General features: G+C 36.3%; 3 protein-coding genes across 4 annotated transcripts; 2 read left to right on the top strand and 1 right to left on the bottom strand.

Annotated features, from left to right (window-relative positions):
• Positions 1–8,295: 8,295 nt before the first annotated feature.
• Positions 8,296–10,105, top strand: LOC114318468 (protein FAR1-RELATED SEQUENCE 5-like). The gene is made up of 3 exons (XM_082918152.1): positions 8,296–9,321; positions 9,394–9,542; positions 9,688–10,105. Exons 1-3 carry the CDS (start codon positions 8,296–8,298, stop codon positions 10,103–10,105), a joined length of 1,593 nt encoding a protein of 530 aa, XP_082774278.1.
• A 13,292-nt stretch (positions 10,106–23,397) lies between these two features.
• LOC114318451 (uncharacterized) lies at positions 23,398–46,766 on the top strand. Of its 2 annotated transcripts, none has more exons than XM_028265341.2 (20): positions 23,398–23,629; positions 23,799–23,911; positions 24,052–24,127; positions 24,356–24,498; positions 25,125–25,211; positions 26,972–27,055; positions 28,297–28,504; positions 29,197–29,282; positions 29,899–30,130; positions 30,342–30,465; positions 33,244–33,380; positions 42,382–42,490; positions 42,597–42,639; positions 42,799–42,970; positions 43,655–43,725; positions 43,838–43,931; positions 45,152–45,364; positions 45,462–45,671; positions 46,076–46,393; positions 46,505–46,766. In XM_028265341.2, the coding sequence occupies exons 1-20, from the start codon at positions 23,612–23,614 to the stop codon at positions 46,628–46,630; spliced, it is 2,664 nt and encodes an 887-aa protein (XP_028121142.2). In that variant the 5' UTR covers positions 23,398–23,611; the 3' UTR covers positions 46,631–46,766. The 2 variants fall into 2 exon arrangements, with proteins under 2 accessions (XP_028121142.2, XP_028121144.2); XM_028265343.2 differs by having other exon boundaries at positions 23,422–23,629; positions 45,606–45,671.
• A 539-nt stretch (positions 46,767–47,305) lies between these two features.
• LOC114318453 (calcium uniporter protein 1, mitochondrial) lies at positions 47,306–52,186 on the bottom strand. Its single transcript, XM_028265344.2, has 2 exons — positions 51,547–52,186; positions 47,306–48,138 (listed from the first exon to the last, which is right to left on the bottom strand). Exons 1-2 carry the CDS (start codon positions 51,958–51,960, stop codon positions 47,656–47,658), a joined length of 897 nt encoding a protein of 298 aa, XP_028121145.1. The 5' UTR covers positions 51,961–52,186; the 3' UTR covers positions 47,306–47,655.
• Positions 52,187–72,089: the final 19,903 nt, after the last annotated feature.

Below are 72,089 nucleotides of genomic sequence, written 5' to 3' on the forward strand. Positions count from 1 at the left end.
GTTAGACCATGATTCTTTGTTTTCATGTGAATGTTCACTACGGTTAACAACAACAATATCCCTAGCAATAACAGTAGTAATGTGAAATTACACGCATTGTATGAATAGAAACAGGTGTTAGTTGTAGAAGTTGATATTGGTGCAATTTGAATGGGACATTCACGTGGTTACAACATACAATAACAAGAACATCTGTAACAATTGGCTTGGCTCAACATATTGACTATGATGTGAATGTATACTACTGTTTACATCAATAATATTAGGGTGAAAAACAATAATAATATGAAGTTCACACATTATAAGAATACAAACAAGCACTATTGTGGGTGTTCATATTGGTGCAAATTCAATAAGAAATTCACATGATTGAAATATATAACAACAACAACAACATCTGAAACAATTTCCTTGGACCAACATTTTTCAATTTCATGTGAATGTTCACAGCTTTCAACATAACATAGTGGCCACTGTAATGTTTTTGGGTGGAAAAAACCCATATAATCGGGGATTGATTGAAATATACTACAACAGCAACAATGACATCTGAAACAATTTCCTCGGCCCAATATTTTTCAATTCCATGTGAATGTTCATAGCTTTCAACACAACATAATGGCCACTGTAATGTTTTTGGGTAAAAAAAAACCCATATAGTTGGGGATTGGGATTGAGGGGTTCAGATTCACGATTAGGGATAAACTATAACAATATAAAATTCCATATATTGTATGAATAGAAACATGGGATATTTGTGAAAGTTCACAATGTTGTATTTTGAATAAGAGATGTAGGGTTTACAAACAAGAATTGTGAGAGTACTTATGTTTCTTGCTAATTTCGACGGTTACGTTGTCACAAATGGTCGTCGATGGTGATTTTCACGCAGATGGTACTTACGGATGTTCAACAATGGTGATTTCCGCGATTTCGGTGACTGACGGCGAAGGGATGACGAAAAAGACGATGAGACACTGCGATGATGGGACAATGAGAGTCGTGTGGGTGTTAAGATGATGTGGAACACGGTTTTGGATTTTTTGAAGGATGGAGATATTGTGCACGATTTTCTACAAGAAGAGAGGGGAAGAGAGACGGTTATTTGATTCAAAGATGAGGTGCGTGTTTGTGGGAGGGTGTTTTGGTCTTCTACTATGTAATGGGATCTAATAGAATATTAGAAAACACTATGGGTCTGATACAGAGTGGATTTACTAAAAAAGCTCCCATATTTCTATTCAATATAATATTAAACAATAATCTAACTTCTCGATAAATTTAATTTAAAAAATAAAAATATAGTCATCACATCTGATGATATCAATAAATATGTAGCTTATAAACTGGAAAAAATTACGTCAGCTTGAGCTCTATAAGTATTGAGATGTGTTTTTTTTTTTTTTTGGTAAAATTTACAAACAGCTGTCTATCCTCAAGGCTCTCCATTAATCAAGTTAGTAATATACTCTATGAATAAGATAATCGAAGAGTTAATAAGAGTATAAAATAGACAATGCCTCTTTTTATTTTGGCTAGTTATGTATAAATATAGGATTATACTTCATATGATGGGAATAATTTTGTTAGTCTTTTAGTTAATCCAAGAATGTCACATGTATTTCAAGCTAAGGTTAAGAGACACATATCCTATTAGTAGGTGGTAGTTGTAGATGAAGGGGATCACTTTACATAATATTATACTACATGGTCGAAACCATTACAAACATATAAAGTGTGACATATTCCATTGATCAACATTTTCTAAGGATCCTTGATCCTTACCAACCTGATCGGGTGGATCCCTCATTAAATAGAGGTTGTTTTTAAAAATCTAATTGAGTATGTTCTTGATCTTCGTAGTTTTTTTTTTTTTTTTTTTAAACTGAAAAAAGGGACGCTTCGTAGATTTTCAATTGCCGGTCAGATTTAACCTAACTCAAAGGAAGGGAATCACCACCGGGACATACAATGCACCTTACCCATCTGCCACAACAAGAGATAGAGTCTTGATCGGAGTCTAGCACAGTCAGTCAAAGTTGTTTTGCGCCTCCAAGATTCAAACCCTACGCTTCCGTATAGAAGGTAGATATATTATCCACTTGGCCACTGCTGGTGGTGTCAATCTTTACAATTGTATTTTCCTTTTATATGTTTAAATTGGGTTTATCAACCCGTAGTCGTATAAGCATGGCCCTTACAGTGGACCGTTGTAACGCCCCAATTTTTATACCCAAATGATAATACGATAACCATGGTTCTTTAAAGTAAAACTGAAAATAAATCCCCACACTTGCATTACATGATACAAATAGTCTTCAGGCGATAATACATTCACCCTAAATCAAAATAACATAAACAAATAGATACCCCTAAGGGTTTACAAGTTTCCAAGGCTTAGACCTGGTTACACAAAATGGTTATTCAAACCCACACAAATACAGCCCTTGGTTTACAAACAAAGTTACAACAAAAGCAAAATGGGAGCCTTGTACTCTCAACAGATATTTCCTCGCCTTTAATTAGGCAGAATCACCACATCTTTTCCCGCATGAAGATCCCGTAGGGTGAGCATAAAGCCCAATAGGAAATCTTTAACAAAGTATATACATTTTATACAAGTCTTAAGAGATGAATGCACATGCCATGCTATGTCTTTTTGCAAATAAATCATATCTTCATCTTTTGAAAACCATCATGCTCAATGATGCCATGAAATGTCCATTGTTCAAAACTTAACAATTTAATTCAAGGGGCGGTAAATACAACTCTGGTAATCCCTAGGTCGGTGTCTGCAAGTAGACTATACGAGTACTACCAAATTGTCATTTTTACCGGTATTAACCGGAAGGCTCGACACCTATCCGCACGGGCTTTCGGTCTTTCACCTCGGACCCTCAGGCCAACTTATTCAATTTAATCTACACCACCTATCAAGACTTACCAACATATTTACCCCAAAATCATTCAATGAAAGCTTGTTTTCTCAACATTCCTTTCTCAATGCAAGTTTTCAAATCGACTTTTAAAGTTTAATGTAATCAAATGAATTGATATGTCAATGCAACAACAATCAATACAATGTAACAATTCTTCCATTTCCAATTCTTCCACATAATATTACCATTGTGGTCAAAATTTTCGTTTCTCATTTCAATGCAATTTCACAAGATAAATATAAATACTTTTATTCCAATTCATCATTCAATGAATAACATAATTCCCTCTTCTCAAGTATCCTCAACAATTAGTCATTTCAAGACTATTTCAACGTTTTGAATAATAATTTCCAAAATGAACAACAATTCTCATATTCTATGAAATTCATCATTCATATAAATATAAATAAGAAATTTTTCAAACATCCATTTATTTTGACACACAAAATAAATATAATAATATCATTCATGGATTTCCAATCTCTTTTAAAAATCCCCAATTTCTAGGTTTTCTCACCAAAACTGTACAGCTCAAATCTTTTGAAAGAAAACTTTTCAAAATCATCTTTTCTTCAATCAACGAAGATCAAAACCAGTAAGATCATTTTAAAAGAACAAGAGACAAACACACTTTCAAAATCGCTCAACTTCTTGAATCAACAATCAATTTTCAAAGCTATCAAAGGATGATTTCGAAAATCATCTAGATCTTGCAAAAATATATATATAACTCTAAGAAAATCCCTACCTCAAGTATTGAAGAAGAATAGAGATGAAACCCCAAAATTTACAGTGTCGAAACTCGACACTCGATCTCCACTGCACAAAACGAAGCCCTCAAGAAGTTACACAACTTTGATGAAGAACTTCGGTCTAACTCCTAACGGATTCGGAGAAATCAAAGAGAGAATATGACTTCTAGAGAGAGAAGCTCTAGATTTGGAAATTTTGAAGAGTTAGAGAGAGAGAGAGAACTAAAAAAGTGATTTGAAATCTCCCTTACGGACTGATATAACATGGTCCGCTAGAGCGTGAAAAGCCCCGCTCAAGTGTCAAATACACTTTCCCAATACTTTTATAGACAAGTCAAACTTTTGGAACCAAATATTCTCCGCTCGAGCGCATAAACGGCCGCTCGAGTGGACAAACAACTTCGAATGCATTTTGCATTTTTGTTTCGGCAAGCTGACCGGGCAGTTCGACCCCCGACATACTTAGCGAAGTGGCAAAACATGAAAGAATTAATACAACTCTGCAAGGCACAATTCGAGTTGGATTAGCATCTAAAGGTTTGGAGACATTACCTGTTCCAAACACACCACTATAACCCGATAACCAAAAATAAGGGAAATACAAGGGAAACTAAGATACGTAACACCGTTCAAAACCAAACCAACCCGAGCACGGAACACCACAAAGAGACAGGTCAAAATCGGGATCGCTACAACCGTGAACTCGATTTTTATTGGTATATATAGCATATATTATATTATACACAGATGAATATATATACATTAAGAAGCATTGTTATTTAAGATAAAAATTAGATTCAATTTTTAAATTTAATAATGTGACAATCAATTGGGACATTAAAAGTAACACTCTTTCTCATTCTTTTCTAATTATCAATCAATCATATCACTTACATATCATTGAGTTTAGAAAATGGGTATAGAAAGTGGACTTACATATCATTTTTTAAATATATATATATATATATATATAAATGATGATAAATTTATACTTGCACGATTAATGAATTACCATAAAATTTTAAGAAATATAATAAAGCTAATCTTGTTAGACTCAAACTCAATATACATATATTTAAAATTTCTATGGAAAATTGTTTTTTTGGGCAAATACAATAAACTTCAAAATTTTTGAAATGATTATAATAATCTATCCGGGAGCTGTTATTTTCACTCCACTTTATTCTACATACACTCCGTTTTTTGTCCTTATTATACATAGTTACATTATTCGAATGATATTAATGTAATATCAAGATCCTCTAGAGTGGAACCTTGAAGTGATCTCCTAAAGTGAAAGAATCCAACGGCTAAAAATAAAACTAACCAAAACGACGTCGTTTTGGTTAGTGATTTGAAAAAATAAAAAAAATCAGCTTTAATTCAAAATTCCCTCCATATACTCGTAAGTATAGCAGAAGCAGAAGGCGGGAGTGCAAGAGAGAGAAGAAGAAGAAGAAGAAGAAGAAGAGAGGCGGGAGTGCCGCCGTCCAGCCGTCGCCCTACCGTTTCTGCTATCCAGCCGCCACCGTCGTCCTGCCTCCACCGAGCCCCAGCTCCAACCGATTAAAGAAAAAATATAGGTATTTACAGTCATCTTCTAAACAAAATACAATAGCTTGTTTGGACCCTCATCTTCTATTACAATAGCTTGTTCTTCATATACTACATGTGGATATTTTTCATTCAAAGAATCCAGCCACTGTAGTGATCCCAGTTTTTCCATTTCACTGAGTATGTTGGGAATCGAGCTGCCCGGTCAGTTCGTAGGGGTCCAAGGGGTAGCGCCCCTCGGCGGGTCCAAGGGCAGCGCCGTGGCCCTAGTGGGGTTGAGGGGCAACACCCTCAAAGTAAAAATGCAAAATGCATTAGAAGTTGTTTGTCCGCTCGAGCGGCCGTTTATGCGCTTGAGCGGAGAATGTTTGGTTCCAGGAGTTTGACCTGTATGCAAAAGTACTAGGAAAGTGTATTTGACGCTCGAGCGGGGCTTTCCACGCTTGAGCAGACCATGTTATATCAGTTCGTGAATCTGATATTTCAGATCACTTTTTATATCTCTCTCTCTCTCTAAAAACCCTCTCCTCTCCATTCTCTCTACATTTCCCTAGGCCAAATTGGATCAAAACTTTGATTTCTCAAGATCCATTAAAGTTCTGCCATAAGTTCTTTATCAAAGTTGGTTAACTTCTCGAGGGCTTCGTTGTGTGTGGTGAAGATCGAGTTTCGACACCGTTGATTTTGGGGGTTTCATCTCATTTCTTCTTCAAAACTTGAGGTAGGGATTTTCTTAGAGTTATATATATATTTTTGCAAGATCTATATGATTTTCGAAATCATCTTTTAATAGCTTTGAAAATTGATTGTTGATTCAAGAAGTTGAGCGATTTTGAAAGTGGGTTTGTCTCTTGTTCTTTTAAGATGATCTTATGGGTTTTGATCTTCGTTGATTGAAGAAAAGATGATTTTGGAAAGTTTTCTTTCAAAAAATTTGAGTTGTATAGTTTTAATGAGAAAACCTAGAATTTGAGAATTTTTTTTAAAGGAGACTAAAAATCCATGAATAATATTGTTATATTTATTTTGTGAGTCAAAATAAATGGATGTTTGGAAAATTTCTTATTTATATTTATATAAATGATGAATTTCAGGGAATATGAGAATTATTGTTCATTTTGGAAATTATTGTTCAAAACATTGAATAGTCTTGAAATAACTAATTGTCGAGGATACTTGAAAAGAGGGAATTGTGTTATTCTTTGGATGATGAATTGATATAAAAATATTTATATTCATCTTGTGAAATTGGCATATCAATTCATTTGATTACATTAAATTTTGAAAGTTGATTTGAAAACTTGTATTGAGAAAAGAATGTTGAGAAACAAGTTTTCATGGAATGGTTTTGGGGTAAATACATTGGTAAGTCTTGATATGCAGTGTAGATGATATTGAAGAAGTTGGCCTGAGAGTCCGGGGTGAAAGACCAAAAATCCGCGCGAATAAGTGTCGAACCTTCCGGTTAATACCGGTAAAAATGACAATTTGGTAGTACTTGTATAGTCTACTTGTAGACATCGACCTAGGGATTACCAGAGTCGTATTTACCGCCCTTGAAATAAATTGTTAAGTTTTGAACAATTGAAATTGCATGACATCATTGAGCATGATGGTTTTCAAAAGATAAAAATGTGATTTATCTTCAAAAAGGGGCGTAGCATGGCATGTACATTTCATCTCTTGAGATTTGTATAAAATGTATATATTTTGTTAAGGATTTCTTATTGGGCTTTATGCTCACCCTATGAGATTTTTGTGCAGGAAAAGATGTAGTGATGCTGCCTAACTAAATGCGAGGAAATGTGTGTTGAGAGTACGAGACTCTCATTTTGCTGTAACTCTGTGTAAGCCAAGGGTTGTATGTGTGTGAGTTTGAATAACCGTTTTGTATAACTAGGCTCAAGCCTTGGATACTTGTAAACCCTTGGGGGTATTTATTTGTTTATTTACTTCTTGTTGGATTAATGTATTGTTGCATGAAGAACTATTGTATCATGTAATGTAAGTTTGGAGGTTTATATTCAGTTTTCCTTGAAAGAGCCATGCTTATTGTATTATCATTTGGGCTAGAAATTTGGGGCGTTACAGCCATTAAAGAACAATATACATGTTTGTCATTGAAGAATATGCATTGCATTCTAAACAAAATACTTAGGAAGTTCATTGTTACGTCTTTTTTTATTATAATTATTATTTTTATTTTACAGTGAGAAACCTAATTTTATATTTTGTTTGTGAACAATGCACAATGTTGTTATGTTGTTTCTGAATTCAAAGATTCCTTTATTATTATTATTATTATTATTATTATTTATAGTGAGATACCTAATTTTTTATTTTGTTAATGTTGTTGCCAAGTGGGTTTTGGTTGTTGTTAATTTCTGTTTTTGTTTGCTTTTTTTATTTTTTATTTTGTTTGTTTTTGTTGTTTAATTTTGATTTTGTATGTTCACATGTTGATTATAAGAAAATTAAGGGATTTGGATTAAATTTGGATCATTAAAAACATAATTTACTATTGAAGGGATTTGTTCCCCTTTGTTTATATAATCTAATATGAGTCAATTCTTGTAGTGTTTTTATTTAGTTTGTATTATTTTGCAAACATAATTTACAGTTTTTATGCTAATATTGAGCACTTTTTTATTTTTTAAGTGACTGGGTACATTGATATGGAACCTAACAACATTGAGAATGACGGGGGTGATTGTGATTGGAAACCTAGAGTTCACATGACATTTGATACAGAACAAGAAGCATATGATTTCTATAATTCTTATGAAGGAAGGCTAGGCTTTAGTATTAGTAGGGGTTAGGTAAACAAGAGCAAGGAGGGGCAAATCACTTCAAGGCTATTTGTTTGTAATAAGGAGGGGTTTCGGGTTGTCAACATACGAGATCCATTAACAAAAAATCCTAGGTAGGAAATGAGGACTGGTTGTCAATCCCGACTTATCATTAAGTGGGGTAGGAATATTTAGAAATTTTTTGTTGGTGATTTTGTTGAACAACATAATCATATCCTTGTACCAGTAGAATGTACGCATATGTTATCATCCCAAAGGAAGATATCTGCATCACAGGCAATCGAAATAGATTTAGCCAAAAAATTTGAAATCCGTCTTAATGCTGCATTTGAGCTCATGGGTAAAGAAACTGATGGAAGGGAGTCGATTGGGTTCACAAAACTGGACCGAAAAAATTATTTGAGAACGAAGAGGCAAAGGAGTTTAGCTTATGGGGAGGCAGATAGCATTTTGCAATATTTTCGTAAGAAAACATTGGAGAATTCATCTTTTTTTTACTCTGTCCAATTAGATAGCGAGGAGCAGATTACAAACATATTTTGGGCCGATGTTCAAATGATCATGGATTATGGGCAATTTGGTGATGTTGTAACTTTCGACACTACTTACAAGTTAAATAGTGCACATAGACCATTTGCGTTTTTCATTGGATTTAACCATCATAGGGAAGCTGTTATATTTGGCACAGCTTTGATGTATGATGAGACTGCTGATTCTTTTATATGGCTTTTTAGAAGATTCTTGGAGGCAATGTCAAGTAAGGCTCCAAAAACAATTTTTACGGATCAGGATGCTGCGATGGCTAAGGCCATACCTGTTGTCATGCCTAACACAAAACACCGCCTTTGCACTTGGCATTTGATGCAAAATGCATTAAGGCATGCAAATTCTACCTTCAAGGATAAGGAGGTGAAAGATAATGGGATGAAGAGTGTTTTATCCAAATTTATGTATAACATTGAGGATGAGAATGAGTTTATGTTAAAATGGGAGGAAATGCTTGACAAGTATGAAGAGCGAGATAATCATTGGTTGAAGTTAACATTTGGGATCAAGGAAAAATGGGGCTGGCCATATGTTAGAAATGCATGGCGTGCGGACATGAGTAGCACCCAACTTAATGAATCCTTTAATGCATTCTTGAAGGATTTCATTCAGTCTGATCATAACTTAATGCAATTTTTCATGCATTTTGATCGAGTTCTTTGTGAGAAGAGGTACAAAAAGTTACAAGCCGAATATGCTCTATGCCAAAAGTTGCCAAAGGTGAATATTAAAGTGAAGATTATGTACTAAGCAGCAGATGTTTACACAAATAAAATTTATGAAGAATTTCAGGATGAGTATGTCAAGTCCCTTGAAGTAAACATTGAAGAAACTGAACATGTTGGTGAGAGTACCGTTTATACTGTTCTTGATAGCAATGGTGTAAAGGTGAGGAAGGCGAAAGTGGAGTGTGATGGTTCACTCACTTGCGATTGTAGGAAGTTTGAAATGAAGGGCATTTTGTGTAGTCATTGTTTGAAGATCCTTAGAGACACCCTCAAATTCAAAGAGATTCTTTCCCAATATATTCTCAAGAGATGGACTAAAAAGGCAAGAGTGTGATGGTTCACTCACTTGCAATTGTAGGAAGTTTGGAATGAAGGGCATTTTGTGTAGTCATTGTTTGAAGATCCTTAGAGACACCTTCAAATTCAAAGAGATTCTTTCCCAATATATTCTCAAGAGATGGACTAAAAAAGCATTAGCTGCAAATGTGAAAGATAGGTGTGGGCATGATATTAAGGTTGATGTAAGATTGCATCAAACTTCACACTATAGATCATTGATGGCAATGTTCAGAGCAATAGCGTGTAGAGCTTCTGAAAGTGAGGAAACATATAACTTAACGGTAGAGAAAGTGGTTGAATTAATTGCAAACATTGAAAGCATGTTAAGCGCAAAATTCAATATGCCTTTTTCAGATACTATTGAACAAGAACACCCTCCCGACACATGCTCTAAAAGCTTTGAAGTGGATGGTGTGGCGGATACAAATGCAGTTTGAGCAAAAGGACTCAAGAGAAGAGAGTGCACTAGCAAGGGATGAAGGCGGACAAAAGGTGGTTTGGAGCTTGCATTAGCAAAGAAAAATAAAACAAGTTCACATAATGCTTCTCAAACTCCCATGTCTGTTGCTCCTCAACCTCCTCCCTTATTTTCGGTGAGTGCTCTTGAACCACCTCCCTTGTTTTCGCCGAGTATTCCTCAATCGGCTTCTTTATTTTCAATAAGTTCTTTTCAACTTCCTCCATTCTCGACGAGTGTTCCTCAAGTTAATGCTTCTTTGTCTCAATTTATGTATCTCACTTATGATGTAAGTTAGTTTAATAAGAAGTTTTATTATGTTTATTTGTAAGTGATTATTACCATTTCAAATTGATATGTGTTTGTTATTGTTGCAGCCAAGTTTTCTTCGTCACAATATGCCTTTTTCAATGCCATCGATGTATTTCGTCCATGGAAGCTATCAAGCATTGCTTAACAATGCAAGCGGTTATGGCTCGCAAGCCTCGAATAGTCCTGCATGTAGTCAAGTAATTTATTTTTCACCTTTCCTCTTTCATTTTCTCATTCATTCATTTAAAGTTCCATTTTATTTTATGGTTCCTTTGATATAAGAGTATTTTCTATTTTTTTAGGTACTACGTGGGCGTGGTCGTGGTCGTGGTCGTGGCTGTGGGCATGTGGATCACATGTCAATATCTTAGCGTTGATTTTTTTTTGTTGGATATGATGTTCGTGTATGTAATATTGAAAACTTTTCATGTGGATGTAGAAAATATTGTTGCGTTCTTTGATCATTGGGGTATTTTGAGTTGTATTTCTTTTGTTTTGAAATGACAATACAGTTGAAATGGTGCTAAATTTTTGGTGAAATGTTGCTTAAACATGTTGAAATGGTACTGAATTTTGGCTGAAATAATGCAGATTTTGTTGCTGAAATTTGTGCTGAATGTTGATGGAATTTTGTAAAAAAATTTTCTAAAATTTTGGTTGAATTGTTACTGGATTTTTTTGTGAAATGTTGCTCAAACATGTTGTTGAAATGGTGCTGAATTTTGGTTCAAATGTTGCTGAAATAAAGCAGATTTTGTTGCTGAAATTTGTGTTGAATGTTGATGGAACTTTGCAAATTTTTTTTCTAAAATTTTGGTTGAATTGTTGCTGGATTTTTGGTGAAATGTTGCTCAAACATGTTTCTGAAATGGTGCTGAATTTTGGTTCAAATGTTGCTAAAATAAAGTAAATTTTGTTGTTGAAATTTGTACTAAATGTTAATGGAATTTTGCATAATTTTTTCTGAAATTTTGGTGAATTGTTGCTGGATTTTTTTGTAAAATGTTGCTCAAACATGTTGCTGAAATGGTACTGAATTTTGGTTCAGATGTTGCTGAAATAAAACAGATTTTGTTGCTGAAATTTGTGTTAAATGTTGATGGAATTTTGCAGCTTTTTTCCTGAAATTTTAATTGAATTATGCTGGATTTTTTGGTGAAATGTTGCTCAAATAGGTTGCTGAAATGGTCCAAAACCAAATTTCAAGTGTTCTACAAAAGCCTCCCTTCATTGGAGATATATATAAGCCCAAGATGCATCGAAGAACCCAAACAAACAAACAAAGCAACCATTATTTCAAAGCACCTTTTTGTATATATCAATTGAGCACTTCAAAAGGTCTACTAATACAATCTAACCCAGATATCAAAATACTGGTTTTCACAATCAACATTACAACATTGTGCATTTCAAGTCAACAACCAACTTAATTTACACTTAATATTTAGTTCACAAAAGAAAAAGTCTAAATCCGAACTTAATTTACACTTAATATTTAAATAATAAAAGAATAAGTCTAAATCCAGTTAATACTATTACAATGGCATAGTGCAACTTTTCCCTCAGTTGTTTAATCTCTACAACCATTTGTTTACTCTCTTTCCTAAACTTCGTGACCATCTCTTTCAGCTCATCATTGGATACAATCAGTTCGTTGATCAAAGGGTTGATATTACAATTTTCGTTGCTTTCCTTCCTTACCATCTTCAACCATTGACGCTGCTTATGTAAAGGCATCCACTACTCAAAGAAGCTGCATCCATTGGTGTTGTTGAAAGGGCAAGCGAAGTATACCATCCCTAGATTTTCCTTTGACACTGAAATCCTGAATGCTGCTCTCACCTCACAATGAAATTTTCGACTTCTAAACTAAATTTCAGTAGTATCACTCATAGATGCATTTGATGTTGACATTTTTTTACTTGAAATAACAACAATGGAACAACAATAAAACAACAATGGAACAACAATATCTACACATGACTGTATAAACAAATTATAATTTGTTTTTGTCTGTAACAAAAAGACTTATCACACACACAAATATCTATTTAACTACAAGTGCACTGAAATTTATAAATTTTACAATTGGAGTATGTAAAAAAAAAAAAAAATTGAAATCCAACAGTTTCAGAAAATATCAAACAAGAATATTGTACAAAACATAATTCTAATGTACAACTAGCATAATAAAACATATAATAAATTTTCTGTTTTGAACAAAATAATTACGGGCATTGAATTGAAAATTTATAAAACAAATAGATTTTTTTGGGTGAATAAAACAAACAGACTTAACAACTATAAAGACAACAATGAGCAGGACTCAAATCGGCTCTCTAAGAATAAATTTTAAATAAATCATGTAAATAATTTTCCCTTACCAACCGATAAAACAGCAACTCAGGAGAAACATATTTCCAACAATGTTCTGCGAAATCACCAAGAGAGTACCAAAACTATATAGCAAACATATTATACCTATCTAGAGAACACATCAACTGGCAAGCCCAGTTCTGCTACAGGAAAATTTCAAATATAAAAAGGTAGAAGAAAGAAGCAACCCATGTTGTAATCAATTAAGCCACCAAAACAAATGCCGATATCTTGTGCTCAATAAGCAACCCAAGTTGCAATCAATTCACCAAAGCAAAGGCCTCTTCTAGCTTCTATTTTCCTATTCAACAATGTCCTATAAAACTCACCCAAATACCTTTTCTATCTTCTTTTTTCCTATTCGACAATGTCCTATATTGACACCAAGCAAGTGGGGAAACAACATTGAATGAAACTCACATGATTGATTCTATGACCACAAAGAAGTCAAAGTGAAATGGCAAAAATTGGCTATAGCCAATGGGCAAGTCAAAATATATATCCAACTGAACACATTTTTCTGGATTCTTTTGCCTATTTAACAGTGCCTTATATGGACATTACACACTGCATGACTGATTTCATACGACCACAGAGAAATCAAAGCAAGATGGCAAAACCAATTTTGAAGCATCTATGTAAAAAGTCCCAAATCAAAACCCTAAGAATATATTTTTTGGGACTTGAAATACCGCCTTTGAAGTTCAGATTTTTACTTTACAAAGGTAGCCAAGCTCAGATTATAGCTTATTTTTACATATCTAAACAACCAACCACCTAAACAACAAATGCCTTCAAAGAAAATCCTTCAATATGGTTTTTTTCCCTAATTTTTGGAATCAAAGCCCTAATATTTTAAGTTTGGAGAATGAACGAACCTGTGGTTTTTTTCCTTCAATTTGTTGGAGTATAGCGGGCAGTGGCGCGACAATGGCAGCGATACGTTGGGGGTGGGTGGGAAGAGCTCCTTCTGTAAGCCCTTTTCTTTTTCTCTCTCTCTCTCTGTAATGCTTCATATCTGCTGAACATCGATGTTTTGAATTAAAGCTAAATTTATTTATTTATTTATTTTTTGATGTTGAAATTACTCACCAAAATGACGTCGTTTTGGTGAGGTTTATTTTTAGTTGTTGGATCTTTCACTTTAGGAGATCATTTCAGGGTTCCACTCTAGAGAATCCTAATACATTAATGCAACTATGTATAATAAGGACAAAAAATAGAGTGTATTTGAATTAAAGTTGAGTGAAAATAACGGCTCCTTTTATCTTTTATCAATATTGAAGGGATAAGAACAAATATAAACTGTGTAAAGACACAAAAATAAACAATGTAAACGTACATTTTAAATGAAATATTATTTTTTATTCATATGACTAATGAATTGTTGATAAAAAAAAAAAAAGAATAAACTAATGTTATATGAAATTAAATCTCAAAAAAGTTTAATATAATTATATTAAACTTGTGAAAATTAATGTATTTTTACAATCTTAAGAGAGGTGATTGTAATTTACCTTGTTTTTTAACTTCAACATTGTGGGGATATATTTTCTAAGTACCAACACGTGGCCAAGGTGACGCCGACATGTCAGCTAAGGTGCCGCGTGTCCTGGTTGTTATGCCGAGGTCATCTCGGATAGGCCGAGGTTACCTCTGAAGATTACCTCCGAAGATATCGGAATTCGAGATAAGCAGATGAGGGGCAAGAGTCCTAGAATGAGAGAAGACTTCAGTTTGTATTAAGATAAGACTCTTAGAGAGTTTATCCTAATCTTATTAGGATTCCAAGATTAGCAGTAATCCTGAGTCCATAGAAGTTAGGCTTCTATTGGAACTAGGTTTATGTTGGATATAAAAGAGAGGCACCCCCATGGGTCTAAGGTATGCTTTTGATACTCAAGCTTGTGAGTTTAGCACTTGATTTATCTTTGAGAGATATACTGACTTGATCGTCGGAGTGCCCCCGGGTGGACGAACCACCGCCGGAATCTTCTCTTTCTGTTGCAGGTCAGCCAAGTGCCATCTATTCTGTCGGTGCTCTCCAGCTGGTTACTAAGTGGGCAATGTGGTCAGAAAATCACTCCAACAATTTGAAGTCGTCTGTGGGAAAGAAAGAAGAATAGATGACCAATGAAAGAAAGAAGAATATATGGCCAATGAAAGAAAGAAGAATAGATGGCCAATGACGGACAGAAGGATCAAATTGGAGACAACGCTCCTGCTGGGAGTGGGAGACCTATTAACCTCGACGTTGAAGGGGATGACCGCAACGCAGAAACTCGTGACCAGAGTCACGGAGTGAAAGACGCCAGCCAGAAAGGTGACGCACCAAAGACAACAGATCGAAGCGGATACTACAACGAAGATGACCTCTAGGTATGGAAGGATAGATACCTGCGAAGGAACGAAAACCCTTCCAGAAGGGATGGAAAGACAGGGGGGATGAGCGCTCCCAAGGAGATAACATTCATGTATAGAAGAACTTATCCTAAGTGAGTAGATCTCGGATTCCAAACCCTGAATCCCGAATCCTAGAAGACATGATCTCGGCCTAGGTGAGTAGGTCCGAGAAGAGAAGAGCTCAACCTGAGTGAGTAGATCCAAGATTCTAGCAAACAAGATCTCGGCACTTAAGTCCGAGAAGAGAAGAGCTCAGTGAGCAGATCTCAGATCCCAGAAGATAAAAAAAGAAAACACACAAGGTTAGACTGCAGTTAGCCAGGTTAAAGACCTTTTATAAGGTTCGCAAAGGAGTATGTGGAAGCCAAGCAGGGGGCAGAGAGAAGAAGAATATGTTTACCACTTGTTGAAATTTGTGGACAATTTACAAATTCAAGTTAAACCGAAATCATTGTTTAACACTTGTTGAAATTTGTGGACAATTTACAAGTTAAGTTAAACCGAAATCATTGTTTAACACTTGTTGATATTTGTGGACAATTTACAAGTTGGTTAAACCAATATGATGTTTACCACTTGTTGAAATTTGTGGCAATTTACAAGTTGGTTAAATCGATATGATGTTTAACACTTGTTGAAATTTTGTGTGAATTTACAAGTTGAAGTTAAACCAAGGTCATATTTAACACTTGTTGAAATTCTGTGTAAATTTACAAGTTGAAGTTAAACCGATATGATGTTTACCACTTGTTGAAATTTGTAGCAATTTACAAGTTGGTTAAACCGATATGATGTTTAACACTTGTTGAAATTCTATGTGAATTTACAAGTTGAAGTTAAACCCAGGTTATATTTAACACTTGTTGAAATTCTGTGTGAATTTACAAGTTGAAGTTAAACCGAGGTCATATTTAACACTTGTTGAAATTCTGCGTGAATTTACAAGTTGAAGTTAAACCGATGTGATATTTAACACTTGTTGAAATTCTGTGTGAATTTACAAGTTATAGTTAAACTGAGGTCACCGAGGTTGTATCGAAAGGAAGATGGTTTAACACTTGTTGAAATTTTGAGAAAAATTTATAAGCTGAAGTTAAGCCGAGGTTATGATAAAGGATGATGGTTAAAACACTTGTTGAAATTTTTGAAAAAAATTTACAAGTTAAAGTCAAGCTCAAGCAATATCTGCGTACTTGCCGAGACTACTAGGTTGTTAAAACTTGAAATATGGAAAACTGAAATCTTGATAGAAGACATTGAGAAAGTGACAAGTCCTAAGCAACACTTGTGAAAATATTTGTTACAATATTTTCAAGTGTTAGGACAAGGCCGAGATGAGCAAGATTAGAAGTTGTGACAGAGGTATTTTACCCGAAGAGATTGCACAGTCAAGGTGTACTTTGAAGACATGCAAATTATTCTAAGTGTAGAATCATACAAGAGCAGAAAAAAAGAAGACATTCATTCAAAGAAGAAATTAGAGAAATGCATTTAAAGAAGAAAGAAGGCACTTCGGCCTGAATATTGAAAAATAAATTATTCATACTACAAAAATGGCACGTCGGCCGGATTAAAAGCATACAGAGAAGGACAAAGTACAAGATACAAGGTATAAGGAGTAAAAGAAGGAAACAAAACTACTCGGCATCAATGACAAGATATAGAAGACAATTGGGAAGACTTCTCAACAGCCTTCTCGGCCTCGAGCTTAGCATCGATCTCCCGAAGAGCTTGATCAAAGCTCTTTTCGGCGATTGGCACCTCAGAGTTTGAAGGCAAGGATTGAAAGCAAGAATCTGGAAAAAGACACAGAAAACAGAAACAAGAATGTAATTCATAATCAAGAATGGTGATGAAGCTATCAGGAAATAAAGACAAAAAGATTGCACAGGTATGTCAAGCCAAGAACAGTGGCAGAAATCAACAGATGTGTGAACAGTGTGTATTCAAGAAGATGATTTGGAAACAACAGGTAAAATAGCAATGGTGATTAACAATGAAGCAGAGCTTCTTGGAAAGCAACAAGAAATAAAACCAGGAGGAACAGTGGCTTACCAGAAACAGGGAAGCCGGAATGAGAATTGTCAAAGTCTGACAACGGATGCGAAAATGACAGAATGATGTAAGCTTCACTGGAGGAGAGGAACGAAAACAGTTGCAGAGCTTGAAAGCTTGGAACAATGACGGATTTAAGCAAAAGAGCTAGAAAGAGAAAAAGCCATAGGATTGAATGAAAAAAAGAGAAAAATCAGAGTCAAGAAGACGACAAAGTTAAAGAATAAAGCCAAGTGCACAGGCACTAAGTAAGTATGTGAAGAATAAGAAAATAATGACCCAGACACGATGCTAGCAACAGAAAGCGGATATGGCAAGAACAGTGCCAGGCATTCAAGCAATTCAAAACTTGAAAACAGACAAAAATAGAAGACAACAGAGGGCAAGTAAACGGATTCAGAAGAGTTATGAAAGATTGAGCTTAATAAAAGAGTTTATGAACCTACCAAGAGAAATGAACGCCGATATGAAGATCGCTGGAGTCAAATAGATGATTGGAAATCAGGAACCCACCAAAGAATGTGAGTGGAACAGTTGCAAAGCTCTTGGAGTTTACGAATTAATGGAACAAGAACCTCGGCTAGGAGGTGTGATCTCGAGCAGCTTGGAAAGCATGAAGCTTGATACTTGACAGAAGTGGACAGTAAAGTTCAGGGAACTTTGAGGTCGGCAAGTTTGATCTAGGACAAAGGGGCACAGATGAACGAACAACATAGGTTCCATCACCTCAAAATGCCGAGGTAATAGAACCTAGGGGGTAGTTGTGGGGATATATTTTCTGAGTACCAACACGTGGCCAAGGTGACGCCGACGTGTCAGCCAAGGTGCCATGTGTCCTGGTTGTTATGCCGAGGTCATCTCGGATAGGCCGAGGTTACCTCCAAAGATATCGGAATCCGAGATAAGCAGATGAGGGTCAAGAGTCCTAGAATGAGAGAAGACTTCAGTTTGTATTAAGATAAGACTCTTAGAGAGTTTATCCTAATCTTATTGGGAGTCCAAGATTAACAGTAATCCTGAGTCCATAGAAGTTAGGCTTCTATTGGGACTAGGTTTATGTTGGCTATAAAAGAGAGGCACCCCCATGGGTCTAAGGTATGCTTTTGATACTCAAGCTTATGAGTTTAGCACTTGATTTATCTTTGAGAGATATACTGACATAATCGTCGGAGTGCCCCCGGGTGGACGAACCATTGCCGGAATCTTCTCTTTCTGTTGCAGGGCAGCCAGGTGCCATCTATTCTGTCGGTGCTCTCCAACTGGTTATTAAGCGGGCAGTGTGGTCAGAAAATCACTCACACAAACACACACACACACACACATATATATATTGGATAATTACAAAAATAATCTAAAGGTTTGAACATTCTAGTAAAATAAATCTGGACATTTCAATTTTATCAATTTAAATCTTAAACCTTAATTTATTTTGAATTTAAGCTATTCATCTATTTTCATTAAGTAAATCAACGGAAAAGTAATATTTTAATTATTAAACTTAATGTAAATACACATAAATGTCTAAGATATATATTTTTATATCAAGTTGAGTGACTAAAATACTTATTTTTCATTGATTTTACTTAACACAAATAGATAAATGATTTAAATTAAAAATAATAAAAAAATAAATTTAAATTAACAAAATTAAAATGTATAGATTTATTTTATTATATGAGTCAAACTTAGGTGGTGTTTGATAAATCTGAAAACCGAAAATTAAGTATTGAAAACTCAATGTTGAATTTTTTAAGTCAAAAAACTGTTTGATAAATATTTAAGTATTGAACTAAAAATAAGTTGTTTGATATATATATAAGATCAAATTTTATATTATGAAAGTGGTAGCAGTGGTGATAGTGATGGTGGTGGTGGTGGTGGTGGTGGTAGTAGCAAAATGATGGTGGTGTTTATGACAAAAATTACAATGGTGATAAAGGTGACGGTGACAGCTGTGGCATGATAGTGAAGGTGATAGTAATAGTGGTGGCGGCGACATGATGGTGGCAATAACAATAGCCGTAACGATAATGGTGGTAGTGACGGGTGGTGGTAGTAAGTTTGTAATAGTGTAGGTCAATATTTATGTTTAATATTTATAAATTTAGTTATACTTAAGTGCATTTCATATGACTTAATTTTTAAAAAAATTTTAACTTATATTTTAAAAGGCACTTAAATTTTTAAATGATATCAATTATTATTATCAAATAGGCTTAATTGATTATCATTTAACTTAGTTTTATGACTTACCCATTCATTGACTTTAGCGCTAAATGTTCCCCAAATGGATACTATCGAGTGGGACTGAACAGGTAAGTCGCCAATCCCTAAAACGTCATATTATTAAACATTCCCCACTCTCATTTTTTTTTCCCATCTAATTTTTCTTTTCTATTTTTTTAAAACACTGTGGTGTGCACCTTATAAGTAAAAAAAAAAATGACATAATTTTAATTTTTTGAGTTATAACTAAAAAATGTCATAATTAAACACAATACGCTGCATAAATAAATAACTCATGAGTCTTAATTAAAATAATGTCATAATTAAGAAGGAAATTGGTCATAAATAAATAAATAAAAATGGCATAATTAAAGTGTGTATAGTACACAATTTTTAAAGGAATGTATATTAGATTTTTTTTTGGTTTTGTTTCGTTTTGTTTTGGTAATGTTCTGAGTGCTTGTTTTTTTGAAAGGGGTATGTAGCGATTCTAATTTTTCATATGTCTTTATTTATTTATTACTACTTGATTTTATTTTTTGCTTTATTAATTGTGTAGTTATATAAGAATTTAATGTGATATTTAATTAATTTGATGTGTTAATTAATTATACATAGTTAATTTGAATATTTATATATATATATATATATATAAAGAAATTATTGATATAAATTTTATATAAAATATTTATATTTATATATGTTATATTTGTGATTTATTTATATAATGTAATATAATAAAAAATAAAATTATTATATATTTAGACTTAGGTTTATAATATAGTATAATATAAGAAGTCAATTAAGTTTAGATGTTAACAATGAAAGAAAGAGAAGGTTTGTGGGGTGCGGCAGCAAAGAGTGAGCCACGGGAAGAGAGAGAGAGAGTAATCAAAGAAAAAAAAGAGAGTGCTCTTGGCTGGGTGTGTGTAAGAGAGAGACGACAGAAGGTGGAGAAAAAGGGAGAAAAAAGGTTAGCGTTTTATTTTGGTGGTTTCATTAATTTTTTAAGTAATTATTTGATATTTAAAAAAATATTATGAGTACAAAAGTCATGAATTGTTGTGTTTATTTGAATATTGGTGAGAAAGTATATAAAAAAAAAGTGAAGATTATAAGATTTGTTTAAATGCTTTAGGCTTGGCATTATTATGTTTGTTCTCATGAGTAGATGAGAGATTGTGTATATATATATTGTTGTATCGTTCTCATGAGTAGAAGAGTATTTTGATTTACCAGCGTACGTATATGCTAACCATCCGGGGAGTGTGGGTCAAACTCGGAACGATATCCCCGTGCAAGTTTGGCTTTGGAGTGGTGTTAGGTATACAGGAGACACATGAAATATATGTGTAGGCCGGAAGTGAAGGGCCGAAATGGTGGAGTTGAGGTACAAATAAGTAAATATGAGTTTATTAGTATAGTGTGAATTGTATTAATTTGTACATCTTGAAAAATAGTAAACGATCTCGATAAATTATGAAATTTGAGAAGAGGTATGTATACGTGATTCTAGACAATTTTTGTGTTTTAACTTTTTATTAAAAAGGTCGATTGTAACTTATATTCGAATGATCTTGATTATAGTAGTTTTGATTCATTTTAGCAATGCAGATTTTAGAGGCTGTTTTAATCCACGAGACGAGCTCATTTTTATTAGTTTCACTCAAACTGAAGTAAAACATTATTCTGAACATTTTTCGTGTTTTGAATTTTTTTGAAAAAATTCATCTTACAGCAGTTTCTTTTTCGTTTTCAATTCTAGATTTTTCGATCGAATTTCGTTTAGAATTTTCTATTAAACTTTTATCTCAACCTGTTCAGTTTCTACTAAATTTGTCTTTGATACCTTTTAGGAAATTTGATTATGTACAATTTTTGTTATTTGAGTTTTGGTCAATTTGAATTATTTAAGCATGAAACGGTGCATTTTTATACTTCTTCAGCAAGTTACTTATGATTAAATTATGTTAACTTTATTTTTTTTTTTTCAGAATGGTGGACCTTACTAACTTTTTATGCAGGATTGACCCACCATATTTTTATTTTTATTTTGTTTATTTTATATTCAATTTATATTTCGTTGTGTACGGGTAAGAAACTAAATGCTACCGTATCTCGGGAAACTACCCATTTGTCTCGGTGCTGATGAAACTACTTGTCTTGTCCCGTAATAAGAATTAAATGCATTTTTGGTTGTATCTGTGGAAACGTGGGCATCAAATCTTATACTCATACCAGTATACTTGTATACTGATCCGTTTTGTCTTTTGGCAACTTGGGTGCGTGCTGTTTGAGTGCAGCTGAGCTTTTTTTGCAGGATTAGTTGAGACTATGGTAGTGACAAAAAACAACTATGATCGTAGGACATGTCGTTTGGACTTCTTTTGTTTTATTAAGTTTAGGGTTGATATTAGTTTATGTATTTATTTATTTATTTATTTATTTATTTTTTATGACTTTAGTATTTTGATAATTTGACATGATTTGTAACTTTACATTATTTAAGTTATTTTGACAATTTATTGTTACTTTAATGTTGAAGGTATTAGTTAGTTATAAAATTATAGTGCATGGTTTGGTTGGCGTTTTGTTAGCTTTTTATTTTATTTTTATCTCTTGTAATATTTTGAGGATGGAAATTTATTTAAATTCTTTGGAGACATGAACGTTTAGATTTTTTTTCACTCCTAAGATTTTGATGATGGAATATTGATTGAATATTTAAATTTTCAAATTTTGGAGCGTGACAGGGTAAGGGTAAATTACACTGATACTCCCTAAGATTTTTGTTTAATATAGATCCCTTTTCATATTTAAAAAATTACATTTATCTCCCTGAGGTTTATACTCTCATTACAAATTACTCCTTGGATTGTTGATGTTATGTCCTAAAATTTTTTAAATGATCATTTTGCCATTTTTTTCTACCATTTCTCCTTCCTATTATCATTAGTACATTTTACTATCATTAAATTCTATCTGAAAATATTCTTATTGAGTAATGATATACCAACATAAATTTTATACAGAATTTTTAAACACAATGATATACCTTAATGGTGACCTTTTACTTTAGAACAAAACACCATAAAAGTGATTTATATTTACAATAATATCACTATCACAACATTTTTTGATAGTTTTTGTACAAATTTTTATATATAAATATAAATTTTCATTTTTATCTCCACTATTGTATCTAAATTAGATCAATTAAATATAGATATATTTAAAAAGTATAAAAATTTGTAAAAAATATCTATTCAATATAACAAAATAAGATAATGTATTAAATTTATATATTTTTTTATATTTGTTGAATTAAAAAAAAATACAAAACATTATACTTCTTAAGTATATTTAAAAAAAACCTTAAAATATAAAAAATATTTAGTAAAAATAAAAAAATACTTAAAATATAAAAAATATTAAGTAAAAATAAAAAATATAAAAAATTTAATTTTTTGTGTGAGTTAAACTAAAAAAATAATTATTATTTTTCTTAAAATGACTTGGATAAAATATTTATATTATTTTATTATTTTATATATATAAAGACAAGAAGATAAGTTGACAAAAAAAAAAAAAAAAAGTATAATTTTTTAAATGCGACGGTATACGTGAGTGTAGTGTAGCAAGGGATGGATTAAATTTTTGATTTTCTCTGACAATAATGATTGGGATCTGTTTTTTTTTTTTGAAGACTCTCATAATCCTCTCTAAATTGAAAAATGTCTGGGAGTATTAATTAGTGCTCCCACTAATTAGGTGACAGTGGTTTCTGTCATTGATGATGTGATGTTTTGGTTTTAGATTTATATATTTTTTATTTTTTTAATCATTAGTGCTATTAGTGGTGATATTTTTAATGGAATGAATCATTGTGCTCTAAATTTTAACATTGATGGTATGAGCCCACGTACACATGAATGGATTTCACGCTGAATGGTTTCCCTTTCCCCAAACAGAGTTCTTTCGACTGAAAAAGGCGGGAAACCAATTTCCAGATATATATATATACATATACATATAAAGGTATATATCATCGGACCAAGTTCGCCTTTGATATTCTCTCCTCCCCGACCCACGCTCTGACGGCGAACTAAGCCAAATGGAGTCCACTCTAAAGGTTTCTCTTCTTCTCTCTCTTCATTTTCCTTTCTTATTTTCTCGAGAAAACCACTCCGATCGTTTCTCACAGTGGTATTAATCCAATTTTGTAGTTTTTTAGTCTTTGAATTCAAGGTATTCTGCGTTTCTATAAAAACTGATTCATTTCCTTTCGATTCCTGTTACAGAAATTCTTCGGTTATTCGATCTTCCGGCCGTACCAAAAAGAGATTATCGAGAAAATTTTAGAGGGAAGAGATTGCTTGGTCGTCATGGCTACTGGAAGTGGCAAATCATTGTGGTAAAAATTTACTGTTTTTCTTATATTATTTTTTTGTTATTTGGTTATTTTATGCTTCAAAATTGTTCTTGAAGATCTATGTTATTTGGTGGATAAACTAGTTTGCTATTAAACCCTTTTGTTTGAATCGTGTAATAAAGCTATCAGGTTCCTCCATTGGTTGCAAAAAAGACTGCTGTAGTCATAAGCCCTCTTTTATCTTTGATGCAAGATCAGGTACCTTCATGGCTTCACCTATCATCAAATTTAGTGTTTGTATCACTAGAGTGAAGTAAAAATGGAATGGCTATTCCCTTGCAGTGGTGAATGATTATTAGTCTATTTATTATACCTTTTTTAGTGAACCCGAATGGACATTATGATGAAATTATTATTCAATTCCACTCTGTTCTAGTGAACCAAAAGGGCCATTAATGCATATTGGGCTATTTTTGTAATGCATAGGTTATGGCTTTAAGACAACGGGGCATTAAAGCTGAGCATCTCTCGAGTGCTCAAACTGACTCCAGTGTGCAACGCAATGCTGAGAGTGGTCAATTTAATATTCTGTACATGACTCCAGAAAAGGCATGTTCCATTTCTACCAGGTAATTGTGAAGAGAAATTTTGTGTGATTCATTTCTTGTGCATGTTGCATACAATGCCACAATACGATTGTTTATCTAGATCTATACATGGTGCATTTGGTTGTCACAATGTGATAAGATGCAGTGGAACATAGTGCATTTGGTTGTCACAATGTGATAAGATGCAGTGGAACACCCTGTGGAGGCCTCACATAAGATTTCTTATTTTTTTTGGTGTTAGGCACATCTATTTCATTGGACTGAGTTTTGAGATGATATAGTGTTGGCTTTTGTCTTTTCATTTTTTACAGTATATGCACATTCATTTCCCATTTTGATTAACTATGGGATGGATTAATACCTTTCTTATAATTAAATCCTGCCATCTGCTAGTTGCAGGCATTTTTTGTTTGTACATGCTCTTTTTTTTGTTTTTGTTTTTTTCTTCTCTAGGATGTGTTTGGTTTAAGAAGAAATCTTAACAATGAGCATGCTTATGAGTTCAAACTATTTGCACATATCAATTGTAGCTGTATATCTATTTGCATAATTTACATGTGTGTCTATTTATGTTGTTGTGTGTATTTAATTTTTGTTTATATGCTAATTTGAGTTGTTGTCCTAATCTACATATACCTCAATTGCAGCTTCTGGTCAAATTTACTTAACATGGGAATTTGCCTATTGGCTGTTGATGAAGCACATTGCATTTCGGAATGGGGTCATGATTTCAGGTTAGGTTGTTACTGCTTTATATTTATTACATGAGTCTTGTAGTTTTTGGTTAGGTTGTTGATTTCTGGTTAGATTGTTACTGCTTTATATTTACTACATGAGTCTTGTAGTTATTGGTTATTATTAGAGCATCTCTAACAATGTTCCCATAATCATAAGAACCTATAATATGGCACGATGAGCCAAAAAATAAATTCCAGAAGTGTGCTATCCATCGTACTAAATTTTAACACGATGAAAATTTTACTATATTTTGCCCCCACAAAAATGCTACATCAATTAGCTTAGTGCCAAGTTGGCACCATACAATGTTGCCAAGTGTGCTATCAAATTCCACTACGACAAATTATTTATTTTATTTGATATAACTTTGAATTAAATTAACGAATAAAAGTTTCTTTAAAATATAAATAATTGCATTAAACTTTAATGTTTATAGTCATTGCGAAAATATATAATTAGGTATGCATAATCACATTGTACGGTGAAAACTGAATCGTATTGTGATTGTGCTAAAAAAATAACAAATGCATTGCTAGAGAGTCTTAAAATATTGCATTTTGATGTTGTAGTGTACCAAAGTGTAGCATTGGAAAGATTGAAAGATGACCGTAGTTTTGTGTGTGGTTTGACATGTATCACTTTCTTGACACTTGCTGTCAGTGTGAACAAATGAAAAAAAGAAAAATGAAAAAAGAATAAGTGGGCCGGATACAGGACATTTTGGTTAAACTAAAACCAGAGTCAAACCTGTTAGGACTGAGTAGTTGGCCTTGCTAGGATCAGACTTTAGTCCTACTTTGTGACGATATATCACTTTCAGACTAAATAATCTTGCACCCAATTGTCTACGTGACATGCAGGGATCTCCACTATAGGGTCACTGTCCAAGTTATCTCAGAAAGATTCTGTTTGTGCTTCGTTCTAAAATCTTTCACTTGCTCTCTGATGAAGACAAATTATTTAGAACTTCTTGTTTTTTTTTTTTTTTTACTTTCTGAAGTTTTAATTCTTTTGAATTTTGTGGTACTCTTCTGTCATTAACATCATTGCAATTGCTTCAAGAAGTCAGTCTCTTAATTTTGAAACTAATTGAGCCTTTTCTAATGATTAGAAGGTCAGCTATACTTTCCTTCCATTCTCAGTCTGGCTCATGTTTTCCATTTGTTAGGCCTGTGAATGAGCCTAGCCGAGTTCAGGGGAGGGCATGCAGGCTTGGTTTGGATAATTCATGAGCTTTTTTTAGTAGAATTGATGTTGGTTTTTTGGTCTGACCAATGGTCTCAAATGGGCCTATACTTGGGCTAGTTTTTGTCTGAGCATGAGTAGCTTGAATCATCTTGCAATGTTAGAGTGTTCACAAGCCTATCAAGCTGAGTCGTGCAATACTTAACTCCAATTGGTAAATTATGGAACTCCAAAGTAGAATTGTGTGGCCTTATTCATCACACAGATGGTCATTAACAATCTGTTTGCTGAACTTGAGTAGCTGGGTGCATCTTCAAGTTTTTTTTTTTTTTGGTGGTCTCTCTCGATCATATGCCCTTTGTCTTTTTTCTGTATATTATTTGCTTCGCCAGAAATGTATTCTGGAAAGTCAGAAATGAAAATTTTACTATTCTAGGCAGGAAAGTAGAAATTGATGACACATGTATTGACACTTTTTTTTGACATTATTTTTATTGTTCAACTTTGTCATTGTTATTGTAGATGTCTTATCTGTATTCTTTTCATCCTGAGGAACTCTCTGTTTTCACAGGGTGGAATACAAACAGCTAGGCAACTTGCGCAATATTCTTACAAATGTTCCATTTGTTGGCTTAACAGCAACTGCTACTGAAAAGTAGGTGTTTCTACTAATACGTAATAATGCAAGTTGAGATCATTAGTTTTTATGTTTTGGTGGATTCCATTATTGCTCTTGGTAAAACAAATTATTACTTGAGCGGTATAGTGTATGTAAGAATGGCAAACAGATTACAAAGACATTTTCACTTCACTAGACAGGGTTTTCTCATGTTACCCATTCTTTTACTCTTCACTTGTTATCACTGTTTGTATTCCTGAAGAATATGCTATACTTCAATTCAAGCCTTTCTGATTTCATGGCATATCACTTCTTGTTACTGTGCATATTTCTTCTTGATCTCCTCAACTCTAAAAAAAAGTTTGCCTTACCAAATTGTTTTTAGATTTGGAGTTTTCCATGCCTGCAATTATCTGTGTGTGTGTCACTTGCACACAATCACACAGTCAGATTTATACTCATTAAGTAATTTGCATCACTTTTAACTCATCTTAGTGGAACCATCTCCCAACTTATTGTGATTACATGAATCCTTTTTTGCAATTTCACATGTGCACATCACTTTCCCTTGCAATTGAACAAGGCCACAATTTTTAATTGCTTTTTAACCATTGGATCGCATGCCTGTGTACATAATTAAGATGCATTATAAGTTTTGTTTAATAAAGGTGAAGTTTTGATGCCTTTTAATATATCTCAGCACATCTTAAAATATCCTCTTTGATGCCATTTTATATATCTTACTTATCAAAAATAAAAATAAAGGGGAAGTTTTAACATCATAATGTCTTCATAACTTGTCAGTCTGTTATCCCATCTGGTACTGATTTTGTAATACAGATCTATATGTTCCTTTTGTTTATATAGGTCAATGTCTTTCAACTTTCTTTCTTTCTTTTCTTTTCTTTTCTTCTTTTGATAAATCGACTTTATGTTCAAAAAGTTATAAAGGAGCTTTCATCCTGTCAACATGATTAGATACTTTATTATAATTACTATTATTACAACTGTATTTCAACATGCCTTCATTGTTTTTTAATTTTTCCTTAGTATGGATGGATATAAATATATTTACGTATTTGCTTCATATGTGTATGTTTGCATACACATATTTGGGGAGAGAGAGAGAGAGAGAGAGAGCTATGTGTGGGTGCAGGAGGGTATACCTGACTACTTCTGTAGCTGCTTCTAGTTCCTCACATATATTGTTAAGAGTTTACTTGTAAGCTTTGCTAGTGATGAAAAAAGTTCTTTGTTTTTCTTTTTCACTATTCCAGGGTTAGGATTGACATTACCGATTCCCTGAAGATGAGAGATCCTTATGTCACTATTGGTTCATTCGATCGCAATAATCTCTTTTATGGTGTCAAATCTTTCAAACGTAGTTCTTCATTTGTGGATGAGCTTGTCGGGGAAGTCTCTAAATGTGTGGCCAATGCTGGTTCAACTATTATATACTGTACGACTGTCAAAGATGTTGAACAGGTCATTTTCCTAATGCTTTTATGTTTACAATCCCCCCAACCCCCCTTTTTTGGTAATGGTAATGGGATTTTATTGTTGGTGTACTCATTGATTGTTATATATGTATCTGGACTTTATTTGTGCATGTATTTGCATCTAAAATGAATTGAATCTATATATTTGAACTTTGTATTTATATTTATAATTTGTACCTTAATTATTGATTATGTCATCCAATATTGTAATATTCCAATCATTGTTGTTATTTGTGTATGCTACGACTCTGCACGATTGTCACACCATGCATACGATATGTGTGTCAAATATACATTTTATTTATAACTATTGAACTCTAAAATTCGGCATCACTAACACTTTGCAAAGTTTTATGTGAAATTTCCATGATTCTATACAAATATCCATATATATATATATTTTTTTTTTCTTTCAAAATTTGTGTTATGGATATATGGTTGCGATATGTCTGTATCTTCGGACTTGTGGTGTTTCCTTTTCATATATTTTAGTTATTGGTCATAATATAATGTGGAAATATAAGGCTCTATTCATGGGCTTTCAAAGGCTAGGTTTATAATTCATGTTGACACCTAACATGCTGTATCATCACACATTCCCGTTGTCTTGGTCATGAAAGTTTATTGTTAAACTTTTTTGTCTTGTTATGACATTTTTCATTATCATGTCTTCCTCAGATTTTCAAGTCACTTCTTGAGGCTGGAATCAAGGCTGAAATATATCATGGTCAAATGAACAATAAAGCTCGGGAGGAGTCGCACAGGTTTTCTGCTTTTGCCATTGATGTCTCTGAAATAGCTTTGGTAGTTGCTTTCAATGAAATTAATGTGCTGCTTAAGTATCCAATAGTATATTTCATTTTAGTAATAAACTTTGCAAGCACAGTCCTTTTAAATTTTTGGATAAATTACAAATACACCCCCTGAGGTTTGTTTAAAATATGAATTGTCCTCCGTGGTTTTGGAAATTACATCCTGCCCCTTGACGTTTCGAATTTCATAACAATTGGCTCTTTTATTAATAAATCATCAAGTCAATTAACAGTTTTTAATCATATCAAAAATTTATTTCAATTAATAATTTAGTTAATTTTATTATTGTATCGGAGAACAGTTAGATATTTTATTTTTTTAATTAATTCTGTTAAATAGAAAATTCTGACAAGGGGGTATTTGTAATTTTGCAAATCACATGGCAATATGTATTTTAAGCAAAGCTCAGGGGATGTATTTGTAATTTAACCTTTTTTTTTTTTATATTTGTTTTATCCCTTTAGAAGGCCTGTGGTTCCATCTGTTCAAAACTCATCCCAACACCAACACCAACACCAACACCAAACTCTTAGCAAGTGCAACTCATCCTTTTACTTCTTGTTGCAGATCATTTATAAGAGATGAATCGGATGTCATGGTTGCAACTATTGCTTTTGGTATGGGTATTGATAAGCCAAATATAAGATATGTGATACACTATGGCTGTCCGAAGAGTTTAGAGTCCTATTACCAGGAAAGTGGACGATGTGGTCGAGATGGTATAGCTTCTATGTGTTGGCTTTATTATACAAGAGGCGACTTTGGAAAAGCTGACTTCTACTGTGGAGAAGCAAGCTCAGTATGATAACTTTTGTTTCTACCAAAGCTCATGTGTATTGAAAGATTTGTTCTATTATTTTTCAGTCTTTTTTTAGTTTTATTTTTTTTATCAAATTATCAATGTTCTTAATATCATTAGATCACTTATAACTTGGCCTTCTGTGCTAAATTTTGTTACATTTTTTGTTTAACCTGCGTTATTATTTTATTTTTCGGTCTTCATTCACCAGGAAAATCAAAGAAGAGCTATTATGGAATCGTTTATGGCTGCACAACATTATTGTATGCTGACAACTTGTAGAAGAAAGTTTTTGCTGGACTATTTTGGGGAAAAATGTACACCTGACAAATGCGGTTCGGTTTTTACTTGAACCTGTTTCCTTTATAGTTTGTTTTAAGCCTTTTTGTTTTAGTAACTTTTGCTTATAATTTCCTATGTGAACTTTGAATTTATTTGTTGAGAATATATATTGATTTTATTTTTGTATTTGTAAAAATTAAAGGCCTAAGGATTCATGTAGCTGACCCCATTTGATGGGACTTAAGGCTTGGTTTGGTTTGGTTTGGTTTGATTTATAAAAATTAAAGCCCTGATATAATTGACTATACCTTGTAAGTGACTTAGTGTTGCTATTTTCATATGATTAGCTCGTGAGTTTGGTGCCTAAACTATTTCTGGATTGGAATTTGAGATATAGGATTTTCATATTCTATCTGAGGGTTTTATACTTGTAGGAGAAAGTAAATCTATTTATATACCTACTATATTTGTAAAGAATATATGGTGGAATTTGTAAATCATAGTAAAATTGTGGGCTAATTAAGTTTTTACTTTTTATTTAATGCGGATTCGGGTGGGCAAGGATTATTTACACCATATGAGTGAAGGACTGTTCGCACTTTCAATTAGATGTTGGCAAATAGTTGAATGTGTTAAAATATGGTGGGGATGGCGATATAGGAAATCCTGGATTTGTGCAAGGCATCAAGATTTGAACTTAAAAAATGAGTGCTGCGGTACCACTGGTATTTTGGTATAAAAAAAAAGTGTTCTTTCAACCTCAATTGCATGCTGGTGTGAGATTTGGTGTTTCCTGTGGGCGACATGCTGGTAGGGCTTTTTGTTATTGGAAGTCAAGTGGAAAACTTGTTCTCAAGGGATGATGCCATGATGGTAAGACGGCAGGGATGCAATTATTGTGCGACTGTAATCTACACCTTAGAGGGATGACATATGGAGGTGTGGACAAATGTGCCGACAAAAAAAGGTTAAATATCTCCTTTTGATTAGATATTTTGATGATACTTATCAGCTCTCAGGATTAGTCCACACATCAATGCCCTCCTACAGTCATGGTACTTGATATGATCCACTCTCAGGATTTACTTTGATAGGGGATAGTTCAGATTTTTGTTCAAAGGGGTGATGAATAGTCTACAACATTAGAGATTCCAGTGGTCCTTTGGACGTCTTTCTGTGCCATTTTTAAGTTTTATGAATGGTTTATAATGTGCCCTTTATAAAGCCCCTTGAACTTTCATGCCTATTATGACTACTATAATTGAAGTCTTCATTTTTCTGAAACCTTGTTGAGAAAGAGAAACCAAATGATGGAGTTGATCACGTATTCAGACTATGACATTCTTAGTAAACCGAATTCACAATAGAAATGTTTCCATAGCATGATAAACTAGAGCCGGGTCCTGTAACTAAAAACTGTTGATTGACAGTTAAAATCTGCTTGGAAATATACCGGCTATTGGCTCTTGTTGGCTCCTTAAAGTGTTTCTTGATGTAGTTCTCTCAATACCATCTTTGGAACATTCTAAAACTAGCCAAAATAATTGTAGGAAAAGCATTTCCTTTTTGTTTGGAAAGAGTATGAATGCTGCTAATAGAAATCTGGAGGACAATGGACGGAGGTTGCTGTAAGGTACCAGAGCACCACTGGGACCAAGATTGAGAATTGGCTTGTAGTCGTAAAAGAATGTGTTTCTTGATCAGGATGAAGGCAAGATGAGGACATTGAAGCGTTTCACTATTTAAAGCAATGAGATTACAATAGACTTTGACAGGATTGTGTAGTTAGTGGAGTAATAATATATTTTGATTTTCAGTGAAGAAGCACTTTCGGAATTTGTCAGTGATGCGTTGCTGACTTGATGAAACAGTCCATTAGCATTTGAGAAGCAATAAAATGCAAAAATGTCTCTGGGTGGCAAAAAATGTTGACTGGTGGAAGCTTATCGGCATTGGGTTTGTTGACAATTATTGGGGGGAAACAAATAAAACTAATGTATAAGTGGTTCTGGGAAACTTCAAAATTTAATGAGCAGATGATGTCTTGAGATGATTGAATGGTTCAGAGTTGGAAAAATCCAGAATATATATATATATATATATATTTGTGGTGTATTTTAGTTAACGACAGCTTAAACATGATGAGTTGACGACCAACACATACAAGATAGTCCCCTGGAATATTTTATTCAATAACTACCAAGCAGCCAAAACTCCAAAGGTAACTCTAACCACAATGAAAAACTTCTGTAAAGTTAATGTCTCTCTGCAAGAAGCTGCAGCGATTCCCTCTTTGTCAAAGTCCTCAATACCCATTGATGAACCTTTCTAGGGACCTTTCAAACCAATGATAACTCTAGATCTTGGAACACGATTAAGAACCTTTAATGGTACCTCTAGAAGTTGCCAGAAGTTGTGCCCATGCTGAAACCCGGGCCTTCTTTGTGCACATTGGATTCTAGAAGCTTTGGGATGTAAACAGGCTGAGAAGAAGTGGAAATGACATTGGACTAGTAGTGATAATATAGCATAGCTTTAGAAGCTATTATACATTGTATTTATCCTTTTTTAAAAAAGGTTTAGATTTTAGCCAATTAGAAAGGTCATTCATAATTTAATGTTTTGGAAAGAAAGTTGAGATACTATTTGTTCATGGCCTTAAAATGCCTTGGAGTTCCTTATTTTGAATCTTTTGATATACTTGTAATAAATTTCCAGTTTTTGTCAAATTTTAAATATCTGGAATGAAGATCTACAATAGTTATCATTTGATATTCCTTGTCCCTATAAAAAATTATGCAGATGTATCTAAAATCTGTGCATGTTTGCAGGAAATTGTGATAATTGCACCACTTCAAGGAACGAGAGTGACATGTCTAGAGAAGCTTTTCTTTTAATGGCTTGCATGCGAGCATGTGGGGGTAACTGGGGCCTCGGTATGCCTGTAGATGTTCTTCGCGGATCTCGAGTAAGCTTTCCTGTGTTGAGCATAAATAACATTCTTTGATATAGCTGGTGTGTATAGGCAGATGAATCTTTATTGCATGTTTGGTGTGGTATTTATTAAGTCAGTCACTTTAGACATGAGATAAACTTCAATTTCTTGACCATTCAATGACCTTAAAGGATTGCAAATGTTTAATATTTCTGGAAGTACCTTTTCATTTGTGTTTTATTCCTTGTCCACATGTTTCTTCGTTGCCTTGTAATCCTTACTCAGCACTGAATTCTATATTTTCTCTCCCTATTGGTTACAAGTAAAGTTCAGTTTTGGTTGGGCAGAAAATTAAGCCCTGAAAACTTTGGAAACAAAAGGTTCAAGGATGCATCATAGTTTCTTCTTTTTTGGCAATAAAGTGCATGTGATCAATAACTGATTGTGTAGTGGTTGACTAGGATTGTCCAGCAAGATTCTTAAGATAAAGAAAATTCTTGTGGAATTTAAGAAATGGTACCTATAAAAAAATTATTCATCCAAGAAAAGTACATATGTATAAGAATAAAAATGATATTAGCGGCCTTTGCTGATGAAATAATGGTATTGATGTTCTGTTGTATTTTACCTACTTTTGTGAAATTCTGAATTTATTTTCTCCCACAACTGCTCGTGTTTCAAGTTATACGGAATCAAACACTTGCTTCACTTGAACCTGAAAAAAATGGCTCTACTGTGAATTTTTTTTTCCACTCAAATCTACTTTCTGTTTTCTCCATTTTAAATTTCAAGACACATAAAGGTATATCTTCTACTCAAGGATTTCGCTGAAGTATGTTGAGTAATAGTTGCTGAAGATTTCTGTTCAATATGTACTGGGATTCATAGACCTGTATGGATGCAAGTGTTTTACCAACCCCAGATTTTCAGCACGTGATGAAGTAATTAGCCATCAACTAGACCTAAAAAAGTTTCGTGGGATTAGGGCTGCAAACAAATCGAGCCGTTCATGAACGGGTCAGGCTCAGCTCATATGTTGGCTTGTTTATGTTCATTTATTTGAGAAAAAAAGTGATCTCGAGCTGCTTTTCACGGCTCACTTCTTAAACGGGCTGATTTGGAACTTGTAAGTTTTCTGAATGAATCTTTATATTTAGTTGTGTCTACTACAAAGATTACAACCGATATATAGCAAAATTAAACCTAATCTGAAATAGGAAACAATAGACCCTATACAATCAACCTAATATTCACACAATCAATCGACCCTATACAATCAACCTAATTGATATATTTCCATAATTAACATATTAACATATATTTTCACACCCTCGCTCAAACTCAAGGTGGTTGAGTAGAAAATACAGAGAGTTTGCGGAGAAGAAATTGAAAGCGAGCAGTGATGTGAGTCTTCGTAAAGAAATCAACAAGTTGCAATGTTGAAGAGATGAAAGGAATCAAGATGGAGCCAGACTGTAGATGCTGACATATAAAATGACAATCAATCTCAATGTGCTTCGTCCGCTCATGAAAGACAGTGTTATGTGCAATCTGAATAGCACTACGGTTGTCACAGTAAAGGGAGGTCGAAAAGACTGAGGGACATCCAAATTAGTCAAGAGACAACGAAGCCAAACAATCTCAGAAGTAGCATGAGCCATAGCACGGTACTCAATCTCGACAGTGGAACGTGCAACAACAGTCTGTTTCTTGCTCTTCCAAGAAAGTAAGGAATCACCAAGAAACATACAGAAGCCAAGAGTGGACTTGCGATCAGTGACATCACCAGCCCAATCAGAATTAGTATAAGCCGCCAAATCCAAAGAGGAAGTAGAAGACAACAATAAACCCTAAAATATAGTACCCCGGAGATAGCAAAGAATTCGAACCAGAGCAGCCTAATGTGTAGAATGAGCAGAAACGAACTGACTAACCACATGAACATCATAGGCAAGATCAGGGCGAGTGACCTTCAGATAGACTAAGCAACCCACGAGCTCTTGATATAAAGTAGGATCAGCGAGAAGAACACCATCAGTAGTGGTGAGCTTCACATTAAGCTCAATGGGGGTATCAGAAAACTTGGTGTTAGTAAGACCGGTAGCACGATGAATAATCTCATTGGCATACTTGGCCTGAGATAGAAAGTAGCCCTTGGGAGAAGAAGATACCTTAATATTAAGAAAATACTGTAAGGGATCTAGATCCTTCATTTCAAAGGTGCGGAAAAGATGCTACTTGACCTCAAAGACAGCAGAAGAGTTGAAGCCAGTGATGATCGTATCATCCACATACCCATACAATAATAAAGCAACAAATCTAGCAATGGTGTAGAGAAAAAATAAAACAGAGTCCTAAGCACAAGAATGAAACCCAAGTGCAATAACAGCAGTCTGAAAGCGATCATACCAAGCACGAGGAGATTGTTTCAGACCATACAGAGCACGCCGAAGGCGACAAACCTGTCCAGGAATGGTGAAGGCCACGCATATAAATCTCCTCTGTGAGATGACCATTAAGAAAAACATTCTTAACATCTATTTGATAAAGGTCAAGAACGAGCAGCAGCGACAGAGATCAAAGTATGGATAGTAGTCATCTTGATAACAGGAGCAAAGGTCTCCTCATAATCAATATCATACTCCTGTGAGAAACTTTTGGCAACCAAACAAGCTTTGTAGCGTTTAAGATAACCATCATAATGAGTCTTGACTTTATAGATCCATTTGCAACCAATCAGATTTTTACCAGCAGGCAAAGGAACCAACTCCCAAGTATTAGTTTTTTGTAAAGCAGACAATTCATCCTCCATAGCTTGAATCCAATGGGGATCCTGACAGGCCTCCTTGTAAAATTGAGGTTCTGAAAAAGAATGAATAGTAGACAAAAAATACGATAGGAAACAGAAAAATATGTATTAGACTAACTCAACTTTTTTAGAGTATGACGCGCTTGAGTAGGATATTGGTGTGCAGCAAGATTAGACTCATCAGAAGTAGGAGGATCAGCAATAGGAGTAGAGATAATTGGTGAAGGGAGAGCCTGGCGACGAGAATAAACTAACAATGGAGGAGGAGGAGGAGGAGGACGAGGAACAGGAGCAAGTTGGGGAGAAGGAGAAGGAGAAAGAGAAGGAGGAGAAAAAAGAGTAAGGTCATGGGGAACAGTAGGGATGTACCTATCAGGAGGGACCTCAGAAGGAAAGGGATTAATGTGAACTAAATTTTCTTTGGAAATTGGAGTAGTGATAGAAGGAAGCTGAAAGTAAGGCAGACGTTCGAGAAAAGAAACATGATGGGAGAAGTAAAGACGACAGGAAATAGGGTCGTAACACCGATAGCCTTTCTGAGTGAGACTATAATTCAAAAAGACACATAGGACAGACTAGGCACTAAGTTTAGTTCGATCTTTACGGGGGACAAAACAAGTAGACCCAAATACACGAAGGAGGGAGTAATTGGGAAGTTAAGAGAACAGAGTCTCATAAGGAGATCGACAGAAAGAAGGTGAGTAGGCATATGGTTAAGAAGAAAAGCAGCAGTAAGAACTGCCACTCCCCAAAACGAAGCTAGAATTGAGACAAAGAGAAGAAGAGGCCACTCCCCAAAACGAAGGTAGAATTGAGACAAAGAGAAGAAGAGACCTAGCTATCTCAAGGAGATGATGGTGTTTACGTTTGGCTCGACCATTTGGGCAGTGGTATCAATACAAGAAGTTTGGTGAATGGTACCTAAATTGGCTAAATACTCACAGAACTCAGTTTTAAAATATTTCCCCACCCAAGTCAGATCGTAACAATTTAATGGTAGCCCCAAATTGTGTAGTGATCATAAATTGAAATGTACGATATATTTGGTAGAAGTCATATTTATGAGTCATAAGATAAACCTAAGTATAACGGGTGCAATCATCAACAAAAGACACATAGTATGCAGAATCCCTTTTAGTGAGAACAGGAGAGGGTCCTCAGACATCAATATGCACAAGAGAAAATGGAGAAACAAAAATAAAAGTACTTTTATTAAAAGGTAAAGCTGATATTTTGGCAAGTTTACACTCCTCGACATTCATCAATTTGACTGGGGGAAACTTTATCCAATAATCCTAACTGAGCTAAAGATCGTAAGCGGTCAACAGACAAATGACCTAGGCGAGAATGTCATAAGTAAAACTGACTCGATTGAGAATCTAACTAAAATGAGGAAAAAGCAACTGGAGAGGTGGATAGAGGGAGATGCAAGCTTTCTATCACATAGAGGTCTCCAATTCAACAGCCGGTCCCAATCTGCTTCTTGGACACCCGATCCCGCACACAATAGACAGAAGAGGAAAAGATAACATCAAAACTAGAAGTATCAAATTGACAGATAGATAATAAACTAACAGATAGTTGAGGAACATAAAGAACAAAGAGAATAGTAACAACAGACACGGCAGAGGGTAAGACAGACTCAACAGATAGAACAAGCATATCAGACTCATTAGCAGTATTAACAGTAATAGCAAAGGGATGAAGGATATAGATTTGAAATAAGGAAAGGTGAGGAGTCATATGATGAGAGTCACCAGAGTTAAAAAGTTAGACAGAAGAGGAGATACCTGAAGAGGACCCAAACAAACCTGAATAAAGAGAGGTGAGAGCAGAGGCAGATGAGGATGGCTGAGAGGTGGACAGAAGATGCTGAAGCTGAGCCATTTCGGCACGCAAGGAAGCCAAGTCAGGATTGGAAGCCAAGTCAGGATTAGAAGCTGGAGCAGATGCAATATAAGCAGCAGGAGGTCGAAATTGTGTCTGAGGCAGCTGAGAAGACTGAACAGACTGATGTCTCTTCTTGGGACAGTTGTACTTCCAATGGCCTTTCTGATGGCAAAAAGCACTCATCAGAGGCTAGTGGCCCCTTCTTGGGCTTTGCGTGGGCCTGAAGTTGATAGGGTGGTGGGGTTGACAATAGGGGAGACCGAGTAGAAGCCAAGAAGACAGATGGAGACAGAGTCTGACTAGTCGTCTTAAGACGGGTTTCCTCGGAGAGGAGCTCATGAATAATAGCATCCACACTAGGGAGAGGAGACCGATGACGGATGCCACCACGGATAGCCTCATATTGAGGGGAGATAATCGTTAAGAACTGCACTAAACGACCTTGTTTCCGAAACTCAACATAAGCGTCTGGTGCCTTAAGGCTAGATGGTTCCATGAGAGCCAATTGACCTTAGAAACCTGTCATTTCAATGTAGAAGTCCTGAATAGATTGATCCTGCTGACGAGCACTCTGAATAACTGTATCCAACTTATACTGCTTGGCAAAGTTGGACTGTTGATACACACCTAATAAATAGTCCCACACCTCTTTGGCAGTACTGTATTTGGAAAATATCATTCCAATACGGTCATCCACAGAATTATAAAGCTAGGTCAGAACTTGGGCATTATCACAATCCCAAGTGTTACAGCAAGTTAGATATCCTTCTTGTTTTAGGTCCAATGGACGAGAAACAGAACCAGAAACATAGCCCCATTTTTTTTGACCAAGAAGGAAATTTTTTATAACACTAGCCCAATAAGCATAATTGGCATCAGTGAGTTTACATTTGATGGCTTGGATTTTGGTGTCTGTCATTGTAATAAACCAAAGATTAACAGGTTGAAGGATAATAATAAAAAACAAGTAGGCAAAACTATAAATAAGTGTTTTTTTTTAAAAAAAAAAACCAAATAACAGTACTAAATAGAGTCAAAAGTCACGAACACATACAAACAGAGAGAGAGAGAGAGATACAACCAGACATAAAGAGGCCTTCGAAGAGACCTATGAACCAGACACAAAGAGGCTTGCGAAGAAGACTAGAGAGACCCATGAACCAGAGAGGCCCACGAACCACAGGGAGAGAGACGAACGATCCCTGAGTCGCGACTTTGAAGAAGACCAGAGAAGACTTCGAACAACAGGTGTGAACGCAGAGGAAGAATTTCAAATGATCAAGGCCAGACCTAGGGTTTCGGACGTGGCTCTTATACTATGTAAGTTTTTTGAATGAATCTCTATATTCAATTGTGCCTACTACAAAGATTACAACCGATATATATAGCAAAACTAAATCTAATCTGAAATAGGAAACAATCGACCCTATACAATCAACCTAATATTCACACAATCAATCGACCCTATACAGTTAACCTAATTGATATATATTTCCATAATTAATTTATCAAAAAAAAATATATATATATATATATTTCCATAATTAACATATTAACATATATTCTCACACTTAGATGAGCTTGGCTCGGTTTGTTCATGAGCATAAGCAACGCACAATGACAAGTTTGGAATATAACAACATTTGAAGGCCATTTAATTTTAAATTTAAACCACTTTTAGGCTAGGAAGCACGGATATGGATAACATATGATATGACAAACCAAATTAAACCAAACCAAGCCTTAAGTCCCATCAATTGATTACATGAATCCTTCTTCTCTACTCGACTCTATCAAAGGCCATTTGGTTAGTCAAATTAAGGAGATTCATATCTTTATTTATTACACTAGCCCACGTCAATCTAGGTTTGCTCCTTCCCATAACACTTCCATTCACTGTCACTATATTGCATTTCTTTACTATTGCCACTGTTGGTCTCCATTATATATGACCAAATCATCTCAATCTATTCTCTCCCAGCTTATCTTGTATCGGTGCTACTCCTATCCATTCACGAATATATTCATTCCTAATTTTGTCTTTTCTAGTCTTGTCACATATTTACCTTAGTATCCTTATCTCAGCCAACGCTCATTTTATTTACATGTTTCTTAGTTGCCTAACATTCCATTTCATACAACATCGCTGGTCTAATAGCCATTCTATAGAATTTTCCTTAGTAAGTACTCGTTTATCGCATAGTATCCCAGACGCACTTCTCCACTTATAAAAGTAGGATACTGGTACGGTTAGGATACGTTTGTAAAAAAATTATTTTTTAAATTATTAGTAGTGAGTTATACATAAGCTCAAGAATGTTGAGAAATTACACTGTAATTTTATAATGCAAAATACTAATATTTAAGAATTAGGAATTAATTTAAGCCATTAGCTAGTTTATTTATTAATTTTCAATAGGTTTTACAAATATTTTGTTTCAATATCAAGTCCAATATGTTTACATCACAATAGCAAAATAATCCACATGAATTTGTCTATGTGCTTTTCCCTTTTACATTAGTAAAAAACATTGTATGTAAGTTTACTTGATTAGTTATTATTGATATTTGATTCTTCTATTGTTATGTTCACTGGTTAATATTTACTTTCTATGTAGTTATATGAAATATGCATGATACAGTAAGGATACACCAATTTGACAAATTCTATTACTTTTAACTTACTATGTTCGTTTTATCAAAGAATTAAGCAAAGTATTGGAAAAATATTATTGTATTTATCCTCGCAATTAAGTTATATTATAATGCTATATAAGAAATGCTATAATTCTAATTTTGTTTTTTCTGATAAATACACTTCTAATTTTGGAAAACAAGTAATACGTGACTTGAAGTATCCGATACTTTAACAATAAGTATCTGATACGTAAGAATTAATGAAAAATTAATTAAGAAGTATCTGATATTTTCAATAAGTATCCAGGAGTGTCCAAGGAGTATCGGTATTCAATATGGATACGATACAGATACGTCTCCCTTTTAGAAGTATCTGTGCTTCATAGCCTTTAGGTTGCGTTTGGGTCATGGATTTGGGCAATGATTTGGAAAGGGAAAATGAAAAAATGGGTGAAATGTGAATAAAATATAGCTATATTTCACCTATTTTTTTCTTTTTCCTTTCCAAATCTCTACTTAAATCCATGATCAAAACACAACATTAATGTCTCAGAAGCAAAATACGTGCAATGTATACTCTTTTATGTTTGAGCGGAACACTAAAAAGGCTGACAGACAGCTTTTTGACTTCAAATAAATACAACTTTTTATGTGATTAGGTTTAAATTTTGAATCAACAAATAAGAATGTAACGACTGTCCTAGTGGAGAGCAACCTGGTAAGATCTCTAGTCGAGTTTTCCAAGTCAACAATGAGCTGAGATTGAACATAAAGGCTTAGGCTTGACTTGGACCCAAACACTCTAAAATTAGACTGAGCTGAGATTGAACATTCATGTACTCGACTCACATCTGCTCATCTGTAGTCCTACCTGGGATTATTCACTTTTGGCTTGATTTGTCTTGAGGCACCTTCATGTTTCTAATAAACTAGTTGTCTTTAAAGCTCTGTTCTTCTGGAGGAGCTGCTATCCCTGTGATTAACATTCAATTTTCTCCAGCACCTTGATCATGCACAAGTTATTGTTGCACTCTTTGACTCTATGAAGCACGGGTGTGGGTACGATACGGGTAACCGATATGGAAAATTCTTGAAAAAGTAGGGTACGGGTACGGGTACGGCTGGGGTACGTCAAATTTTTTGTAAAATTTTATAACTAAACATCCAACATACAAATCAATGTTTTAATAACAAAATTAAAAAAAGAACAGTTTATCTAAAAAGTTATATAATTCTTTATTTTTCTTTTTTGATTGTCTAAAATAGGATGTAAAAGAGAGCAAAACCATGACTCATGGGTAAAGAGTGTTGGAAATAAATTACTTGATATTTTCCAAATTGAAAGAAGAATAATAAAGGTTGCAACAAATTCTAGCAGCTAAAAAAAAAAAAAAAAAAAGCCTCACCGTACTGGTGCCATACCCACGATGTTCCCAAATGTATTTGCCGTACCTGGCATGTACTCGGCGTACCCGGTACGTGTACCTGCACCCCGGTAAGTACCCGGGACTCAACGGCACCATTTTTGGAGTACCCGTGCTTCATAGCTTTGACTCCACATTTGAAGTTAAATACCCAACCGTTATTGAAATTCTCATTAAAATTTCAATTTTTTCCCTCATTTAGTCTGTTTGTTTTAAACTGTTTTGTGGCTGGCTAGTTCTGTTCCTGATACTTGCCATTCTTTGTGCGTCACAGTCCAAGAAAATTCTCGATGCTCAGTTCGACAAGCTCCCATTTCATGGGCTTGGGAAAGAGTTATCAGCAAATTGGTGGAAAGCACTAGGTTACCAATTAATTTCTCATGGTATGTATCCATGTGTAAATAATTCATAGCTAAGCAGATTTTAAGTTTTTGAACAATACTATGTTTATTTGAAGTTTGTTAAACAAAATCTGCAACTTTGGTGCAGGTTATTTGACTGAGACTATTAGAGATGTCTTTAAGTTTGTATGGTAACTTGTTTTCCGCCTATATCATCTACACTGCAAGTTATGAATTTATAGCATGTTTCCCCCTCTTCTCATCCTCTATGTAGCTTTTATACATCAGCATCATCCTTCAGATGGAACCTACAATGAAAATGTTGAAAATTTTATTTTTCTATGCATCAGTGTGAGTCCTAAAGGAATGCAGTTTCTGAGCTCTTCCAAACCTGATCATCAACCTCCATTGGTTCTGCCGGTGACTGATGAATTGTCTGGCAATGAGAAACCTAGAAACAAGCTAGGTGAAGTTAAAGAGTTCATTGGTTTGTCTCCTCTGGAATATGAGGGTCTGTCAGAGGTACTTACTTCCAGCATTCTAAAGGGGAATATATAGACTATTATAAGTAGGAAAAGAGTAAATTATTACCCCATGCTTTCTCAAGCGTCACATTTTCCTCATCTTCATTCTCTCTTGTTTTCAATTTATTACTATTACAGAAGCCATTTGAAATTATTTTGCTTTTTTACTATATACTCCCTCCGTCCCAAAATAATGGTCCTTTTTGGGGAATCCAACTTTTTTTGGTAGTACAATTATTGCTTTTGAAAAAAGTTAATTTTCCAAAATTATCCTTTTGATAGTACATTTTTTGGGAATATCAATGTCATAATTGTACTTTTTATATTGTTTATTAATTTAAAAGAAGGGCAAAATAGGAAATTTATATTATTTTTGTACTTGATTTTTTAAGAGGGACTAATATTTTGGGACAATGAAAAATGGAATAAGGGACTAATATTTTGGGACGGAGGGAGTATGTTTGATCGCTGTAGTTATGTTATGTGCGTGTCTCGGATTAGTCTTTAGACCATAGATGTGCTTTCTTCTCCGTCCTTTCACAGATTGCCTTTAAATGAATGTCAACTGCACACTGACCTTAATAACTCCAATATTTTTCTTGAATGCATATTTTAAAAATTTTATGATTTCCTTACATGCTTGATAGACTATGGACAGTGTAATCATTCTTTCCTAGTGCAGGCTGAGGCACAACTCTATAAAATGCTTTTAGAGGAGAGAATGAAGCTTGCAAGAGCTGTCGGAACTGCTCCGTAAGTTTTATGATATGATCAACACTAGCTAATCCCAACTGCAATTTACATCATTACTTTGCAGGAAAGAAACCGTTTTTACTTCTGCTGTTAAATACCTTCCACTTTGCAGATATGCTATATGTGGTGATCAAACATTGAAAAAGATAGTATTGACAAGGCCATCTACTAAAGCGAGGCTAGCAAACATTGATGGTGTCAACCAGGTATATCAAAATCAACCACACGCATGTGTTCTATTTTCTTCCTAGTTAAGTGTCTTGATCATGTCATGCAATCTCTCTCTCTCTCTCTCTCTCTCTCTCTTTTTTTATGATTTTATTTTTTTCATGCAAATTTCTTATATGGGGTTGCTTGCTCATGGATAGAATACTGGCTTTCAACTGCTTGTTTCTTTTATGAATTTGGATGAATTAAGGGACTTTTCAATTCATTCTATGAGTTGCCTCACAGCTTGTGTTTGTCTAAAGCACAAATGTCTTAAACGATACAAAGCAGTATGTGGTTGCTGGAAGAGTAGACATTTGTTACAGATTGTTCATTGTGATTATTTCTTGTTTGTCAGTGCTCTCTGCTTGTCGACTCATCAATTGTCTAAAGCTTCCTTTTATACTCTGTCCAGGTCTCACTGTTTGGTTTGCTGCTTGACTTTTCATCCATGATTTTTCCCCCCTGGAACTTGTTACTTTCTATGCTTTCTTTAGGAAGATGTGCACATTAATCTTTAGTTCATGAACTTTTTCCTTACTACATGGTCATCTGTCTTCAAGGATGATGCATGGAATGGAAGAGAGCAGACAATCTAGTGTCTTGTATTACCTCTTTTCTGTCTTTGATACTGTTTCTATTTCCAAATCAGTGATTTGTTGAGTGGTACTAATTAGTTGTTTAAAACAACCCAAAAAGTTTAAATTTATACATGCTGACGTCCAACAGCATCATGAATCATGATTAATTTTCCATGACCAATTGTTTTCTGCATCAAAGTCAAGGTATTACCCTTTTTTTTTGGTAAGAAGGTAACACTTTTAGTTGTCTTAGTCTTTGACCAATATCCTTGATCCTCTTATTCATGTTTAGAAAAGGTTTTCGTACAAACATGCTAATACTTTTTTCCTGATTTCTCCCTCACAAATCTGTCCGTCCCCTTCATGTATTCGATGCCATTGCTCTCTGATACAGTTGCTTCTAATGTTGTATGAAACCTAGAAACATCGACTATGGGAAGAGATTAACTTGTCAGTTAAGTATGGCACTTTTGGGATGTCACGAACCACATTGGACTACACCCTGCCAGTTTTAGTTGTGTGACAAAATTTGAAAAACTATTTAAAGAGAACCCTAGATGTTAATTGATCTTTTTCCTTTGACCTAGCAAGTAGCAACAAATTTATTTGTCTAAACTAAAGCTTCAATGATGCTGCAGCACCTCTTGACAAAGTATGGGGATCATTTTCTTCGTAGTATTCAACGTCTATCACAAGGGTTGAACCTTTCTTTGGACGACGATGCAAGCATACAACCAAATATTACAAAACCAGTGTATACAACACCAAACCAAGAAAGGAAATTGACACCAGCAAGGTTTGAAGCTTGGAGAATGTGGCATGAGGACGGTCTCTCATTTCAGAAAATTGCTGTAAGTCTTAGTTAGTGATTACCTGGTTAAACCTTATTTTGTTATAGGGTTAATTCTCCACCCCCCCTTCCCCTCTCTCTTCTATTGTTCTTTGTAGAATTTTCCCGGTAGATCAGCTCCAGTTAAAGAGGACACTGTTATTGGATACATCGTTGATGCTGCACAAGAAGGATGTGCAATTGATTGGATCAGATTCTGTCGGGAGATTGCACTAACTCGTGAGCTGTTTGCAAATATTCAGGCCGCCATCTTGAAGGTTGGTTCAAAAGACAAGTTGAAGCCTATCAAAAATGAGTTGCCAGAAGAGGTGAGCTCTATGAATAAAAAGTACTAATGCATTAGAGGTATATGCAATTTAGAGACTGTTAAAAACTAAAAATTGAAAAAAATTCACTAAAGACCAAAGAAAAAAGACGATTTTTTTGACTTTTCAGGTCTGTCTAGTCTAGTAAAACCTAAAAGTCTAAAGGTTTTTGAATTTTTTTTTTTTAAAGGGTTCACTCAAGTCCAACAAAAAACTGTTACAACAATTGTCTAACCCCTCCTTAGTGTTGTGCTTAGAATGACATTTGGACCTCAATTACACACCATATTTATGTATATATATCTTGCTAGGAAACTTACGTTTCAAATAATATGTGAGCCAGAATTTTGGTTTTCATTTTATTTGTCTGAATGCTGATAAGTGATAATTATGATTAATGATGCCAGATAAGTTATGCACTTATCAAGGTATGTTTGGCAATACAAGATTTGGGGATTTCAGCAGAAGTAATTCCACCAGGTCACTGCAGAGCTGATGAACATTCTAATGTAACATCAGTGTTACTACCAACATCCAATCATCCATGCCACACTGAAGGAACTCGTGAATTTCGAAGATCAGTTGAGAATGCTGTTGGTCATTATACTGATGATCTACTTTCCCCTAGCAAACGACATAAAGTCAATGGAAAAGAAGAAAATTCACTTGCACCGGAGGCAACAGAGAGTTCAATGTTAAGTTGGCTTGAGAACTACAAAGATGGGGTAAGTGGTTGACACTCGATATCATTTAAAAGACAAATGACTTTTTATTGTTTTAGCGTCTTCCTCGCTAGCTAAGAACGCTAAATGGATGCTATTGTTCGTGTTATGCAGGTTTCCCTATCTGATATTTTGAAGCACTTCAATGGATCCACGGAAGAGTCTATTGTTGAAATGCTGAGCTGCCTTGAAAGTGAGTTCTTGATATTTAAGAAGAATAACCTGTATAGGCTTATGTAATATATGTCAAGCTTGTTTGCCTGAAGCCTTTCTTGTGTAGTTATAAAACTTCATTAATAGAAAGTTTATGTAGCCAGTATAACACTTGGCAAATTCTTATGGAAGTGACTTCCTTAATTTGGAAATTTTTGGTAAATATGTTGGCTCTATGTAAAATTGCCTGCCTATTATGCTATAAGATTATTAGACTTGTATAAGCTAAGAAATGTAAAATTTGCTGACTGTATCTGGATAAAGTTTGCTAATCCTATGCTAATTGTACATACAACTGAGTCTTTGTTTTCTGGCACAATATGGTTTCTGGAAACAAAATTGCGTTTGACGTGCATTCTATATCACACAACTCAGTTCTCTCTCTCTCCAGTACCATCCACACCGGCTTAACTTAGATCTCATTTGAAAACAAACCATTTTAATAATTTTGACTAAAATATAAAATAAAACAAAAAAAACTAATATATTTTGAATGACTTTACAAAAAATATGTAATTATATGGTGACTTCTTGACTTTTTGATTTTTGACTTTTTTAAACTTTTGCACTAAAATTGGAGCTTGCCAAACAAGGCCTTGTTCCAAGGAAACTAAATTCTAGTCTGTAAGTGAACATTTGATTAGACTATGTATGCATATACAGAGACTTACATAGTAGCATCATCACAAGAAAGTCTTATCATTTTTGTAGAAAGGCATGCTATTCTATTTGAGTTTGTAAAACTAGAATTTCCTAGCCGTTGAAACAGCCAAAATACAGATTGAATGCCAAGGCAATGAACACAGTTAGCATGGACTCCAGGCCTTTCACAAGGGACTCAACCCTCTCAATCAACTCAGTAACCTATCTTTCATCCCCACAAGTTCTTTCCAATTGGGGTTAAAAAAAACAAAAAAAATAGCATTGAGAAACTGAGCATCAAAAGAAAATTGGGATCAGGAACCCAGTTAATATAAATATATTTGCCGCCTTGGAGAAAATAGAAGGGGCTAGCGGGCTAGGTTGTTAACTAGAAGAATTTGTGTTAGCGCCTAATGCAAAGCGTCTTCTGGTTCCAGTTCCAACCCTCCTATCCTTTGTTTGGGAAAGGCATGGGCATCTAGGGGACACTTGCATTTCTTCTGTAACTCGTTGAACCTATCCACATCAAAACTGCGCCTCTTGATGAGCTTCCTTCGCCTCGACAGAAAAAGCCTCTTCCTTAGGTCTTGGTAAGTTGGGTCTCTCGAAGTAAACAGGAAGTAGGCATAACCTATGACTAAGCCAGTGGTGGTGGTGAAAAATGCAATTGGCTCCATAACATCCCATGAGAATTCCCAGAATGTAAGACGAAAGAAGAGCCCGACCTGCATGATAGCCAACCCTAGCCCTGACCAGAGGATGCACCGGACCTGCTTATGTGCCAGCATGTCGATTTCTTCCTTCTTCTCCTGGAGCTTCTTTAGCTCATCCCTCCTGGGGTCGTCTTCAGGTGTCAGGGCAAGGGGCACTGCTCTTCTAACCAGATCCACCACCTGAATACATAGAAGTACATGGAACAACAAAAATCAATTTAAGTAATAATATCAAATATGTAAGGCTTCTAAACAGAAAGGACCATGAATGTAAGAATTGTGTGATTCATGATTAGATTCATACGTTTTGATATGAGTTTCAACCAAAAAGATGTTTCACCCCTCTATCAAGAAATAAAGAAGAGATCAATTAATTATATTAATGTACATAATTTTATATACATGTATATATAATTTAGTAATATTGATAATTCATTTTATTTTAAACATTGTGTGTATTTTTACATGTATATATACATATATAAGAATATATTATTTTTTCATAAATTAAATTAGATTATATTAAATAAAGTGCTCTTATGATTCATGATTCACTATTGTAGCAAAACGATTCACGGTTCGGTTCACTATTTGACAATAACGGAAATGACAGATAAATTGGGAGGAAAAAAAACTGTTGAGACTCACTGAAATAAAAATTCATATCGTGTCAACAACTCAAGCCAATTTATCCCAGTTGGATAGCCGAAAAAAATCTAATTAACAGATCTAGGGCATTCAAGTAGGCTAAATAAAGAAAGAAACACGATCCACGGGTCAAATGTTTCATTTCAACAGTCTAAGAGGTACACTTGCAGAAATCAAAATCACCATATGGAGAGAATAATCATAGAAATAATAAACCTCTAAGAAGGAAGGTTAAACTAAGAAGAAAAAGAAGAAGAAATGGCAATCATAATTATGTCTAGTTGGACATGCACACATTATGTATGACAGGGCCAGCCCTGAGGTAAAGTGGGCAAGGCCGCCGTCTTGGGCCCCCAAAATTCTGTCTGAAAAATAAAACCCCAAAATAATTTTAATGTTAAGTTATGTTTGGTTAATTATTTTAGTCTTAAGTTACGTTTGATTTATTAAAATAAAGTAGAATAGAGTAATCATTTCATCACAATGTCTATATTCACGTTTGATTTACTAAAAAGATTACAAACAAAATCATCATGCACCATTGTGAGAGAATAGTAACGTTATAAAGAGACTAAGAGATGACCGTTCCATTCAATTCAATTTTATTTCAGTGAACCAAACACTACATTATAGTATTATTAGTTTAAAAATGAAAGTTTAAACAAACAATTGAATTGATGAATTATTTAAAAATAATGGATAGTTACTTGCCAAATGTATGAATTTTTTTATAGAATATTGTTTGACTATACGAGTAACAATTACTTCTGGAGAATTTTTTGAAGTTAATCAAATTTTACAATTTAATTTATTATGTCAAGAAAAGTGTGAATAAATTAATAGTGTTAACAATAACAAATTCAAAATTTATCTCAATAATTATGATTTATGTCAATAATTATGTGTCCCAAATGCAACAAATTTATGGAAGGTACAAGCAAAAAATGAAAATAAATTGAAGATTTTTTACCAATATATATATTTTCAAATATGTATGAGAACCCGGGCCCCCCCATCTTCTGAGTTCACCTTAGGCCCGCAAAAAGTTAGGGCCGGCCCTGGTTGAGTGTACCTCATAACTTTGCATAAAACTCTCATTTTATGTCTAAAATACTCTACATTAGTTTGTAAACACAATTTTACTCTAAATAAATAAAGTACTTAAGAAATATGAAATCAAGCCATATTTTGGTATCCTCTTGAACATGACAATTAGATAATATGACACACTTAAACACAAACCTGTACACAACACTCGTACTCAAGTCCGGGTATCCATATATGATATACCACACAAGAACTTGGCACCTTTTGAATTGTAACACAATTTAAATTGAGGCTATACTGGTAACTGGTTGCTGGAGTCTTAATCACTTGATTTGCAAGATATCACCTATTTTTTAACTGATTCCATCTCACTCTATATGGCAGATAGAAGAGTACATCTTATGTTTAATGTTGTTGGGGACATTGCTTGGTGCAATGGCAAAAAGTTTGGGCTGTCAAGTGTAGTACACAGGTTCAAGTCTGAGAACAACTACTTCGTCCAATTAAAGGTAAAGGTTAGGAACACTAAGTAACATAGATAATTGCATCAATAATAATTTCACTCAAACTTCATTAATATGGTACTGAGCCTTTGATTGATCGAAGCATTTCATTTAACATAGATTGGGCTCTGTAGAGGGTTGCCAGCTGCATTTTCATCAGTTTATGAAGGAGCTCTTAATCAGCTAATGAAAAGAACATAATTTTAGAGCTGTAAGCAGAAAGTTTTAGATAGCATCATAATACTGTAATGACAAAAAGGAAAAAATTAAAATAAAAAGCTACTAAGTAAGAGCAGAAAAAACAACTGAGAGGGGAAAGGAGGATAAGCAAGAAGCATAGGACAAAGGCTTGAATAAGTAATAATTGTATGCAACCAATCGAGTGAAGCGATTGCCAGAAACAGAGATAAATCAAAACGGGTTTGAAACATCATCACACAATTAGCATTTGGGTATATCACATGATGTGACACAAAAAGGAATACAATATCAGGATAAATGCAATAACATTGCAATACTGGCATCAAAATTCCAAAAAAAAAAAATACTTACAACCAAACCACCTAAGACAAAAAGTTTAAATCAGCTCACCAGAATGAACTTTTGGTGAATGTTTGTTCTTCATTTCATGCCTTGGACAACAGAAAGTTGTAAAACTAGAAAAAAAAAAAATGCATAGCAGGAGAGAAAGACATTACTAACTTATAAACACGGATAGATCATAGAAAACCATAAATTTCCAAGTGCAAAAATGAACGGATAAAGGCTCTTTTGATATGACGTAAGTCGAATCGCATACTCTACAGTTGAAATCCCTCTGCAATTCTTAGGCTTTCAAATGCCGACAGAGCTTCAAAAAGGTTGGCCTATCATACAAAAAACAAATCCTTTTGTACATCGTAACCCCAATCTGATACCTGGAAATTCTCTACATACTGAATACCAAACAAATTGGCCGCAACCCCAAGTAGTGTAGACAGAAATTCATGAATCCAACATAATCAATTCCTGGATTCTCAGTCTCAACATGCTTTGATCGATGGACTTTTTTTTTTTTTTTTTTTTGGTTGTTGTTGCTCTCATCTCTTCGTCTGCTTGAGAGTTGACACAATCAAGACTCAACATTGGGGGTTTACAAAAGAATTGGTAGCACCAAACCAATTCACTTCAAATTGAAACCCCAGGTTATTATGACTTTAAATGGAAGCGAAAAAGAGTAGAGAATTAAAGGGAGCACATGATCTATTCCATTGCAAGATCGAATATCCTTTTTTGTATTTCCCAATCAGAGGCCCCACAAAAATTACATTTAAAAGTGAAATGCATGGTTCCCCCAGACTTTTGTGACTAATAAACACACAAATTTGGAGAGAAAGAGAGAGAGAAGTACCTTATCGGGATGAAGATAGACTTTGTCTCTGAAGAGAAGAACAACACCGGCCTCATCAAGAACACGGGCGAAAGCAGCAGCTTCGTGGCGAGATTTGGCAACGCCCATACTCTCACAGGCTTGGAGGAGCTCAGAATAGCAGATCACCTCTTTCTCTTCACCCCCTAGCTTCATCTTCAACGCTTCCACATTTACCAATCTCATCAGCTTCTTCGCCTCCGCAAACGACATACTACTATTATTATTATCCCCTCCTCCTCCGACCGCATCACCACCACTTCCGCCGCCGCCCGACTCCGTTGAAAACGATGCACACACCACCCTCAGCCCTAACGCCGCCTTCGCCTTCGGTTTGTACCCAACCGCCGACGACAGACTCTGTTTCAGGAAAATACACGACCATCTCCACATCATCTCTCTGTCTCTCTCTCTCACACGATCAAATTTATTCTCTCTCTCTCTCTTTATGATATCTCTCTATCTATCATCTGCTGCTTCCATAACGTCAAGTAACTGATTTGAATGCCTTGGATCTCGAAGACTAGTGGGTGTGAGAGGAGAAGAGAGAGATATAGAGAGTAAAAGATGGAGGGCGGAAGTGGGGCGAGAAAAACGGGGCGGACAATTTGACCCATGATGTGTCCGTTAATGATGTATTTGTTTAGACAGATTAACTGAATTAAATTTGTAGGGGTGCAACTCGGGCGGGTTCGGTCGGGTTGGGGGTCTGTCCAAGCCCGACTCGAATTGTATTTGGCACTGCCCAAGCCCGCCCAAGCTCGACCATGAACCCGAACATTCTTGCCCAAGCCCGGCCCAAGCTTTGTATTTTGAACTCGGGTTGCCCGAATTGCCCGAGTTCAGAAACCTGTAGGTAGATCTAAGGGTAGACATAAAAGATGCTAATCTAATGGTAGAAAACTAACCAAAAAAAAATAAAAAATAAAAATTAAGACTAACTCTTTTACTTAATAGAAGACTAACAAAAATAAAAAATAAAAATAAAAATTAAGACTAACTCTTTTACTTAATTTATATATATTACATAATTTATTAAATTATATATATATTATTTATTATATAAGTTATATAATATATTAAATTGAATTCGGGTTCGGGTTGCTCGGGTTGGCCATTGGTTCTGCCCAAGCCCGGCCCGAATTGCAATTCGGGCATCAAAAATCTGCCCAAGCTCGTCCAGATTACAAGATATAGTTGCCCAAGCCTTAAAAAAACTCGGGCTGGGCTCGGGTTGCTCGGGTTGAGCCCGCCCGAGTTGCACCCCTATAAATTTGTATATTATATTTGTTTAATTATAAAATTAGATGTTTAAATTAAATTATTTTATTAAATCTTATATATTTATCAAAAATGTTTAATCCCCTTTTTCTCTCACCCCTTTGACTCCCTTTTCCTTCCATTGGCCAATTTTTCTTTTTTATTTTTTTTCTTTTCCTTCTCCTCCAATCACCACCCGCCACGTGTGTGTGGGGTGGTGGGGCTGGTGATTAGAGAGGGTCTCTATCAATGCTCTATATTTATTTAGTCAAAAAATTAAATATTTAGATTAAGCTGTCTTATTGAATCCGACAAGTCCAAGACCCCATTGTCATGGAAGCCCTTTCTTTATTTCTGTTTGCGTTGAATCAACCTGCTTTATGGACAAGCGGAAAACCTCCTTGTATCGTATTTTATTTAATTTTTAGTTAAGATTTTTATATTTTATTTTACTTTACTTAATATAATTAAAATTAATATAAATAAAAAATTGAAGGCAAAAAATAGGAAAAAAAATATCATTTTAACCTTTTACTCCAGAGACAGAATTATTTCACTTTTTTTTTTTTATCCCACGCTCTTCATAAAACACAATAATTCTACATATAAAAAATTAATAAACTAATTTGTATTTTTTGAATCACACGTCCACCCATCCATCCCGCCTATTCGGCGAATAATGTTTTAGAACATTAAATTTGGAACTTTAGAGCATCACTAATGATGTGGCACAGTGTCCCCCACCAAAGTGATGTGATGTTTTGGTTTGAGTTTTTTTTATTTTTTTTTTATTTTTAAACTCATTAGAGCTATTAGTGGTCCAAAAATTAGTGAGATGAATCACCACTCCCTATTCGGCAGTGCTAGGGGCATTGAATTTTCGAGGCGAGGCATTCCTCTCTCTTCCTCTTTCTTTATTTTTTATTTTATATATATTTTTTATTTGTTGGGTTATACTTTATTTATTTATTTATTTGTCTGAATGTGTTGGTTTAGTTATTTTTTTGGAAAGGTAGGGTGGACATCCCGAATTGGGATCCTCTTTTGCGCTCCCTCCTTGCATCCTTTCTTGTAGGGTCTTTGGGCTCACTTTTAAGTCTAATTTTGATAATTTAAATCGTTCATATTTTAAGATTTATTCAGTATATCATACCTGTAAAAAATCAAGGTGATCGGATATCAGAAAACATGTGTTCGGAAACCTGTTTACTAAATTCTTTAAAAAAATAGTTTTTAGTTCGATTTTTCCGAACACATGCTTTCTGAAATCCGATCAACTTGATTTTTTACAGGTATGATATACTGAATAAATCTTAAAATATGAATGATTCGGATTATCAAAATTGGGCCTAAAAGTGAGCCCGAAAGCCCTGCAAGGAGGGAGCGCAAGGGGAGGATGTTGACTCGGACATCCCATATTAACTTGGGCTTGGTTTGACATAATTAAAAAAAGTTAAAAAATTATTATATTATTTAAGTCATATCATTTTATTTAAATTATATCACCTCTCTATCACATTATTTCAAACCCAACTTATACTCAACCCATATTTCATAAAAAGTCAAAAAGTATACTTATTTAGGACACCCCAAACAACTCCTCTGGGTTAGGTTGGTTGGATTATAAATTGATTGATCAATTAGATTGCTAGTTAAAATTTTGTAATTCTATATAATTTTATACCAGTTCATGCTATATTTTTATTCCTAATTAATTAGTTAATTTTATCATCTAACCAGTTCAACTCAACGCACTTACCTTATCAAACCACATAAGCTGAGTACGTGCGAAATGCCTGATTTTTTGGCACACCTTTACACGTAATCACCCTTCAAAAAAAATTTTTTTTGAACCAACGCAGCTCAACAAATATATATATAATAAAAAAAAGCAAAACAAAAACACAGCCCAACAAATAGAAAAGACAAAAAATAATAATAATAACTAAACCAACACAGTCCAACAAATAAGTAAAAAAAAATTCAAGGCATTCGAGCCTCGACCATTAGAGGCCAAAACATTTCCCCTATGTAGGAGTGTAAAAATGGCCCGTAGCCCATGAACGGCCCGAAGCCCGACCACTTCCCGAGGTGGGCTTGGCTGGTTTAGGTCCGAGCCCAAGTCCAACCCAAGGTCTTGGGCCTGGGCCATCGTTTTGAAGTCCGACCTGGCCTGGCTCGTGGCCCGGTCCATCGACCCACTCAAGGCCCACTCAAAAGCCCGGCTCGAGGCCCAGTGTTATTTTTAATGGAAACTAATAAAATTTTGATGGAAAAAATAAAAAAATTTATTTAGGCTCGGTCAAAGCTCGAATACCCCTGGGCTTGGGCTTGGGCTTGGGCTTGGGCTTGGGCTTGGGCCTAGGCTTAGTTTTTTGGCCCGTGGGCCTGGCCTGGCCTGACTTTTGACCGGAGCGCGCAACCGGACATGGGTCGGGCCAAAATTGCACCCCTACCCCCATGCGTATTTGTATTTAAGCAGAGTAAAAATGTTACATCTCTTTAATTTAAGAGTTCTAAAAGAACACTAATAATGTAAAAAACAAAAAAAAATCAAAATTAAAACATCACCTTACATAAAATTCAAACACTAATTAAAGTTATTAAAGCTCTTAATTAGAGCTCATAATCTTTCTTTTTCTATACGGTGGTGCTACATATATTAATTAGTGTACTAATATTAATTATGATATTATTATTAACTCTACTTATTAATCATATTATAAATATTAAAATTTTATAAATTACAACACATTATTAATTAATATATTAATTAACACATATATTCTTTTTTTTTAAACGGAATAGGTAGGTAAACCACTCGTCCACTGGTAGTAGTAGGGCTCTTTGTCAATAAAGATGCGGTTTTCCTTACCCCAATGGCTCTCCCCAGCTGTCCCCACATCGCTCAGTTTTTAATACAAATTGTACTATTGGGCCCCGTTTGTTTCCAGAGATGGAATGGAGGGGATTGATAGTAAGGGGATTAATAGTGAGGGGATTGTTAGTGAGTGTCGTTTGTTTTCAGAGATAGAATAGAGGGGATTGATAGTGAGGGGATTAATAATGAGGGGATTGTTAGTGAGGGGATTGATAGTGAGGGGATTAGTAGTGAGGGGATTGATAGTGAGGGGATTAGTAGTGAGGAATTGTTAAATTATTTTTATATAAAATAATAAAACAAATAAAAAAATATAAAAAATTAAAAATTATATTTTAAAAAAAATTTCCAATATATAAAAAATAAAAAAAATAAAAAAATTTCTAATCCCCTCACTATTTTTCTAATACCATCTCTACCTCCTCACTATGAATCCCCTCCCCAAGGGTATTAGTAATACCCTCCCTATCTCTCAAAACAAACAAGGTATTAGTAATACCAAAGTATTAGTTAGTCCCAAGGTATTAATAGTCCCAAGGCTATCTCTCAAAACAAACACCCCATACTAATCCCAAGGTACTAGTAATCCTAATCCCCTTGCTATAACCCAAAACAAACGGGGCCTTGGTGTTGAATGTAAAACAAATTATTACGTGTAAGTATTTGGGCCTTTATAGAGTAGAATACGGGGTCCCCGGTGTGACCTTGATGTGTTTCCTGTCGTGACTAAAATGATACAGTTTTATTTTTTATTTTTTTTAAAAAAATTTATTATGTTTTTATTATATTTTTGGCATGATAAATTATACTTTACTTTTATATTTGGTCATTTTTCTACTTTAATTCTTAAAATTTATTTTTTTATTTTAGAGTTTAGGATTTAATTTTTATTTTTTTTTTTAATTTTAGGGTTTAAGGATAAAATTTATTTTTTTATTTTAGAGTTTATGGTTTAGGGTTTAGAGTTTAATTCTTAAAATTTATTTTTTTATTTTAAGGTTTAGGATTTAGGATTTAGGGTTTAGGGCAAAGTGTAATTTATCATGCCAAAAAACATAGTAAGAATATGAAAAAAAAAAATAGAAAAAAGAGGGTGAAACTGTGCCATTTTAGGCACAGCAGGAAGCACAGTAATGGCCCTGTGTCCTATAGAGTAAGGACGTAATTCAATAATATATTTATACCATCTCTAATTGTGTATTAAATCTATTATCAAATTTAAATTTGATAAAAAAGAAGTCATTTTTTAGTTCCAACGTTTTCATCAAATCAACATCAAATTGAGAATATTAAAAATGTTTCACCAAATAGAAAATATCTAGAGCTTTTAGCATTTTATTGTTTGGTGCAGTTGATTTTGCAAAACCGAATGATCGGCCGGACGTTCGGCCGGATGTCCCTCGGTCATCCGCTGAATGTTAGAAAACTCATAGCAAAGCATACTAAAAGTGGGAAAATATTACTGTTGCCAGTCGATTGACTGGACTTCTGCCCGGCCGTTCTCTCAGTCTATTCGTGTGTTGATGATAACCAAAAATGCTCCGTTGAAAGGCTGAATATCAAATAAAATATTTATTTAAATTTAATAAAATAAATGATATACTGTTAAAGATGTCTTTATGCATGTATTAAAATTTGTTGGGACTTACTAATATATATATATATATATATTTTATATTTATGAAAAAGGAGAAGAAAAAAAAAAAAGGAAAAAGTAAAAAACAATAATGATAGTCTTGTCTCATTGATTCCATCACACTCAAGCTCACCCTCTTTCTCTAGGATAAAAAGTAAGACATTCAAATGCGGTTTCTCTAGGATAAAAAGTAAGACATTCAAATGCGGCTTGGGCACGAGCCAGGTCTTACATACGTTGACGCTGTAACTCAGCCCTTGCCCATGGTTGAAGACACTCAAGAAAGAAGAATAGCTTGTCTTTCTCAGACATGTCACGAATATCCAACATAAGCCCAAAGAACTGCTTGACATACTCACGGATGTTGTGTGCTTGAGATCACGTAGAGCACGTCTAGCATTCTATTCCACATTCATTCTCTGGAAAGAACTGGAGCTCATGCTTGAGCTGCTCCCGAGTCTCCATATAGTGCATAATTCCAAAAAGGAAGTTCCAGTCAACACTGTCATAAGCCTTCATTGAGTCCAGTTTGATGGCACATCTAGGGGAACCTTGATCTCAACCCCCCTCTCTTCTCACTAATTGGATATTGCGTCGAGAGAAGCTATTTGGTGGTGTTAAGGTATGGTCACGTGGTCCTAGGATTGTAAATAAGTTGAGGGGGGTTTTATTAATTGAGTTCGAACTCAGTTCAGATCGAATCAATTTGGCTTGATAAGATTTTTTTTATATCATTTATATTATTTAAATAAAAAAATATTATTTATATAATTTAATAAATAAATAATATATTTATGCTATTATTTATATATATATATATTTATATATTATTTAATATATAAATAATACATGGAAAATGCATAAGACCCCCAGTGGGGGTGCTGGGGGTCTCTTCCTATTGGCCAAAAAAATTGCTTTTTTTTTTTTTTTTTTTTTGATTTTCAGCCAATGGCAGCACGCCACGTCACTAGGGGTGCCACTGGGGGTCGGAAGCATCACTGATAATACATTTATTATATAATTTAAATAAAGATAAACAATTCGAACTTATTCAAACTCGAGTTTAACTCGTTTATTAAATGAGTCAAGTTGAGCTGAGCCGAGTCGAGCCAGCCAGCTTGTAAGTAGCTTGGTTTATTTGCAACCATATGTGGTGTTTGTGTATGTCGTGATTGGTGGAAAAGGTAAGATTCATAATTTTTTATTGGGTGATTGAAGAACAATAAAGGGTATGACAGTTTGTGATTGGTCAAGGCATGACCATGTAGCCGGGGTGTGCACAGTGCCATTTGAGTATAAAAATATAAATCAAATCGTGAATGACAGATCAAAAAATAACCAAACCGGTTTAAGCTATTTCAATTTGCTAGTTGATTAAAGAATAATCTTAAACAATTATTAAGCATTTACATAATATATATAATACTAATTTGCATAATATTTTTCATATATAACACTAACTAATTTTATATATTATTTTATATATATATATATATAATACTAATTTGTAATAAATTTCATATTTTAAATCTCTCACACATTGATTTTTTACTTTGATTTTTTAGAAAAGGTAATATATATGTATTAATTATAGCAGAGCGAGATAATTTCAAAGACAGATTATAAATTTTAAATTATGTATCAAATTAAAACACGATCAGCGAGCGAACCGGCACGAATTGAATGATATTTGCACAGCTCTACCACGTAATGTCCCTGAACCACGAAATAATTTTTTTTACAGCTAAGGTTTAGCAAACCTACTAACTAACAACCTAATTTAGGAACTTGGTTAGAACTTAAAAATTGACTTTTAACTTATTTTAGATCATATCAGCTCTTTATTTTTTTATATATAATTTTTTAAAAAAATTTAAAAATTAAAAAATTAACTTTTAACCATCTTTTCAAAATAAGAATGTACCCATTTGTACGGGGAAGAAATAATTCTCCTCGTATAATCCTGTTGACTAAGTCCACGCTTCTCCGTACGACGTCGCTTTGTCACCTGAAAACACAAACGTGAGCTAGCCGACGGGTGTGTGCCGGAAACCTCTCCGATGCCTAAGTCAGAAAACTTGATAAATAGACAAAGCTCAATGTATTCAGGAAGCAAAATTGTATGTTGTGTTATGTTACCTCCTCCAAGGTGATGCTAGTGAGCTTTTATAGGTTTCGAGTGGCCCAATCCTAGTAGGACTTTTATTCCTTCATGCAGAGTCTTCCTAGGATTCATACTTCTAAAGGATAATGCTTATCCTTTTACACCCCCCCCACTGCTTAAATCAAGTGTGATGGTTTTTACCGCGGCCGAACTACCAATTGACCGTCGTAAACTGGCTAAGCTGAGTCACAAGGTAGGCCGAACTATCCGTAGTTCGGCCTTTCCTTTTACTTCTCATCTCGGTTCTCCTTTGTATGAATCATGATGTGCTAGGACCGAGCTATCCAGAATACGTCATAACCGGACTAACTCGGAGACCAGACTAACTCCAAGTGGTCCAGACCGAAGTAGCTTTACAATTCCTGAGCCGAAGTAACTTCATCTCTTTTGGCCAGAGTAACTTCATCTCTATTGGCCGGAGTAACTTTTATCTCTTTTGGGCCGGAGTAACTTTTCGGCCCTTTTAACCTAGTCCTTCGCACTTTGGGCCATAAAGTCCATCTCATAGCTCGGCCCAATTTTCACCAAAAATTACCCTCTCAATTGCCCCTTAATTCCATCTGCACAGCATGATTGGGATTACCTAGTGACCAGCCGAGCCAACGTTTTTAAGCTTTTCCAGCCGAGCTAAAAAAACCCTTTAGCCTTTCTAACCGAGCTAAAAACTGTTTAGCCTTCTGGCCGAGCTTATTTCACTCCAGGCCATTTTTGTCCGGTCAAAACGTCTCTTCAATCACTGACTGTAACGCTTCACTTTCCAATGACACGTGGCAGGCTCTGATAAGCTGTGGGCAGCTGTCACGCCGCCCTCGTACCACGAAAATTTCGAACAGTTTCCCGCTCTTTCTCTCTCTCTTTTCACAAAACAACTCCTCCAGCCGTGAATCATTCACCCACACATTTCACCCTTTCCTTTCTTCGTGCCTCTGCTCTTCTAATCCTGGTTCGTGTTCTTCTTTTGTTGCTACTGTTTTCATCTCCAGTCCCCTTTTCTTCAATCCGGTAAGCAAATCTACTTTCCTTCCATGTTTTTGCTTTTGTATTTGTTCTATGCATTTTGTTTACTGTATTTTTGCAAAACATGTTCTTCCATTTCTGCTTCGCTTCTGTACTTCCATGAAAAAATTAGTAGAACTCATGCATGTATGAACTATTCTGTAGAAAACTAGTCTTGGATCCAAAATCATGTAGCAACCGAACTAGGATACTGTTTGTCCTACATAGGTAGATCACTTTAGCAAATAACCGAACTAGAACTTGTAGAAGAAACAGCAGTTTCAGTAGGTTATCAACTCTTGAATAACTCTAACCGGGATAATCCCACCGAACGAAGTTTGACTTTATTAACTAGGGAACCTCGGTCTTCAACCGAGCTAAGCCTTTGGGGCTAAGCCAGCTTTCCTAGTTTCTAAACCAAACTCAGAAAGCTGCCCCTAGAGGCTCAACCGAAAATAACAAAACTCCTAGTTCAATCGATTTAGGCCTTTGGGGCTGAACCAGCTTTCTTAGTTTTTTAGACCGAACTCAGAAAGCTGCCCCTAGACGATGAACCGGTCTAACAAAAATTGTTTCCAAAGCCAGTATGCCGAGATGCCTGCCAAGATTTGGCTAATAAGAACCTTACTCAAACCGAGCTACCAAGCATTTTGCTGAACCGAGATAGAACCTGTCCATAAAGCCGAAGTAGGACTCTTTTACCTCGCTTTTAATTTGTAGCACGGTCCAATCATCTGTGCTTAACTCCTGTGTTTTCTACTTTGCAGACTTAGGTTGCCCAGGCACTCCTGCGTGCGCTCAACCAAGCTACTGAGCATAATTTTTTTCACCGATATAACTTATTCGTAAATTATACGATAGATGGGGAAGTATAGATACCTAGTAAATACTCCGGGCGGCCTAGCCGAATTCAGGAAAGACTACCAAATACCTGATGACGTCCATCTGGTCTTGGCCGAAAAAGACGTCATTCCCTGGGACAATGAAGGCTTCATCCCCTTCACTCTTTTATCCGTTATAGAAACCGGACTACGGTTTCCAGTCCAGCCATTGATTTGCGAGTTCCTTAGGCAAACCAGACTATGCCCAACCCAACTATCTACTAACTCCTACCGCATCATTATGGGAATAGCCGAACTGAACCGCCAAGCCAGACTAAACCTTGGCCTGGCCGAAATCTTCCATCAATATTCCATCGGCTCAAAAGAAGATGGGTGGGTTTATTATCTTAGAATACGTCGCCGCCGAGAGAAGATAATTAAATATACACCGGACAAAGACTTAAACGACGATGATTTTTTCTGGGTCTCTGGGAACTTTGAGGATTTTCAAGCCCAAATTCCTGGCCGACCTATAAATTGGAAAAAAGGAGAGCCCGGTAATTTAACTTCGGTCTTCTTTCTTGCATTTTTTTATTTCGGTTTGTTAGTCTATCAGCCGAGCTAACAGTTCTTCTCTTGCAGATTCTGCCCACCTTCATTCCTTATACAGTTATCCAAACCTTGCAACTTTGCGAGCCGCACTACGATATCCAGAACGTAGCTGGGCCAAATTGCTGCAATTCGAGCCGACCTACCGATACAGCGGTCGTCGAAAAGCCAGAGTAACTGACTTCCTTCTTGAAGACGCCCCAGAACCGGACCCATCCTTGCCCGAGATTAGACTAGTCCCGCTTACAGCTGAAGAAGAGATGGCAAAAAAGAATAGAGTCAGGGCCCTTTTAACCGAGACAACCAGGCCCGAAGTAACGCCACCCAGCCAATTGCAGCCTGCTGTTGTGGCCCTCCCCTCTCAACAGCCGTCCTCTTCCCGCCGAACCAAGCGAGCTCGGACTGCCAAAACCGAGCAAACTTTGGTTGATGAAGAAGAACCTGCTCTTCCACCGAGCTTACCACCGAGCCCCCAACCGGAGCCCTCTGATCGAACGACCGGTTGCTGGGCACCGAAACTTATTTTCAACAACCGAGACATCCAAGCCTCGGACTCGATTGTTGCTGAAAAAGACCATCAGTTGGCCTTCAATCTGGCCAAGGGTGTGTGCCTCCCCAAAGACATGGAGTACCACCAAAAACAACTGAATACCGAACTGAAGGCCATCCGGTCAACGACAAAATCCATGATTCTAGTAAGTGACTTCGGTCGCCTCTCTGTCTACTTTTCTTTTTTCAACTTTTACTTCGGCTAAAGGGAAATCTTTGCTTTGTCAGGCCATTCAGAAAAACCAAATCACTCATAGGAAAGTGCTGGAGCTTAGAAAAATAACAAGGCAAGCCGCAGCAGAGGCTGAAGCAAAAGCGACCGAGCTAGAGGAGGCCAGAAAGCAAATGGCCGAGCTACAAGGTGAGATCGGCAGACTAACCGGACTGGTTAGTTCGGCCGAAGCCGAAAAGCAGAAGGCTGCCATTGCTCTGAAGGACAAGTACCTGCGCGAGCTGGTAAAGCTTGAAAAGAAGAAAGATGCCGAAATATCCCAGGCAAAGGAGAGCGCAAAAGAGGCCGAAAAGAAAGGCTTTAAGGAGGCAGAGGATATATATGTCAAATAGTGTGGGGCCGCCAAGGATCTGTTCTTTAAGTGCGGCTAGAGGGGAGCCGTTGAGAAGCTCGGTCATGATCCACAGACCGAGGTTTTCAACCCTCCAGCCTACTTTATACCGAACTCCCTCATGGAATATGCAAATGCCATGCAACAGCAGTTTCTTGAGGGCTCAGACTCTGATGAAGACTCTGCCCCTGAGGATACTCCGGTTGTGCATGTAGATCAGGCAGTTCGGTCGGAGCCCATGGCGGAAGATCTAACTATTGAACAACCAGGTGAAACCGTGGTTCCGACCGAAACCACTCTTGCGACTGAGAACGACCTTCCGCCTGAAACCGGTCTTCATGTTGATGCCGATGCTGCCTTTGACGCCGAAATTGAAGATCTTTTTTCTTGATTTTGCACTTTTTCTTTTTTTTGATACTTTTTGTCTTTGTAACCGGGCTATGCCCCCCTGTATTTGCTTTTCAATGAATGAGAATTTTGTTTGAACTTTTATTCCGATTTCGGTTTTTGTTTGTTCGGACTAACTTATGCTTACCAGCCAACCACTCTTTAGCCGACATAATTACTTCGGCTGAGGAGTACTCAGAGTTGGTGTTAATCCAGCCAACCATTCTTCAGCCATACCCATACTTCGGCTGAAGAGTACTAAGAGTTGGTTTAATCCATCCAACCACTCTTCAGCCATACCCATACTTCGGCTGAAGAGTACTAAGAGTTGGTTTAATCCAGCCAACCACTCTTCAGCCATACCCATAGTTCGGCTGAAGAGTACAAAGAGTTGGTTTATTCCAGCCAACCACTCTTCAGCCATGCCCATACTTCGGCTGAAGAGTATAAAGAGTTGGTTTATTCCAGCCAACCACTCTTCAGCTATACCCATACTTCGGCTGAAGAGTACTAAAGAGTTGGTTTATTCCAGCCAACCACTCTTCAACCATACCCATACTTCGGCTGAAGAGTACTAAGAGTTGGTTTAATCCAGCCAACCACTCTTCAGCCATGCCCATACTTCGGCTGAAGAGTATAAAGAGTTGGTTTATTCTAGCCAATCACTCTTCAGTCATGCCCATACTTCGGCTGAAGAGTACTAAGAGTTGGTTTATTCCAGCCAACCCCTAAGTTAGTTTTTTCCGGCTAACTTAGAACATTGTTTGGTTATTCCGACCAAACGTCCTGCAGCCTGGATCCTTATCCTGGGCTTAGGAAGGGTGTTGGTTTATTCCAGCCAACCTCTAAGTTAGTTTTTTCCAGCTAACTTAGAATATTGTTTAGTTATTCTGACCAAACGTCCTGCAGCCTGGATCCTTATCCTGGGCTTAGGAAGGGTGTTGGTTTATTCCAGCCAACCTCTAAGTTAGTTTTTTCCAGCTAACTTAGAATATTGCTTGGTTATTCCGACCAAACGTCCTGCAGCCTGGATCCTTATCCTGGGCTTAGGAAGGGTGTTGGTTTATTCCAACCAACCTCTAAGTTTGTTTTTTCCAGCTAACTTAGAACAAAAGGTTTGCAATATTCCTATCTTTACTAAAACTGACTTTTACAAAGATCAACTCATGCTGAAAAAGAATTGGTTGTCTTATTGAGAAAAAAGAAGAAATTACATGCTTGAAAGAAAAAAAAGCTAAAAATAAAACAACTTGAGATTGGCCGTGTTCCATGGCCTAGGGATTGCTTTGCCGTCCTTGTCTTCTAGGTGATATGCCCCTTTGCCTGCTAATCCAACCACTTTGTAAGGACCTTCCCAGTTTGGCCCTAACTTGCCATCTCCTGGTACCAAGGTGTTTCCCATTACTTTGCGCAGTACCCAATCACCGATCTTGAATTGTCTTGGATGCACCTTTTTGTTGTATTTTTGTCACGACCCAAACCCGGCCCTATGGGTTTAGCACCGTAACCGGCCAGTAATCCAAGATTACCGAAGGCCTGCTGAACAGTAATACAGTAAAACAGAGTACAGGGCCTGGCGGAAGCCAAAACAGTAATTAAACAATATCCAATGAGCTGCGACGGTCTGCATGCCAAAAAGATTTTTCATGCATTTATACATACACAAACAGTACAGTCTATACAGAATTTACAGTCACACAGTACAGGGACCTAATCCCTTGATAACAGTACGGTAAACATTCATTCTATACAGAACAGTTAGACAGTATGAAGACAGGCGGGGGAAAACAAACAAAACACCCCCAAGCCATAGCATGGCAACTCGGAACCTCGCAGTGAGGCACAAAGGCTGGCTTGACAAAACTGGAGTTACCCTGACGCTCCTAGCTCCGATCTGGTGCCTGTACACCTACATATATATATGAGCAGTGAGCTAAAGCCCAGTGAATAACATAAAGCGTAAAGGGGTTTAGAATGAATGTCCTTACAGTAATGAAAACAGTTCAATTCAATCAGTATTTCAGTTGTTCAGTACGGCAAACAGTCATATGTGGTACATCCATTAGCATAACAGTAACAGTAGGTCTTAAAAGACCGAACAGTAATGATGGCCATCAGTCAGTAAACAGTAGTGGTTCCACGAGGGAACCGACAGAGATCTCTGTAACAGTAACAGTAACAGTAACAGTAAACAGTAGGTACTAAGGATGCCGCAGTACAGTTCAGAAATAAAGGACATACATTCATTCAGTAATACCAGTTCAGTAAACAGTTCAGTTCAGTATTCAAAAGATATCAGTTGAACATATCTTTACACAATTGTTACTCACAGAGTTTGGGCTACAGTATGCTAGAGCGTGTCTCCCCAGTCGCCAACCCTACACAGTTAACAGATTGAACACACTAAGCTACGCAGTTAGGAAAGATTAACAACTTAATCCCTAATGCCTCGGTGTGTTCTACATCTATATCCTCAACAAGATGTCTTAAACTAGGCCTAAGAATGCCTAGGATGGGATGAGGATGCAAAGATGTACACTTAAAAGCATTTTTAGAAAAACAGAGTTCCGCTCGAGCTCAGGTTTCCCCGCTCGAGCGGCAATGCAACAAAGGTACACGCTCGAGCGTAAACATTCCCGCTCGAGCGTACTGTAAAAGTACTGGGTGGGTGAAATCTACGCTCGAGCTCCCAGTCCTCTGCTCGAGCGGACTGCAAAACAGTGCAGAGAGATGCTGGATGCTCGGATTCCACGCTCGAGCGGCACTTCCCCCGCTCGAGCGGAAGTGCGAAATCTGGAAAACCCAGATTGCACCTCCAAGCTCCAAAACCAAGTTCAAAAGCATCAAAACTCGACCTCTTGGGCTAAATTTCCAGAAAACACATGTAAACTCATAGTTAAACATGATTCAAAACTCAATTTGAGAAATCAAAGCCCAAGGGTGTTTTATTCAAACCCGATTTCAAACCATTTTCCAAGGACAATCCTCAAACATGACATGCATGATCTTTAAATCATTTTCAAAGCTTTAATGCTGTTTCAAAAGAGCTCAAACCTTCAAAAACAAGATGAACTCATACAGTATGACCAAAAGATGGACATGCATGTGAGGTATTATGAACTACAACCTCAAAACTCCAATATATGTACATGCATGCAACAATCAAGCTTCAATTCAACAACAATGAACCAAAACAAGACTTAGTTCTACAATGAAGCATGAATCATGCAAGAACAACTCAAGGACACCATTAAGATGATGAATGATCTACCTTAGGTGTAGAATTAGAAGTGAGGGAGCTCAAATAGGCAGATACACTTCAATTTCAAGCAATTCTTCAAGTTGACTAAGCCAAACCCCCAAGAACAATTCTATTCTCTCCCTCTCTCCCTCAAGGTCGGTGATGTGCTCAAAATGAGCTGAAGAAATGTTTTGATAAAGCATACACAAGGCTCAAATATGAGTAAACAAAGGCCCCACTAGATGGCAAAAGTGTAATTACGTCAAACTCTTTAATTAGCTTATTTTAATCTAATTTAATCATACCCAATCAGTTTTCAGGTAAATACACCATAAAATCACATTAATTACAAGGGTCATGGAACATCAATCGGTTTCTAATTCGGCCGCCGATAAGGCCTTCAATTAGCAGTTTAAACATATAAGCATGAACAGATAATCATACAGTCAAACAGATAGAATGCAATTAACTAACATATACTCAATCAATTCGGTTTCCAATTTTAGTCAGTCAGTTCAGTACTTTAATCAGTTCAATTATCAGTCATAATCAATTCAGTTTAACGATAATCGATGGTTATCGGTAATCAATCAGTCATAAGTCGGTAAACAGTATGAGGGTTGTTACAATTTTCTAATTAACTCTCTTTGGTATGAAGCAATGTGAACCAGTGCCCTTTCTCTTCTTTCTTCCGCAAGGTCGAGTTCCAGCACTATGGCTTCTTCATTTAGGTCTGGATCAAAATTTTTGCTTCGAATTGTGGGGAGGCCAACTTCCAGTGGGATTATTGCTTCCATTCCATAGGCTAAGGAGAATGGTGTCTCTCCTGTTGATCGTCGAGGTGTGGTGCGGTAGGCCCATAAAACATGAGGAAGTTCGTCCGCCCACTTGCCTTTTGCCTTCTCTAATATTTTCTTAAGTCCATCCAAAATGACTTTATTTGATGCTTCAGCTTGGCCATTCGCTTGAGGATATGCCGGTGTAGAATTGTAGAATTCTATCTTGTACTCTTCACAAAAGCTTCTGAAGATTCTGCCGTCGAACTGAGTGCCATTGTCTGAGATTAGGGCTTTTGGTATGCCAAACCGAGTGATGATATTCTGCCAAACGAACTTCTTTACATCTTTTTCCTTGATTGATGCCAATGCTTCTACTTCCACCCACTTTGTGAAGTAGTCTGTCGCTGCAATAAAGAATTTCCTGCCGCCGGGCGCTGTTGGCAGTGGTCCAACTATGTCCAAGCCCCACATTGCGAACGACCATGGGCTAGTCAATGGTAGGAGTTCTCTAGCTGGTTAATGTATTTGATGTGCAAACTTCTGGCATTTCTCACACTTCTTTACATATTTCTCTGAGTCTGCCTGCATATATGGCCACCAATAACCTTGCGAAATGGCCCTGTAAGCTAGCGACCTTCCCCCTTGATGGCTTCCGCACACTCCTTCGTGTATTTCGAACAAGAATGCTTCCACTTTGCTGGGATGAACGCACTTTAGATAAGGCCCTGAGAATGACTTCTTGTATAATACAAATGATGGAGATAGCCAAAATCGCTGCGATTTTGCTCTTATTCTGTTGGCTTCTTTTTTCTCTTCTGGGAGGATGCCGTCTTTTAGGAACAGGATGATGGGATCTATCCAAGAGGGGCCTAGTTCTATGCAACATACTTCTTCTGCTTCGGGGTCTTCTATGCTTGGTCTAGATAGGTAGTCGATCAGTAGTGGATGAGGTATGGAGGTATCTGCCATGGAGGCGAAACCTGCTAGTTCGTCTGCTCTGCTGTTTTCTTCTCTGCCAATTTGTTCTATCCTTACTACTTCAAATTTCTTGATTTCTGTTCTGACCAACTCTTGATACTTGGCCATCCTATCATCCTTTGCTTCATAGTCGCCAGAAATTTGATTTACCACCAGCTGTGAGTCGCTGTAAACCATTAGTTCGGTGGCCTTCATGTAGTATGCTGATTTGAGTCCTGCGAGAAGCGCTTCATACTCCGCTTCGTTGTTTGATGCTGGGAAGCCAAGATTGATTACTTGCTCAACAACCAGGCCGTCTGGGGAGATGAGGACTATTCCAAGCCCTGCACCATGCCGGTTGGATGCTCCATCCACAAAGAGCTTCCACATCTCTCCAACGAACAACTTCCAGCACGTGGAGGGGTCAGATGATGTCGTGGGGTCAAGAATGGTGTTTTCTTCAAGGTCCATGCTTGCTGTTTGCCCCTCGCCATCTGATTGTACTGTTGGTGAGCCTTGGTTTGTTTCTTCCTTGTTGTCCTTAGTCTGGTCTGCCTTGGAGTTTGACTGAGTACCTTCTACTAGGGGTTGCGCTATTCCGGCGTCAACTTCCGTCCCTAGTTCGGTTGTGTCAGTTAGGTCGACTGGGCAGATATGATGACTTCCAGGAGTAAACTCTGCGACAAAGTCTGCCAAAGATTGGGCTTTTATTGCGGTCCTGGGTTGGAACTTGATGTCGAATTGTCCCAACTCTACTGCCCACTTCAAAATTCACCCAGAAAAGTTCGCCCTCTCAAACAAAGCTTTTAGTGGAAAAGCTGTAAGGACGACTATGGTGTGGGCGTGAAAGTAGTGTGCCAATTTCCTGGAGGCCATCATCAAGGCTAATGCCAGTTTTTCCAGTGGCAAATACCTTGTTTCGGCTCCCAGCAATGTCTTGCTGACATAATAAATGGGCAAGTGTTGAATTCCTTGTGCACGAACCAACACTACGCTAACTGCGTGCTGAGAGACTGCCAGATACAAGAAGAGCTCTTCACCAGGTACTGGGGTAACGAGCAGTGGTGGGGAAGACATATACTTCTTCAAGCTTTCCAGAGCTTGGTCGCATTCTTCATCCCACTCAAACTTGGTTTTTAAGGCATGAAAAAATGGTCGTAGTTTGTCTGACGACCTGCTTATGAACCGGTTGAGTGCAGCTGCCATGCCGGTGAGATGCTGCACTTCTTTTACTTAGTTTGGTCTCTCCAGATCTTGGATTGCCTTGATTTGAGAGGGGTCTACCTCTATACCTCGGTTGGTCACGAGGAAGCCCAGGAATTTGCCAGATCCTACTCCGAATGCACACTTGGACGCATTGAGGCGCAACTTGTGCTTCTTCAAGATCTGGAACATCTCGCCTAGGTCCTTAAGATGGTCATTCTCATCCTTGCTTTTGACCACCATGTCGTCGATGTAAGCTTCCATTGTTCTGCCTAACAATGGTTCAAACATCTTGGTGACCATCCGTTGGAATGTTGCCCCTGCGTTCTTCAGGCCAAAGGGCATGACCTTGTAACAGTATAATCCTCTTGGAGTTATAAAAGATGTGACCTCCTGGTCTGGTTCATGCATGGCGATTTGGTGATAGCCTCTATATGCATCCAGAAAGCTAAGTCGGTTGTGCCCCGCCGTTAGGTCCACTAGTTGATCTATCCGCGGTAGAGGAAAGCTGTCTTTTGGGCACGCCTTGTTGACTGTTTTGTAGTCGACGCAGACTCGCCATTTGCCATTTTTCTTTGGCACTACGACTGTGTTGGAGATCCATCTTGGGTAGTGCACTTCTCTAATTGCTCCTGCCTCCAGCAGGTTGCCTACTTCTTCTGCCACTATTTCGGCGTGGTGGAGTGCCGATCTGCGTGTGCGTTGAATGACTGGTCTGGCGGATGGGTGGACATTGAGTTGGTGACTGATGAAGTTTGGATCAATGCCTGGCATGTCGTAGGGCGTCCAGGCAAACACTTCAATGTTGGAGGTCAAGAATTCCAAGACCTCTAATCTCTCAGTGCTGGACAACGACGAGCCAAGCAAGAAGAACTTATCCGGGTTCTTCTCATCTATTTTTACCTCCACCAAGTCCTCCACCGCTTTTTGATCAGCCTCTTTGCCGACGTCCGCGAATAGTTCATTGCTTTCAGGTTCCTCCACCGAATGAACGTATCCTTTGGCAGCGCGGCTGCCGTTTACCGTGACGAAACATTGCTTTGACATGATCTGATCTCCATAAACTTCTTTAATTATTCCGGTGTCATTGGGGAACCGCATTATCTGGTGGTAGGATGACGCTACCGAACGCATGGCGTGCAGCCATGTTCTGCCCAAGATGATGTTGTAAGTGGAGGGGACCTTCAATACCCAGAACTCCACTTGTTTTGTTATGCTTCCTGCTCTGACTGGAAGAATTATTTTGCCGACGGGCCACTCTGGCATGGAGTTGAATCCAATTAGGGGAGAGACTGCAGGCGCCAAGTCTTTGTCTTGTAGCTTCAGTTGTTTAAATGTGTCGTAGTACATGATCTCACATGAACTACCCTGGTCAATCAGAATCCGCTTGACGTCAAAATCCTTGACTCGGAGAGTGACGACCAGAGCATCATTGTGAGGACAGTATATTCGATCCAAGTCCTTATCCGAAAAGGACATGACGTTTGTTGCCTCTGTCTTTCCCTTCTTGATGGCAGGTTGGGCACTTAACACCTCTCTAAAGTGCTCAGCCTTTTTGATTGATCCCCTGAGCTCGCATATACGCTCAGGTTCAAAGACTCCATGTATTACATTGATAATGCCTTGAGGTGGGGCGTCGATTGGCATTCCGTTGGGGTTATTGTGATCCTGGGGGGCTGGTTGCGTCCCTCCTTCAATGTATTTGTCCAAGTGGCCCGCTGCCACTAACTCTTCCAGGTGTTGTCTCAATGGTGTGCAATTCTCCGTGCGGTGTCCCTTTTCTTTGTGGAAGGTGCACCGCGATCTTTCGTTATAGTCCTTCTGGGCTTCTCCTAGCTTGGCTGGCCACTTGACGAAAGGCTCATCTCTTATTTCGCTAAGAATCTGATATATCGGTTTCTTGAACACCGTGGTTATGGCAGTGCGGATTCTCAACCATCTTTTATCCGGGTTTTCTCCGTTATCTCGTCTGCCACGCCCGTTTTTGCTTTGACGATCTACTGTATTGACCTTTGCTGAGGTCTTCTTTTCTGGTACTGCGGTCGCACTAGATTTTGCTTTTGCTCGTGCGCCATCCTCTTCTACCCTGATGTGCTGATGCACTCTTTCCATCAGGGCTTCCATAGTGAGGGGTGGCATCATGGTGATCGAGTCCCTCAGTCTGTTCCCAACTGGAAGGCCTTTTTTATACTGTGCAATGGCGAGATTGGTGGGGCAGTCCCCAATCTGATTGAATGTCTCCCAGTAGCGACTGTTGTAGGATCTTAGGGTCTTTTCATCGCCCATGTCGATGGAGAGTAGCTGGTCGATCTCCACCGGGGTTTTAGTGTTCGTTCGGAACCTTGTTACGAACGCTTCTGCCAATTGCGCCCAAGAGGCTATGCTGCCCTCAGGAAGTTTCTTGAACCAAGTCAAGCCTAGGTCGCCAAGGCTAGACGGGAAGAGTATGCACATTAAGGCCTCGTTTCGTCTGTAAATG

This window comes from Camellia sinensis, chromosome 3 (genome assembly GCF_055761805.1).
Source record: "Camellia sinensis isolate YWXY chromosome 3, ASM5576180v1, whole genome shotgun sequence".
Taxonomy (NCBI): domain Eukaryota; kingdom Viridiplantae; phylum Streptophyta; class Magnoliopsida; order Ericales; family Theaceae; genus Camellia; species Camellia sinensis.

Excerpts from the sequence above, each read along its gene's own strand:
- LOC114318453 (XM_028265344.2), bottom strand. The coding sequence starts at position 51,960 with ATGATGTGGAGATGGTCGTGTATTTTCCTGAAACAGAGTCTGTCGTCG. Across the intron at positions 48,139-51,546 it reads TCTATCTTCATCCCGATAAG|GTGGTGGATCTGGTTAGAAG; the intron begins GTACTTCTCTCT and ends CTATGTATTCAG.
- LOC114318468 (XM_082918152.1), top strand. The coding sequence starts at position 8,296 with ATGTTATCATCCCAAAGGAAGATATCTGCATCACAGGCAATCGAAATA. Across the intron at positions 9,322-9,393 it reads TATGCCAAAAGTTGCCAAAG|GATGAGTATGTCAAGTCCCT; the intron begins GTGAATATTAAA and ends GAAGAATTTCAG. Across the intron at positions 9,543-9,687 it reads CTCACTTGCGATTGTAGGAA|GAAGTTTGGAATGAAGGGCA; the intron begins GTTTGAAATGAA and ends TTGCAATTGTAG.
- LOC114318451 (XM_028265341.2), top strand. Across the intron at positions 30,131-30,341 it reads ACTGTGGAGAAGCAAGCTCA|GAAAATCAAAGAAGAGCTAT; the intron begins GTATGATAACTT and ends TTCATTCACCAG. Across the intron at positions 46,394-46,504 it reads TTGAGAACTACAAAGATGGG|GTTTCCCTATCTGATATTTT; the intron begins GTAAGTGGTTGA and ends CGTGTTATGCAG.